Below are 60,948 nucleotides of genomic sequence, written 5' to 3'. Positions count from 1 at the left end.
TTATACTAATTACTTAAAGTATTAGTACGTGAAAAGCAGCTAGATGACAAGCTTACAATTGTATTACTATTAACTAATAATTAACCATTTATAAACTACTTATAAACCTTTATAATCCTTAATAAAGTATATCTCTATTGTTTTAGTTTCATGCTCCTCTTAACGCTAAGACTCATTTTAATCTCCAAGAAAATGACAGATTGTTACATTTCCCTAGTTTGGTCCCATGTGTTACATCACTTCACTAATAGGTTGTTTTACTGTAAAACACTTCACTAACAGGTTTTGTTACTGTAAAACGCTTCACTAACAGGTTGTGTTTCTTTAATTCCACTCACATCTGAGTGCTTTGCCTATGATCCTTAGATTGAATTTGGGCACAGGAACACTTTCTGTACAAGTTGGACTCATGCCCCTGGTAGGAACTGTCATGAGTGCTTTAGAATTGTGTGCATGAATGCATCCCAAATGGCACCCTATTCCCTAAATAGTGCACTACTTTTAAGCAGAGCACTATGGACACTAAAGGAATAAGGTGCCATTTGGGATGCATACCATATCTACAGCCAGCTGTGTGAGCCAAACTAGATGATTTCTGCCAAGAAGTGTTTGAACACCTTGTAAGCATTTTAAATCAATGCCCTGTAGAAAATGTAAAAATCCATATTGAATTCCCTCAACACAAGATATGAAGGAATTGAAGATATGAAGTTTACCATCCAGTGGGAAGTGTTTCTTTGATCTTTATACCTTGATAACATGTACCGTTGCCAGATCTCCTCTCAGTTGAACAAGTTGATGATGATGATGGGGGTGGTGGTGGTGATGATGATGGTGGTGATGGTGGTGGTGGTGGTGGTGATGATGATGGTGGTGATGGTGATGATGATGGTGGTGGTGGTGATGATTTTGGTGGTGGTGAGGATGATGATGGTGGTGGTGATGATGGTAGTGGTGATGATGGTAGTGTTGGTGATGGTGGTGATGATGATGATGGTGGTGATGGTGATGATGATGGTGGTGGTGGTGATGATTTTGGTGGTGAGGATGATGGTGGTGATGATGATGATGGTGGTGGTGATGATGGTGATGGTGGTGATGGTGATGGTGATGGTAGTGGTGATGATGATGGTGGTGATGGTGGTGGTGGTGGTGGTGGTGATGATGATGATGATGTGAACAATGATGCTGATTATTTTATCTCGCTGTCTCTCTGTAATGAAAGGTGGAATAATAGACTAAAAGCATCACTGGACCCAACAATCACTGAGGAAATAATGTATAATTAACAAACTATTAATTATCTGAATATTACAGGAAGAATACAGAAGCGACTTCTTGTTTCTAACCATATTTCTTTGGGGGATGAGATATACTCCAGCAGCATGTTTCACCTCTTGTAACCTCTTGTAGACAGGACTGGAGATAAGGAACTCATCTCTCTCTTGTATAGATCATCTGTGTGGATGATACCATGACCTGCCGGGGCCCATGATCAATTGAATGGTACTGTAGCTCAGTAAGGACTTGGTGCTACAGCCACAAAATGTAGCTAAAAAGGTGAAAAACAGCAGGTTTATGTATTGGGTATCATTTTTGTTCACAATTTGATAACAGGTGTATACATACAGAGGTGTATGATCTAAATCTGATCAGCCTGTTGGAGGAGAACTTGTAGTGTATTTGAGACTTAATAAAAATACTTTTCCATTTAGAAATGTTACTCTTGATTTTCCCTTACGAAAATGTATCAACCCTTACAAAAATGTCCATTAATTATAATCCACATAATAATTAATATTTCCTGTTTCTGCAGGATTATTTTCCTGCTGTAGCAAACTGGCTCAAATTAAGATCCTACATCTGTACAGAAAATAGAGACAGTTGATCCGTTAAAACAAATCTGAGTCAGTCGGAATGATCATATTATAGACAAAAGGTATTAGAAAAACAGCAGAAATACTGAGAACGTCATGGGATATTATTACATGATGTGTTATTCAGTGACAGTGACTTACGGAGGCAGATCTGGTTTACACATTTTATATAGTTATTTCTCTGTTGACCAGTACTTAACGCCACAGTGACTGGCACATTTTAGCTTCTTATTATCGGCATTCTTAACTTCCTGCTATGGTTAATGTAACGTTTCATTTCATGATTTCATGACTTCTGTTTCACCACCATCAAAATAAATATCTCTATGAGCGTCTGTGCTTTCCCAGCACACCATGGCATTACTTCACATCCTGTTCAAACACACACTGTTGGCATATCGTTTGGTAGGAATATACTGACTATTCAACTCACAACTCTCTAATGAGGTTTCCCAATAAGACGCTCTGATTTTGTTGGAAAAGTGCAGCTTATACAGGATTTCAGGTATGTTTTGATTAGCTCTGTTATATTCATATTTTGATAATGTAAGAAGACATGGTCAGGGGAGAGAATTCACATCAGTGTTTTGAAATTCATGGTCATTTAGTGGTCATTTATATGTTTTTTTACCCTCTCGTTTTAATGATACTTTACACCCTCTAGTTTTAATGGTACGTCATAACCACTAGTTTTAATGATACTTGATACCCACTAGTTTTAATGATACTTCATAACGACTAGTTTTAATGATACATTATACCCTCTGGTTTTAATGATACTTTATACCCTCTAGTTTTAATGATACTTTATACCCTCTAGTTTGAATGATACTTTATACCCTCTAGTTTGAATGATACTTTATACCCACTAGTTTGAATGATACTTTATACCCACTAGTTTTAATGATACTTTATACCCACTAGTTTTAATGATACTTTATACCCTCTAGTTTTAATGATACCTTATACCCTCTAGTTTTATTAATACTTCATACCCTCTTAGTGTCAAGTTGAAAGTGTTGATTACAAAAATATAATTTAAAGAGTGAAAGCATCAAGTTACAGGCTCTAAGGGAATGTGTAATGGGGTAAATACTTACTATACAATCTATATCATATGAACTTAACATATCCTCTTGATTCACAAGGACATCATGGACATGACACCCATCCCCAGCTCTGGTAATAGTAACCTGAATGAAGCCAACAGTTGTGGAGTGGACCTCAGCCAAGATGCCATCTACCTTCCTGTAATCTACAGTATCTTCTTCATCATTGGCACTCCCCTCAATTTGATGGCCCTGTTCGGGCTCTATCGTCTGATCAAGTCTGAAAACGTCTTACCGGTGTACGTGATCAACCTGCTCCTTTCGGATCTCCTCCAACTGTTCACTGTACCTCTATGGATTGACTACTATCGCAAGGGTCACAGCTGGCGATTCGGGTCCACTTCCTGCCAGTTATTGGGGGCCAGTTTCTACGTCAGCATTTACACCGGCATTGCCTTCATGTGCATCATTGCTTTGGAGCGCTACTTGGCCATCGCCAAGCCTCTGAGATTCCAAGCATTGAGAAAGCTGAAGTTTGCACGATGGATAGCCCTTAGCATATGGGTCGTGGTAGCCGTGCCTCCATCCATCGCCTTGCATAAAATGCAACCCAACGACAATCACACCCTGTGCATCGAGAGCTACCCTTCCAAGGAGGGGTTCATCATCTACCGATTGATCACCTTATCCCTGTCCTTCATCATCCCTCTCGCCTTCATCGTGTTCCTCCACTGGAAGACCCTGAGGTCTTTGTCGGCCATTGGTACCTTGGGAACGGAAGAGAAGCACCGCATCAGGGGGCTTCTCACTCTGCTGGTGGTCATCTTCATCCTGGTCCTCGGCCCCTACCACATCACAGGATGCGTGAAGTACATTGGATTGCTTCTCCACAGGGACGCCTGTGAGTGGGAGAAGGCAGTGTTTTTGCCCTACCAGCTGGGCAGGGGTCTGCTGAGCCTCAACAGTCTGCTGGATCCTATACTTTATACGTTCCTGAGGAGTGACTTCAGGGCGGCTGTGGGCCATTACCTGCCCTGCCTGAGGAGGATGCAGGAGTCTGTATGCAAGACTGTGAGTCATCAGAGGACCACCACTAAGACCCCTAGTAGTCTTTCAGATCACACTGATTCTATCTAAACCCAAACCAGACATTTGTAACATACCTGTACATGATGTACTGTGCCTAGCTAGTAACCAGCCTTCGAAGAACCATCACCAGGACCACTATTATCCTTGAAGACCCCACAGAGAGACCCTGATTCAACCTGTGATAACCATTAATACTGAACATTATTCATAAATGCTGCAGAACAAAGGTTATACTGTGGGAAAGGAAAATCTCTAAGATACACATATATTTCGTATTATTTTTTTTTTACAAAACTGTTTGTTGCTCTAAACAGTGCCAGTGGGTTTTGGAAAGTACATTCTTGATTGAGACAGATGTGGTTTGCCTCATATTGCCACAGCCAGGAAGTTGCCAGATTGGGATTTCATGTGGCAGGCAGTTGGTCTCGCAGAAGGACTGGTGTCATCATAATAAATTCATATTTCCTCTTTCAAGCACCAAAAATTACACAAAAAGGAACTTGCCTATAAATACATCTTGTTCCAAATCAATTGAAACTTGTTTTACAAACTTGTTTTACAACATTGTTTAAACAAATTTACAAACTAGACATGAAACCTATAAGATAAACTGCTGAGGGACTGAAGATAGTTTTAATCCCTGGTTGTCCACAATAGTGTATATTTGACACTGGGGAGAAATATAATGTAGTACTTTGATGATTTAGAGTTGCCTCTGGCAACTGAAAGGGATGGTTCCACCAGACTGTTCTACCTATTTATAAATAGCATCGTACCCAACTGAAAGGGATGGTTCCACCAGACTGTTCTACCTATTTATAAATAGCATCGTACCCAACTGAAAGGGATGGTTCAACCAGACTGTTCTACCTATTTATAAATAGCATCGTACCCAACTGAAAGGGATGGTTCAACCAGACTGTTCTACCTATTTATAAATAGCATCGTACCCAACTGAAAGGGATGGTTCAACCAGACTGTTCTACCTATTTATAAATAGCATCGTACCCAACTGAAAGGGATGGTTCAACCAGACTGTTCTACCTATTTATAAATAGCATCGTACCCAACTGAGGACCACATGTACACAAGAATTGGACGTGGTTTTGTAATGTGGGGCAATGTGTAATATTGTATTTCTGTCAGCATTGCAATGCTAAATGTAAATCAATCTATATCATAAACCTATGTACCATTTCATTTAAAACATTTCATTTAAAACATAACTGTACATATCATGACACCTTTCAGATTCAGTTGAATAAAAGAGTTTCATGTTTGCATAAAAGTGATATAGATTATATCCCATATGTTACTATAGCCTATAGGGGGGCAAAACTAATGAAATCTATAGTGAGTTCCTAATGTTTCCATCTGTGCTGCAACACTGAAGGTGCTAAAGATGATGCCGTTGACATAGTACCACGTAGCACTTGACAATATGTGCATTGTATGTCCAATTTATCTGCCCACAGAGACTAATTGTATGTCCAATTTATCTGCCCACAGAGACTAATTGCATAATTCTAGCTTGATGGTTGAGGCAGTCATTCCACACTGCACTAAATTGAAAGGAGAGGGACTCCTGTAAAATTGCTCTTGATTCATAGAACCGCCAAATCAATAAAAGTGTATTTTATCTAATTACATATTATAGCGAAGACATATATATATTTTTTTATCAACGCCTTGTCTCTGTGAATGAGCCAAGCATTATTGCACTGATTCAGATTGATACCAGTTAATTGTACAATGCATTAAAGAGCGCTTTAATTATAGACAGCAGACTCTGTCTTCTCTCTGCTGTCACTCTTATCCTGCTCTGTCATTTGTTCATTAGGCCCTGCAGACCTGATTAGTCAATGGATGCATTGTAATAACCCTGGCTCTTAAAGAGGGGTAGCTCCAACTCAATGCAGTCAGGCTCCCACATCAGAAGTTATTGATCCAATAGATTGTAATACCCCCCCCCGATCCATATCACAGTGTGCACAGGATGCTTGCCATGCTCAGATTTTCAATAAAGTTCCATGCATGTGAATGCCTGTGATAATATGGTCGTATGTGATTTACATTATCAGGGGACCTTATAGCACGCAATTATAAACTGGCCCTCACAAATTGATGGTAATCTGTTTTAAAGGTGGTGGGTAGATAATTGGCCCTCACAAATGCATGATAATCTGTTTTAAATGTGGTGGGTAGATAATTGGCCCTCACAAGTTGATGGTAATCTGTTTTAAAGGTGGTGGGTAGATAACTGGCCCTCACAAGTTGATGGTAATCTGTTTTAAAGGTGGTGGGTAGATAACTGGCCCTCACAAGTTGATGGTAATCTGTTTTAAAGGTGGTGGGTAGATATCCTCCTACAGAATGGAGTCAATGAACAAAAAACACCATTTGCCTCATACAGCGCGACACATCTCCTTCACATAGAGTTGTTGATTGTGGCTTGTGTAATGTTGTCCCACTCCTCTTCAATGGCTGTGTGAAGTTCCTGGATATTGTCGGGAACTGGAACATGCTGTCATAAACGTTGATCCAGAGCATCCCAACTATGCTCAATAAGTGACATGTCTGGTGAGTATGCAGGTCATGGAAGAACTGAGACATTTTTAGCTTTCAGGAGTTGTGTACAGATCCTTGAGACATGCGACCGTGCATTATTATGCTGAAACATCAGGTGATGGCGGCGGATTAATGGCATGACAATGGGGCTCAGGATCTCGTCACAGCATTCAAATTGCCATCGATAAAATGCAATTGTGTTTGTTGTTGGTAGCTTATGCCTGCCCATACCATAACCCCACTACCACCTTGGGGCACCTTGTTCACAAAGTTGACATCAGCAAATCGCTTGCCCACATGACGCCATACACTTGTTCTGCGGTTGTGAGGCCATTTGTGGCTCAGTTGGTAGAGCATGGTGTTTGCAACGCCAGCATGGTTTGTGCAACGCCAGGGTTGTGGGTTCGATTCCCACGGGGGCCAGTACAAAAAAATGCATGAAATGAAATGAATGTATTCACTACTGTAAGTTGCTCTGGATAAGAGCGTCTGCTAAATGACTAAAATGTAAATTTGGACGCACTGCCAAATTCTCTAAAATGACGTTGGAGGCTGTAGAGAAATGAACATCACCAGGCGGTATGAGTTAAAAGACCAATAGCAAAGACAGTTTCAAACCTCTCTGCCAATAACAGCTAGTTTTCAGGTACATATCCTTCGCATTAAGCTCATCCAATTAGGCCCCTCATTCAGACCACTTCCAGACAGTCCTAGCACCCTCATTCAGACCACTCCCAGACAGGCCTAGCACCCTCATTTCCAGACAGTCCTAGCACCCTCATTCAGACCAGTCCTAGCACCCTCATTCAGACCACTTCCAGACAGGCCTAGCACCCTCATTCAGACCACTCCCAGACAGTCCTAGCACCCTCATTCAGACCAGTCCCAGACAGTCCTAGCACCCTCATTCAGACCACTTCCAGACAGTCCTAGCACCCTCATTCAGACCACTTCCAGACAGTCCTATGGCCCTCATTCAGACCACTCCCAGACAGTCCTAGGCCCCTCATTCAGACCACTTCCAGACAGTCCTAGCACCCTCATTCAGACCACTCTCAGACACTCCTAGCTACATGTTGCTTGAGAAATGTCTCTTTGTTTATTTCTGACCATTCTAACGGACCACTCTTACAGTACGGTACTAAATTGTTACCTTGAAATTATTTGATATTGAGATAAAACGGCTGCATTGGCTTAATGGTACAGGATTCTGCTAATCCATGACAATGATATATTCTGATGTGGTTAAACTGGAATGTAAGTGTTTTTGCAATGATCAATCAATACATCATATTTGATGGATTTATCCTGTTTTTATTCCAGATTGTATGTTTTTGTAAAATTAGGTTATGCACCTCTTTTCACAGAGTATGTGTAACGGACGTCTTAAGGATTCGACCAAGGCGCAGCGGGTTGAGTGCTCATTTTAACTTTTATTGAACACTTAATGAAAAAACAAGAAAACCAATGACAGCTTGACAGTTTGCAGGCTCACAACTAGCAGTGCAAAACCAACTTCCCACAAAAGGCAGGTGAAAAAAGGGCTACCTAAGTATGACTCCCAATCAGCAACAACGATGTACAGCTGTTCCTGATTGAGAGCCATACCAGGCCAACACAAAGAAATACACAACATAGAAAAACATAGAACCATACCCAAAAACCCCGATAACACAAAAAAAACACACCCCTGCCACGCCATGACCAAACTATAATAACAAATAACCCCTTATACTGGTCAGGACGTGACAGTATGACTTCACAGACAGGAAAATGGCACCAGAAGAAATGGCAGCAGTTTTACGGGCGTCCAACCAATTGTGCTATTATGTGTTTTTTTTCGCGTTATTTGTAACTTATTTTGTACATAATGTTTCTGCAACGTATCTTACGGCAAAAAAGAGCTTCTGGATATCAGGACAGCGATCTCTCACCTCGGATTAGACAAAGAGGGCCGACATCCCAGTTATTCGCAAGAGGAAGCGATGCAGGTACAGAGGACGAAGAGCCGGACGCCTCGTCAGGACCCGCAGAAGGCGAGTATGAAAGCTGCCGTAACCGTCAATATTACTCGCCAACGTGCAATCATTGGACAATAAATTAGACGAGGTACGATCATGAATATCCTACCAACGGGACATCAAAAACTGTAATATCCTATGATTCACGGAATCGTGGCTGAATGACGACATGGATATTCAGCTAGCGGGATATACGCTGCACTGGCAGGATAGAACAGCACACTCCGGTAAGACGAGGGGGGGGTGGTCTGTGCATATTTGTAAACAAAAGCTGGTGCACGAAATCTAAAGAAGTCTCTAGATTTTGCTCACCTGAAGTAGAGTATATTGTGATAAACTACAGGCCACACTACTTGCCTAGAGAGTTCTCAGCTAAACTTTTCGTGGCTGTTTATTTACCACCACAAACAGATGCTGGCACTAAGACCGCACTCAGTCAGCTGAATAAGGAAATAAGCAAACAGGAAACCACTCATCCAGAGGCGGCGCTCCTAGTGGCCGGAGACTTTAATGCAGAGAAACTTAAATCAGTTCTACCAAATCTCTATCAACATGTTAAATGTTCAACCAGAGGGAAAAAAATTGTAGATCACCTGTATTCCACACACAGAGACACGGAAAAAGCTCTCCCTCGCTCTCCATTTGGTAAATCCGACCACAACTCTATCCTCCTGATTCCTGCTTACAAGCAAAAATTAAAGCAGGAAGCACCAGTGACTCAGTCTATAGAAAAGTGATCAGATGAAGCAGATGCTAAACTACAGGACTGTTTTGCTATCACAGACTGGAACATGTTCCAGGATTCTTCCGATGACATTGAGGAATACACCACATCAGTCACTGGCTTTATCAATAAGTGCATCGAGGACGTCGTCCCCACAGTGACTGTACGTACATACCCCAACCAGAATCCATGGATTACAGGCAACATTCGCACTGAGCTAAAGGGTAGAGCTGCCGCTTTCAAGGAGCGGGACTCTAACCTAGAAGCTTACAAGAATTCCCGCTATGCCCTGCGACGAACCATCAAACAGGCAAAGTGTCAATACAGGGCTAAGATTGAATCATATTACACCGGCTCCGACGCTCGTCGGATGTGGCAGGGCTTGCAAACTATTACAGACTACAAAGGGAAGCACAGCTGCGAGCTGCCCCGTGACACGTGCCTACCAGACGAGCTAAAACACTTCTATGCTCACTTCGAGGCAAGCAACACTGAGGCATGCATGAGAGCATCAGCTGTTCCGGACGACTGTGTGATCACGCTCTCCGTAGCCGACGTGAGTAAGACCTTTAAACAGGTCAACATACACAAGGCTGCTGGGCCAGATGGATTACCAGGACGTGTGCTCCAGGCATGTGCTGACCAACTGGCAGGTGTCTTCACTGACATTTTCAACATGTCCCTGATTGAGTCTGTAATACCAACATGTTTCAAGCAGACCACTATAGTCCCTGTGCCCAAGAACACAAAGGCAACCTGCCTAAATGACTACAGACCCGTAGCACTCACGTCTGTAGCCATGACGTGCTTTGAAAGGCTGGTCATGGCTCACATCAACACCATTATCCCAGAAACCCTAGACCCACTCCAATTTGCATACCACCCAAACAGATCCACAGATGATGCAATTTCTATTGCACTCCACACTGCCCTTTCCCACCTGGACAAAAGGAACACCTATGTGAGAATGCTTTTCATTGACTACAGCTCAGCTTTCAACACCATGGTACCCTCAAAGCTCATCACTAAGCTAAGGAACCTGGGACTAAACACCTCCCTCTGCAACTGGATCCTGGACTTCCTGGCGGGCTGCTCCCAGGTGGTGAGGGTAGGTAGCAACACATCTGCCACGCTGATCCTCAACACTGGAGCTCCCCAGGGGTGTGTGTTCAGTCCCCTCCTGTACTCCCTGTTCACCCACGACTGCATGACCAGGCACGACTCCAACACCATCATTAAGTTTGCAGACGACACAACAGACAGCGACGAGACAGCATATAGGGAGGAGGTCAGAGACCTGGCCGTATGGTGCCAGAAAAACAACCTCTCCCTCAACATAACCAAGACTAAGGAGATGATTGTGGACTACAGGAAAAGTAGCACCGAGCACGCCCCCATTCTCATTGACGGGGCTGTAGTGGAGCAGGTTGAGAGCTTCAAGTTCCATGGTGTCCAAATCAACAACAAACTAGAATGGTCCAAACACACCAAGACAGTCGTGAAGAGGGCATGACAAAGCCTATTCCCCCTCAGGAAACTAAAAAGATTTGGCATGGGTCCTGAGATCCTTAAAAGATTCTACAGCTGCAACATCGAGAGCATCCTGACCGGTTGCATCACTTCCTGGTACGGCAATTGCTCGGCCTCCGACTGCAAAGCATTTCAGAGGGTAGTGTGTACGGCCCAGTACATCACTGGGGCAAAGCTGCCTGCCATCCAGGACCTCTACACCAGGCGGTGTCAGAGGAAGGCCCTAAAAATTGTCAAAGACCCTAGCCACCCCAGTCATAGACGATTCTCTCTACTACCGCGGTACCGGAGTGCCAAGTCTCGGACAAAAAGGCTTCTCAACAGTTTTTACCCCTAAGCCATAAGACTCCTGAACAGGTAACCAAATGGTTACCCAAACTATTTGCATTGTGTGCCCCCCCAACCCCTCTTTTATGCTGCTGCTACTCTCTGTTCATCGTATATGCATAGTCACTTTAACCATGCCTACATGTACATTCTATCTCAATAAGCCTGACTAACCGGTGTCTGTATATAGCCTTGCTACTGTTATTTTCAAATGTCTTTTTACTGTTGTTTTATTTCTTTACTTACCTACACACACACACACACACACACACACACACACACACACACACACACACACACCTTTTTTTCGCACTACTGGTTAGAGCCTGTAAGTAAGCATTTCACTGTAAGGTCTACACCTGTTGTATTCGGCACACGTGACAAATAAACTTTGATTTGATTTAATAACCTTCTCTTTCAATTACATCTGATTAATTCTCACCTCCTTCAATAAAGTCATATCAAAGTCAATATTCCATCAACATAGGGGATTCTTTGGCCCATGAAATTACACCAGAATTCATATTTTCATTTGTTTTCTGTTGCAATCTTACCAAAAAGCAAGTTTCTATTTTAGAAGTAATGAGAGGCTACATACTATTTTAAAAAGGGTTCTTTAGATGAAAACGGTTCTTTGTAGAACCTTATCCCTCCGCAAAGAACACTTTTGGAACCCTTTTTTCTAACAGTGTGGAATGTATTATTTTCTCTCACCAATGTCCAGACTGATCTTTACATCTGTGTGGCTTCCAGTGTGAAAATGTCAAGGGCATAGAAGGATAATCATATATGTTCATAATGTTAACATTTTCTTGTTCCCGGGGATTTATATGTATCCTGGGGAGAGTAATATATTTTGTAAGGCCCTTAAACTGTACATAAAACTAATGTGAAGTTGATCAAAATGCCCTTCATGGCTTGGACTGGGGGCAATAATCAAGCCACTCTTCATGTCTATGGACTGAGGGCAATCATCAAGCTAACCTTCATGGCTTGGACTGGGGCAATCATCAAGCTACCCTTCATGTCTATGGACTGAGGGCAATCATCAAGCTACCCTTCATGTCTATGGACTGAGGGCAATCATCAAGCCACCCTTCATGGCTTGGACTGGGGGAATCATCAAGCCACCCTTCATGGCTTGTACTGGGGGCAATCATCAAGCCATCCTTCATGCCTTGGACTGGGGGTAATCATCAAGCCACCCTTCATGGTTTGGACTGGGGGCAATCATCAAGCTACCCTTCATGTCTATGGACTGAGGGCAATCATCAAGCCACCCTTCATGGCTTGGACTGGGGGAATCATCAAGCCACCCTTCATGGCTTGTACTGGGGGCAATCATCAAGCCATCCTTCATGCCTTGGACTGGGGGTAATCATCAAGCCACCCTTCATGGTTTGGACTGGGGGCAATCATCAAGCCACCCTTCATGTCTATGGACTGAGGGCAATCATCAAGCCACCCTTCATGGCTTGGACTGGGGGAATCATCAAGCCACCCTTCATGGCTTGTACTGGGGGCAATCATCAAGCCATCCTTCATGCCTTGGACTGGGGGTAATCATCAAGCTACCCTTCATGGTTTGGACTGGGGGCAATCATCAAGCCACCCTGTATTGCCCACTCCCCCATGTTAAAAAACCTGAACGCTCTCTTGTGTTCCTTTAGTACACCTACTTGAATCCCTGAATCTGGAATATACTTTCACATGCTGTTTTAAAATAGAATTGACGCTGTGAGAAAAGAGATGACAACCACTATAACCTTTGAGGGCCAGCATGAAAAGTTTCCAGGTACTTCGCTTCTGCAGTCCTCTCTGCATGAGGAGACATAACAAATCAAGGGCCACCATCTCCCAGAGGCAGACAGGGGCTGCATCCCAAATGATTCCATATCCTCTATATAGTGCACTACTTCTGACCAGAGACTTTTTGGCTCTGGTCTCTATTGGCCCTGGTCAAAATGAGTTCACTATATAGGGAATAGGGGTGCCATTTTGGTCCTGGGGGACCAAAGTCCTGTTAGAGGGGGAAAGGAGAGCCAGAGAAAGAAAGTGTCAGTTCCCCTCCAGACATTACAGACATACTAGATCACCTGGGTACAAAGATTAGACAGAGGTCATGCAGATACAGTATTTAAAGTGTTTTGGTCGCGTACACAGATTTGCAGGTGTTATAGCAGGTGCAGTGAAATGCTTATGTTACCAGCTTCAACAGGGCATTAAAATGTCTTATGTTACTAGCTCCAACAGTGTAGTAGAATGTCTTATGTTTCCAGCTCCAACAGGGCAGTAGAATGTCTTATGTTACCAGCTCCAACAGGACACTAGAATGTCTTATGTTACCAGCTCTAACAGGGCAGAAGAATGTCTTATGTTACCAGCTCCAACAGGGAAGTAGAATGTCTAATGTTACTAGCTCCAACAGGGAAGAAGAATGTCTTATGTTACCAGCTCCAACGGGGCAGAAGAATGTCTTATGTTACCAGCTCCAACAGGGCACTAGAATGTCTTATGTTACCAGCTCTAACAGGGCAGAAGAATGTCTTATGTTACAAGCTCCAACAGGGAAGTAGAATGTCTTATGTTATAAGCTCCAACAGTGTAGTAGAATGTCTAATGTTACTAGCTCCAACAGGGAAGAAGAATGTCTTATGTTACCAGCTCCAACAGGGCAGAAGAATGTCTTATGTTACCAGCTCCAACAGGGCACTAGAATGTCTTATGTTACCAGCTCCAACAGGGCACTAGAATGTCTTATGTTATACCTCCAACAGGGCAGTAGAATGTATTGTGTTACTAGCTCCAACAGTGCAGTAGAATGTCTTATGTTACCAGCTCCAATAGGGCAGTAGAATGTCTCACAAATACAATAGTAATACACACAAAAATCTAAACAAGAAAAGAAAATCTAAACAAGAAATCAAGAATTGACAGAACCAATCGAATGACTGGCATTAAATTAACAAATCACACAATTTCAACCACTGTGTTAACTATTTATTATATATTTTGTAACTATCTTTAACAGTTAGTAACCTACTTATAAACCCCTTTAGAAACCCTTTTAAGTAGACACCCATAAATCAAGTTTTATAATACAATATAAGCGTATCATAAGGCATTATAATGCATCATAAGGCATACGCTTATATGTGTATGCCCTTAAAGTGTTACCAATGTCTCCCCATACTGGTGCCTCCATTTTGAAACCACCACCAGTGGACGAGAAGCAATAGGTTTCTGTTTCAATATAAATCATCTAAATATAGCTATTCATTTGAGATGCATTCAAATTCTGAATTTCTGTAAGCCTTCCAATCTGGGTGCCCAAGAGAGGCAGTCCTGACTGCAATGGGGGAATTATAAATATTTAAATGTTCTACCTTCTTACATTTCATGCAATGTGTAAATCAGGTTTTTCGAGCCTGCAGTGCACACTGCAAGGAAATGAGATATGCAAACACGCAACCACGCACAAGCACACACAGACACATTCTGTCCATTCGGCCATCTGACAGTTTAACAGTCTGTTTAATGTTCAGTAGGCCTATAATAATAATAATAATAATAATAATAATAATAATAAATTATACAACTATACAAAAGAACATCTTCCAATTTGACCAACAACATGACCACAACCTGCATTAGGTAGATATAATTGAAAATAGCTATGTGTCCAAGAGTATACCACATTCTCACTTATACATCTACTGTAATGTTTCCCTTTTGATTTATTGACTTTCTTTAACCTGGTGACTATTAAGAAGCCATTCTCTTGTACAACAACTATTTAAATTTAACCAGGCAAGTCATTTAAGAACAACCCCTTATTTACATTGACGGTCTCCTGGGGAACAGTGGGTTAACTGCCTTGTTCAGGGGGAGAATGACAGATTTTTTTTACTTTGTCAGCTCAGGGATTTGATCCAGCAACCTTTTGGTTACGGGTCCAACGCTCTAACCACTAGGCTACCTTCCGCCAGCATAGTTACCCTTCCTTTACCTTTTACACTGTGTATGGTCTAGCGTCTGCAGAAAGGAGTGTTGTTGAAATGGGAAATACATTTTCTGAAAACTTTAAATTAATCATAATAACATGGAATTTTGTGTTTAGCAGATGTTATTGGGAGTGTAGTGAAATGTTTGTGCTTCTTGTTCTGACACTGCAACAATATATAACAAGTAATATCTAACAATTTTACAACAAACACCTAATACATACAAATCTAATTCCTGCTTCTTTTCATTAAAGGCATTAGCATATGAAGAAATGCCAGTGCTGATTTATTGAATTAGTATATATCTAGGCCAAGCGGTGATGTTTCAGTGTGTTGCATCACATCGCTAACGGTTATTTGCATTTCAGGCTCAAACATTCCCTCTAAATGGTTTACATTAATCCCTTTTCATATTGTGCTTTTTAGTATTCTGTATATCAGAAATACTGTATGCTTCACAATGAAGCACAAATTAGCAGTAACATACTTTCTGATGACTGGTGAGCAGTGGTGGAAAAAGAAATCAATTGTCATACTTGAGTAAAAGTAAAGATACCTTAATAGAAAATGACTCAATTAAAAGTGAAAGTCACCCAGTAAAATACTACTTGAGTAAAAGTCTAAAAGTATTTGGTTTTACATATACTTAAGTATCAAAAGTAGAAGTAGAAGTAGAAATCATTTCAACTTCCTTATATTAAGCAAAGCAAACGGCACCATTTTCTTGTTTTATTATATTTATGGATAGCCAGGGGCACACTCCAACATAATTTACAAACGAAGCATTTGTGTTTAGTGAGTCCGCCAGATCAGAGGCAGTAGGGATGACCAGGGATGTTGGAATTGGACAATTTTCCTGTCAAAATGTAACGAGTACTTTAGGGTGTCAGGGAAAATGTATGGAGTAGAAAGTACATTAATTTCTTTAGGAATGTAGTGAAGTAAAAGTAAAAGTAGCCAAAAATATAAATAGTAAAGTACAGATACCCCCAGAAATTACTTAAGTAGTACTTTAAAGGATTTTTACTTCAGTACTTTACACCACTGCTGGTGAGATTGTCTCTGTCTTATTATAGTTCTGTCTACCTGACAGAGTACTTTCCGCCCACTCAGTGTTTTGAACAGTAGCTGTTATGCTGTACAGTATGCCTATGTTTCACATTGTTTGCCACTTCTCACACAACTACACAGCTGTCACAGTTATCATTGTATTTCACTTCTCACACAGATACACAGCTGTCACAGTTATCATTGTATTTCACTTCTCACACAGATACACAGATACACAGTTATCATTGTATTTCGCTTCTCACACAGATACACAGCTGTCACAGTTATCATTGTTTTTCACTTCTCACACAGATACACAGTTATCATTGTATTTCACTTCTCACACAGATACACAGCTGTCACAGTTATCATTGTTTTTCACTTCTCACACAGATACACAGTTATCATTGTATTTCACTTCTCACACAGATACACAGCTGTCACAGTTATCATTGTTTTCAGGGTGTGTTATATTTCCCCTCAGCTCTTAAAAATATACTCCTTCTGCTCCAATATTTCATACCCTAAAAAAAAACATGCATTGTGTCATGACTTTCTACCTAAATCACGTCAACAGGCACTCTCAGATATAGCAAACAAAGATGTGTGTTTTCATGTTTGGCGATAGACTTTCTCCAACTGTTTTCCATATTAATTCCCATTCTGAGATAGACACAGGATGGCTCACAAATGGAACCCTATTTCCACAAAGTGCACTACTTTTGACCAGAGACCTATGGGCCCTAGTCCAAAGTAATGCACTTCATAGGGAATAGGGTGTCATTTGGGATGTAGACTCAGGGTTCATAGAGACTGATGCATAGCAATTACCTGGTCTTCTTTGAACAGCTTTCTGTGTATCTCATCAAGGCTCATTTTCATCGAAGCAAACAGCAGATCCCCTCCAAATCATACAATGTGCACCAAATGGCACCCTATTCCCTATGTAGTGCACTACTTCTGACCAGAGCCCTATGGGATTTCCTATGGGTCCTGACCAAAAGTAGTGCACTACATAGTGAATAGGATGTGGTTTGGGGCACAGTCGTACATTTCTGGCTCCCACAGAGCAATCGTAATGGCACCGTTATCTTCATTTTCCCTCAAAAGAGAAAAAACACAGAACACATGCTTTTCATGTGGATTTTTCATTTCAGTCCGCCTGAGACCATTTTGAAAGAGGCAAACAAGTTATGTGTCAGTTGCTGAAAATGGCTTTAATACTAACTTGTCTGTCAGCTAGTCAGCCGGTTCATGATGTTTCCTGTTTGTGGAATTTAATTAGTTTATAACATCCTTATTATAGATCACTATGATGCATTATATGACTCAAGTGCAAAGGACATTGTAGATATGCCTAGTATGTCTATATTCAACACTGGCAATTTGTTAGGAACGGAGGTCAGGCTGGCTAGTTGGTTTCGTAAAACATTTTAAATTAATGATTGCAATTTCAGACTTGGCTCAATGGAGGGGGAGAGTTGGCTCAATTAGAGCAGTGTCTGTTGCCCTATTCTTTCTTTCTCTCTCTCTCTCTCTCTCTCTCTCTCTCTCTCTCTCTCTCTCTTATATCCCTATATAATGTTCTGATATTATTTCAATGTGATCCTCTCAGGTACTTTCAAATCAAATTAAATGTCTTTATAAAGTCATTTTTACATCAGCACATGTCACAAAGTGCTTATGCAGAAACCCAGCCTAAAACCCCAAACAGCAAGCAATGCAGATGTAGAAAGCACGGTGTCTAGGAAAAACTCCCTAGAAAGGCATGAACCTAGGAAGAAACCTAGAGAGGAACCAGGCTCTGAGGGGTGGCCAGTCCTCTTCTGGCTGTGCCTGGTAGAGAGGAACCAGGCTCTGAGGGGTGGCCAGTCCTCTTCTGGCTGTGCCTGGTAGAGAGGAACCAGGCTCTGAGGGGTGGCCAGTCCTCTTCTGGCTGTGCCTGGTAGAGAGGAACCAGGCTCTGAGGGGTGGCCAGTCCTCTTCTGGCTGTGCCGGGTGGACATTATAACAGTACATGGCCATTAAGTTGCTCAAACGTTCATAGATGACCAGCAGGTCACATAATATACTGCTCAAAAAAATAAAGGGAACACTTAAACAACACATCCTAGATCTGAATGAAATAAATAATCTTATTAAATACTTTTTTCTTTACATAGTTGAATGTGCTGACAACAAAATCACACAAAAATAATCAATGGAAATCCAATTTATCAACCCATGGAGGTCTGGATTTGGAGTCACACTCAAAATTAAAGTGGAAAACCACACTACAGGCTGATCCAACTTTGATGTAATGTCCTTAAAACAAGTCAAAATGAGGCTCAGTAGTGTGTGTGGCCTCCACGTGCCTGTATGACCTCCCTACAACGCCTGGGCATGCTCCTGATGAGGTGGCGGATGGTCTCCTGAGGGATCTCCTCCCAGACCTGGACTAAAGCATCCATCAACTCCTGGACAGTCTGTGGTGCAACGTGGCGTTGGTGGATGGAGCAAGACATGATGTCCCAGATGTGCTCAATTGGATTCAGGTCTGGGGAACGGGCGGGCCAGTCCATAGCATCAATGCATTAGGAGGAACCCAGGGCCAACCGCACCAGCATATGGTCTCACAAGGGGTCTGAGGATCTAATCTCGGTACCTAATGGCAGTCAGGCTACCTCTGGCGAGCCCATGGAGGGCTGTGCGGCCCCCCAAAGAAATGCCATCCCACACCATGACTGACCCACCTCCAAACCGGTCATGCTGGAGGATGTTGCAGGCAGCAGAACGTTTTCCACGGCGTCTCCAGACTCTGTCACGTCTGTCACGTGCTCAGTGTCAACCTGCTTTCATCTGTGAAGAGCACAGGGCGCCAGTGGCGAATTTGCCAATGTTGGTGTTCTCTGGCAAATGCCAAACGTCCTGCACGGTGTTGGGCTGTAAGCACAACCCCCACCTGTGGACGTCGGGCCCTCATACCACCCTCATGGAGTCTGTTTCTGACCGTTTGAGCAGACACATGCACATTTGTGGCCTGCTGGAGCTCATTTTGCAGGGCTCTGGCAGTGCTTCTCCTGCTCCTCCTTGCACAAAGGCGGAGGTAGCGGTCCTGCTGCTGGGTTGTTGCCCTCCTACGGCCTCCTCCACGTCTCCTGATGTACTGGCCTGTCTCCTGGTAGCGCCTCCATGCTCTGGACACTACGCTGACAGACACAGCAAACCTTCTATCCACAGCTCGCATTGATGTGCCATCCTGGATGAGCTGCACTACCTGAGCCACTTGTGTGGGTTGTAGACTCCGTCTCATGCTACCACTAGAGTGAAAGCACCGCCAGCATTCAAAAGTGACCAAAACATCAGCCAGGAAGCATAGGAAAAGAGAAGTGGTCTGTGGTCCCCACCTGCAGAACCAGTCCTTTATTGGGGGTGTCTGGCTAATTGCCTATTATTTCCACCTGTTGTCTATTCCATTTGCACAACAGCATGTGAAATTTATTGCCAATCAGTGTTGCTTTCTAAGTGGACAGTTTGATTTCACAGAAGTGTGATTGACTTGGAGTTACATTGTGTTGTTTAAGTGTTCCCTTTATTTTTTTGAGCAGTGTACTTTGACCCTGTCATACTGTAGTTTAGATCCCTAAATGATTGAGTTTAGATCCCATAAGGAGACAAACTGTCAACTTCATACTCCAACAAAATGAATTTGGCTCACAAATGTGAATAGATGAATGGGCTTTTCTGAAGTGTCTTGTCTTCACACACGGTGAAAGTTTAATTTATTTTTCATTCTAACTTGACATTCTGACAATGATTTATTTTTACTTGGTAAGTCCCCTGACAATGTTGTTGTAAGACAAAGGTTCGGATAAAATTTTGACATGCTGAAAGGTCGTACATGTTTGAACATTCATTGCAATGATTGTGTCTAGCCCACTGTATTCCAGTTTATATACATTTAATCATCTTATAAGTACCTTATGAAATATAAAGTTTGTCAATTTGTTTCATGTGAGAGCGTTATTGTCCCATTCCGTAATAAACTATGGGTTATAGCTACTATTAAACCCTGTATGAAAGTCTGTACTCACAGCTTGCCCTTACTCACTCATAGGCTGGGTCAGAATTACACTCCATCTAGGTAATGGCTGTCAAGCAGCAATTATACTACATGCTATATATATATACATCTGGGACTGTAAACATAGGATTGTAATACCCACTAATTACTGTTTCTCTGCCTTTCGCCGACGGACTCTAACAAAACTCAGCAGGCAGTTTAATTCATGGCGTCCATTATAGTGATGTGACACAGTGGACTCACTGATAGTGGTGCTGTGAGTTATGCAGTTGGGTGTAATTGTCCTCCTGGTTAAACCAAAGCTCAAACGTCACATTGAAATTTAGGATGCGCCACAAATACCACCATATTCCCTATCCAGTGCACTACTTTTCACCAGGGCCCAAAAGTCTCTAGTCAAAAGTAGTGCTCTATATAGGGAATAGGGTACTATTAGTGACGTAGTAGACAGTGATATGTGACAGGAACGTGTGACGCAGTATGATGTAATACAGAGAGGTAGCACACCTGAGTTCAAATACTATTTGAGATCATTTCAAATATTTGAGCTAGGTTTGATTGAGCTTCCGTGGCACAATAGAATCTACAGAATGGTCTAAGACATGCAAACCCCGCCCCATCTGGCACTCCAGCCAGGCTAAAGCAAACGCTCAAAAGGATTTAAAAGATTTCAAATAGTATTTGAACCCAGGTCTTGTACATAGGTGCAGTACAGTGAGAAAGCTGCTGCAGCCAGGGACAGTGATACATAATGTGGATGTATCCATGAGGATGAATTGTATTTCTCCCAGCTAGACTTAGCTATGTGTAAGTAATGGAGCGTGGCATCATGGGAAATGACCACTAGAGATAGATAGACAGAGAGGTGTGCCCTCTTTCCATCTCTATGGAAGGTGATGCTACAATAAATGTCTCCAAAAACCTTAATCAGGGTCTGTATTCATAAAGTGTCTTAGAGTTTGAATGCTGATCTAGGATCAGTTTTGCCTTATAGATCATAATGAATAAGTGTAACGGCTGTCGTAGAGAGGGGACCAAAGCGCAGCGTGTTGATTGCTCATGATGAATATTTATTTTAACTCAGAACACTAAAGAAAAAATAACAAAGCGAAAACGAATGCGCACAGTTCTGTCAGGTACAGAAAACTAAACAGAAGACAACTACCCACAAAAACAGGTGGAAAAAAAAAACCTACTTAAGTATGATCTCCAATTAGAGACAACGAGGACCAGCTGCCTCTAATTGGAGATCATCCCCAAAAACAACAACATAGAAATAGAAAACTAGAACTTAAACATAGATATACAAAACATAGAAAAACACAAAACACCCCCTGTCACGCCCTGACCTACTCTACCATAGAAAATAACATCTTACTATGGTCAGGACGTGACAATAAGATTATATGGGCATAGGGGATCTGATCCTAGAACAGCACAGACCAAGCAGTGAAGACAAAAATACAAAATAATATATATAAATTATTATTATTACCAAGCAATCAATTATATGGCTATTATGAGAAAACAGGAAGTCTTTAAAACTAGTTTTCACTTTATTACCATGTTATTCCCATAAAATTACATTTATACTTGGATAATTTAATAGGATCTTGGTGGTTGTTACCCTCTATTCTGGGCTGGAATGTAAAGTGCTACTGAACCCTTTCCCATTTCTTCAGAAGACCTCTTTACAAAAACAAGTTCAAAGGATTAATCAACATTGTAATGGGGTTTAGCAACGCAACCTACAAAGAAAATGGAGATATTTGCCATAACTGCAGGCAGCAGCGATACGGTGGGCAACAACCTGCCAAATGTTAGTTCCATGTGTCAGTACTGTTGGTTGAGGAACATAAGAACTCCTGTCTCTTTCAGCTCACTCTTGGGAGAGCCCAAAACTACAGGCCAGAGGATGGACCAAGGGGTATTGACAACAACATTGGCATGAGGTTTTTACACACACACACACACACACTCACACACACACACACACACACACACACACACACACACACACACACACACACACACACACACACACACACACACACACACACACACACACACACACACACACACACACACACATTCAATCACTAGGGGGAAGCTGGCAAAGACCTAAAGCCTCAGCATTCCAGCCATGGGTAAAACGAACACTGTCTTTGATGTTCTCTTGGCATTTCTCTGTTTAAAAATACAACCCTTCCCTTGGCCCCTGTCTGCAGGTCAAACTCTCCTTCAGAATAGCTCTGCCATCAACGAGACATTTGCTGTTCCCAAATGGCTTCTTATTCCCTACAAAGGGCTTTACTTTTAACCAGAGCCCTGTAGGCCCTGGTTGAAAGTAGTGCACTTTATAGGCAATACAACCTTCTTCTCTTCTCCACAACAGTTACTGCAGTATGATGACGTGTTTTTTTTCAAAACAGGTTTCACAAATGTGTAAGACCTTTCTATTCATAGTTTAGTGAATCTTTTCACCAGTTTAACTTTCTGTAAAGGCATCATTAGTGTCTCAAAGAGATTTCAACCTATGAACAATTACTAAGAGCTCTGTTCTTCCTTAATGTTCACAGTGTGTGGGTGTGTGTGTGTTTGTGCGTGGGTGGGTGCGTGTGTGTGTGTACGTGTGTGTGTGTGTTCAGTGCTGCTTCACATTTTTCCTGAAACAAGTCTGGAATAATGCAACAGGGACAAATATATTATTTCTCAAATAATTGTGGATTAATAATCATCTTAAATGTGTGTTTGAGAAAAATGTGTTGGTTCATCCTTTATTTGTCACATGCGCTGAATACAACAAGTGCAGATTTACAGTGAAATGCTTACTTACAAGCGCTTAACCAACAGCGCAGTTCAAGAAGAAGAAAATATTTACCAAGTAGACTAAAATAAAAACTAATAACAAAAAGGAACACAATAAGAATAGCAATAATGAGGCTCTATACAGGGGGCACCGGTACCGAGTCAGTGTGGAGGATATATACAGGGGGCACCTGTCACGACTTCCGCCGAAGTCGGGTCCTCTCCTTGTTCGGGCGGCTCTCGGCGGTCTTCTAGCCATCATCGATCCACTTTTCATTTTCCATTTGTTTTGTCTTGTTTTCCTCACACCTGGTTTCAATCCCCTCAATCACTTGTTGTGTATTTAACCCTCTGTTACCCCCATGTCTTTGTGTGGGATTGTTTATTGTTTCATGTATGCGCACGTTAGACTGGTTGCGCTAGGTTATGTCAACCCGTATTGTATTTCGTGTTCGTTGTGCCGTGTGTTTTTGGTTCGCCTAAATAAAAGGCTCCGTTTGCTACCCAATATCTGCTCTCCTGCGCCTGACTCCCTTACAGCCATTTACGCATACCTAACAGCACTGGTACCGAGTCAGTGTGGAGGCTATATACAGGGGGCACCGGTATCGAGTCAGTGTGCGGGGGTACAGGCTAGTTGAGGTAATCTGTACTTGGAGGGGTACAGGCTAGTTGAGGTAATCTGTACAGGTAGGGGTACAGGCTAGTTGAGGTAATCTGTATTTGGAGGGGTACAGGCTAGTTGAGGTAATCTGTACATGTAGGGGTACATGCTAGTTGAGGTAATCTGTATTTGCAGGGATACAGGCTAGTTGAGCTAATCTGTACATGTAGGGGTAAAGGCTAGTTGAGGTAATCTGTATTTGCAGGGGTACAGGCTAGTTGAGGTAATCTGTACATGTAGGTGGGGGGCGAAGTGACTATGCATAGGTAACAAACAAACAGCTAGTAGCAGCAGTGTACAAAAGGGAGGGGGGTGTCAATATAAATTGTCCAGTGGCGATTTTATGAATTGTTCAGCCAGCAGTCTTATGGCTTGGGGGTAGAAGCTGTTGAGGAGCCTTTTGGTCTGAGACTTGACGCTCCGGTACCGCTTGCCGTGCGGTAGCAGAGAGAACAGTCTATGACTTGGGTGACTGGAGTCTCTGATAATTTTATGGGCTTTCCTCTGATACCTCATATTAATAGGTCCTGGATGGAAGGACGCTTGGTCCCAGTGACGTTCGCACTACCCTCTGTAACGCCTTACGGTCAGATGTCGAGCAGTTGCCATACCAGGCGGTGATGCAACCGGTCAGCATGCTCTCGATGGTGCAGCTGTAGAACCTTTTGAGGATCTGGGGACCCATGCCAAATCTTTTCAGTCTCCTGAGGGGGAAAAGGTTTTGTCCTGCCCTCTTACGACTGTCTTGGTATGTTTGGACCATGATAGTTTGTTGGTGATGTGGACACCAAGGAACTTGAAACTCTCGACCCGCTCCACTACAGTCCCGTCGATGTTAATGGGGGCATGTTTGTTCCGCCATTTTCTGTAGTCCACGATCAGCTCCTTAGTCTTGCTCACATTGAGGGAGAGGTTGTTGTCCTGGCACCACACTGCCAGTTCTCTGACCTCCTCCCTATAGGCTGTATCATCGTTGCCGGTGATCAGGCCTACCACTGTTGTGTCATCAGCAAACTTAATGATGGTGTTGGAGTCGTGTTTGGCCATGCAGTCATGTGTGAACAGGGAATACAGGAGGTGACTAAGTACACACGCCTGAGGGGCCCCAGTGTTAAGGATCAGCGTGGCAGACGTGTTGTTACCTACTCTTACCACCTGGGGGTGGCCCGTCAGAAAGTCCAGGATCCAGTTGCAGAGGGAGGTGTTTAGTCCCAGAGTCCTTAGCTTAGTGATGGGCTTCGTGGTTACTATGGTGTTGAACGCTGAGCTGTAGTCAATGAACATCATTCTCACATAGGTGTTCCTTTTGTCCAGGTGAGAAAGGGCAGTGTGGAGGGCGATTGAGATTCCGTCATCTGTTGATCTGTTGGGGCGGTATGCGAATTGGAGTGGGTCTAGGGTGTTCGGGAGGATGCTGTTGATGTGAGCCATGACCAGCCTTTCAAAGCACCTCATGGCTACCGACGTGAGCACCACGGGGCGGTAATCATTTAGGCAGGTTACCTTCACTTCATTTAGGCAGGTTACGTTCACTTCCTTGGGCACAGGGACTATGGTGGTCTATTTGAAACATTTAGGTATTACAGACTCGGTCAGGGAGAAGTTGAAAATGTCAGTGAAGACACTTGACAGTTGGTCCGCGCATGCTTTGAGTACACGTCCTGGTAATCCGTCTGGCCCAGCGGCTTTGTGAATGTTGACCTGTTTAAAGGTTTTGTTCACATCGGCTACCGAGAGCTTTATCACACAGTCATCCAGAACAGCTGGTGCACTCATGCATTCTTCAGTGTTGCTTGCCTCGAAGCGAGCATTAAAAGCATTTAGCTCGTCTGGTAGGCTCACGTCACTGGGCAGCTCGCATCTGGGTTTCCCTTTGTAGTCCATAATAGTTTTCAAGCCCTGCCACATCGGACGAGCATCAGAGCCGGTGTAGTAGGATTCAATCTTAGTCCTGTATTGATGCTTTGCTTGTTTGATGGTTCGTCTGAGGGCGTAGCGGGATTTCTTATAAGCGTCCGGATTAGTCTAACGCTCCTTGAAAGCGGCAGCTCCAGCCTTTAGGTCGATGCCTTATGAAAGTACGACAGAGTAATATTCACAATATATACAGTGAGGAAAAAAGTATTTGATCCCCTGCTGATTTTGTACGTTTGCCCACTGACAAAGAAATGATCAGTCTATAATATTAATGGACGGTTTATTTGAACAGTGAGAGACAGAATAACAACAACAAAAATCCAGAAAAACGCATGTCAAAAATGTTATAAATTGATTTGCATTTTAATGAGGGAAATAAGTATTTGACCCCTCTGCAAAACATGACTTAGTACTTGGTGGCAAAACCCTTTTTGGCAATCACAGAGGTCAGACGTTTCTTGTAGTTGGCCACCAGGTTTGTACACATCTCAGGAGGGATTTTGTCACACTCCTCTTTGCAGATCTTCTCCAAGTCATTAAGGTTTCGAGGCTGACGTTTGGCAACTCCAACCTTCAGCTCCCTCCACAGATTTTCTATGGGATTAAGGTCTGGAGACTGGCTAGGCCACTCCAGGACCTTAATGTGCTTCTTCTTGAGCCACTCCTTTGTTGCCTTGGCCGTGTGTTTTGGGTCATTGTCATGCTGGAATACCCATCCAACACCCATTTTTAATGCCCTGGCTGAGGGAAGGAGGTTCTCACCCAAGATTTGACGGTACATGGCCCCGTCCATCGTCCCTTTGATGCGGTGAAGTTGTCCTGTCCCCTTAGCAGAAAAACACCCTCAAAGCATAATGTTTCCACCTCCATGTTTGACGGTGGGGATGGTGTTCTTGGGGTCATAGGCAGCATTCCTCCTCCTCCAAACACGGCGAGTTGAGTTGATGCCAAAGAGCTCCATTTTGGTCTCATCTGACCACAACACTTTCACCCAGTTGTCCTCTGAATCATTCAGATGTTCATTGGCAAACTTGAACTGCAGGATTTCAGTCCTTCACGGCGTAGTGTGTTACCAATTGTTTTCTTGGTGACTATGGTCCCAGCTGCCTTGAGATCATTGACAAGATCCTCCCATGTAGTTCTGGCCTGATTCCTCACCTTTCTCATGATCATTGCAACTCCACGAGGTGAGATCATGCATGGAGCCCCAGGCCGAGGGAGATTGACAGTTCTTTTGTGTTTCTTCCATTTGCAAATAATCGCACCAACTGTTGTCACCTACTCACCAAGCTGCTTGGCGATGGTCTTGTAGCCCATTCCAGCCTTGTGTAGGTCTACAGTGTTGTCCCTGACATGGAGAGCTCTTTGGTCTTGGCCATGGTGGAGAGTTTGGAATCTGATTGATTGATTGCTTCTGTGGACAGGTGTCTTTTATACAGGTAACAAGCTGAGATTAGGAGCATTCCTTAAGAGTGTGCTCCTAATCGCAGCTCGTTACCTGTTTAAAAGACACCTGGGAGCCAGAAATCTTTCTGATTGAGAGGGGGTCAAATACTTATTTCCCCCATTAAAATGCAAATCAATTTATAACATTTTTGACATGCGTTTTTCTGGATTTTTTTGTTGTTATTCTGTCTCTCACTGTTCAAATAAACCTACCATTAAAATTATAGACTGATCATTTCTTTGTACGTGGGCAAATGTACAAAATCAGCAGGTGATCAAATACGTTTTTCCCTCACTGTACTGTATCTATTGAAGAAGCAATCTACACTACACGTAAATTCAATTTTTCTCAATAATTCATGCCTTCTGGGAATGCTAGAAAGTCCAAAAGTTATGGCTGGAGTTAAAAAGTTGCCGTCAGAAGTATTAAAGTGTAAATTAACTTTTAATCTGTCTGTCTGCATATTTCAAGACATGGCATATAAGGGTGCGGTGAGATACCCGATGGTTTCTACCATACTGTTCTCGTCAATCATCTTGAAAACACGTATAATTAAAAACTGGGAATGAACCAGTCCTCCATCTTTAACACAAAGGAAAGGTCAAATGCTTTATTATCTAAATGTTGAAAGTGTGTGGGCGACGGAGAGAAACAAAATGGTGCAGTTTGAGGCCATGTGGCAGAGAGTGATGCGGGCACGGGGGGATGGGAGTGTGAGCTGGTGGGTCTGGGCAGGAGGGATGTTATGAATGTTTGTGAAAGTCTCTATGTTTTTGTTTGTGTGTATGTTTTTTATTGTGAAAAACAAAAAATCGCACAAAAAAATACACATTTTCCATTTTCATTTAGAACATGAAAAAATGATGTATTATTGAGTTGTCTTTATCCTTATAACAGTAGAGAAGCAGTAATCTTTATCCTTATAACACAGTGTAGTAGTAGTAGTCTTTATCCTTATAACACAGTGTTGTAGTAGTAGCAGTATTTATCCTTATTACACAGGAGAGTAGTAGTAGAAGTATTTATCCTTATTACACAGTAGAGTAGAAGTAGTCTTTATCCTTATAACACAGTAGTAGTAGTAGTAGTAGTCTTTATCCTTAGTAGTAGTAGTCTTTATCGCTATAACACAGGAGAGTAGTAGTAGTAGTAGTAGTAGTCTTTATCCTTATAACACAGTAGTAGTAGTAGTAGTAGTCTTTATCCTTATTACACAGTAGAGTAGTAGTGGTCTTTATCTTTATTACACAGTAGAGTAGTAGTAGTATTAGTGTTTATCCTTAAAACACAGTAGTAGTAGTAGTCTTTATCCTTATAACACAGTAGTAGTAGTAGTAGTAGTAGTAGTAGTAGTCTTTATCCTTATAACACATAGTAGTAGTAGTAGTAGTAGTAGTAGTAGTAGTAGTAGTAGTAGACTTTATGCTTATAACACAGTAGTAGTAGTAGTAGTCTTTATCCTTATAACACAGTAGAGTAGAAGTAGTCTTTATCCTTATAACACAGTAGTAGTAGTAGTAGTAGTCTTTATCCTTAGTAGTAGTAGTCTTTATCGCTATAACACAGGAGAGTAGTAGTAGTAGTAGTAGTAGTCTTTATCCTTATAACACAGTAGTAGTAGTAGTAGTAGTCTTTATCCTTATTACACAGTAGAGTAGTAGTGGTCTTTATCTTTATTACACAGTAGAGTAGTAGTAGTATTAGTGTTTATCCTTAAAACACAGTAGTAGTAGTAGTCTTTATCCTTATAACACAGTAGTAGTAGTAGTAGTAGTAGTAGTAGTCTTTATCCTTATAACACATAGTAGTAGTAGTAGTAGTAGTAGTAGTAGTAGTAGTAGTAGTAGTAGACTTTATGCTTATAACACAGTAGTAGTAGTAGTAGTCTTTATCCTTATAACACATTAGTAGTAGTAGTAATCTTTATCATTATAACACAGTAGTAGTAGTAGTAGTAGTAGTAGTAGTCTTTGTCCTTATTTATTTATTTTATTTTATTTCACCTTTATTTAACCAGGTAGGCAAGTTGAGAACAAGTTCTCATTTACAATTGCGACCTGGCCAAGATAAAGCAAAGCAGTTCGACAACATACAACAACACAGAGTTACACATGGAGTAAAACAAATATACAGTCAATAATACAGCAGAAAAATAAGTCTATGTACAATGTGAGCAAATGAGGTGAGTTAAGGGAGGTAAAGGCAAAAAAAAGTCCATGGTGGCAAAGTAAATACAATATAGCAAGTAAAACACTGGAATGGTAGATTTGTAGTAGAAGAAAGTGCAAAGTAGAAATAGAGTTAATGGGGTGCAAAGGAGCAAAATAAAATAAATAAATACAGTAGGGGAAGAGGTAGTTGTTTGGGCTAAATTATAGATGGGCCAGTGGGTTTGGCGATGATTATGAAGCGAAGGCCAGCCAACGAGAGCGTACAGGTCGCAGTGGTGGGTAGTATATGGGGCTTTGGTGACAAAACGGATGGCACTGTGATATACTGCATCCAGTTTGTTGAGTAGGGTATTGGAGGCTATTTTGTAAATGACATCGCCAAAGTCGAGGATCGGTAGGTTGGTCAGTTTTACGAGGGTATGTTTGGCAGCATGAGTGAAGGATGCTTTGTTGCGAAATAGGAAGCCAATTCTTGATTTAACTTTGGATTGGAGATGTTTGATGTGAGTCTGGAAGGAGAGTTTACAGTCTAACCAGACACCTAGGTATTTGTAGTTGTCCACATATTCTAAGTCAGAACCGTCCAGAGTAGTGATGCAGGACATGCGGGCACTACTACTACTACTACTTTATAACAAAGTAGTAGTAGTAGTAGTAGTAGTAGTCTTTATCCTTATAACACAGTAGTAGTAGTAGTAGTCTTTATCTTTATTACACAGTAGAGTAGTAGTAGTAGTAGTCTTTATCTTTATAACACAGTAGAGTAGTAGTAGTAGTAGTAGTCTTTATCCTTATAACACAGTAGTAGTAGTCTTTATCCTTATTACACAGTAGTAGCAGTTATCTTTATCCTTATTACACAGTAGTAGTAGTAGTTGTCTTTATCCTTATAACACAGTAGTAGTAGTTATCTTTATCCTTATTACACAGTAGTAGTAGTAGTTGTCTTTATCCTTATAACACAGTAGTAGTAGTAGTAGTAGTCTTTATCCTTATTACATTTTACATTTACATTTTAGTCATTTAGCAGACGCTCTTATCCAGAGCGACTTACAGTAGTGAATGCATACATTTCATCCATTTTTTTTCTCATTTTTTTTCTTCTTCGTACTGGTCCCCGTGGGAATCGAACCCACAACCCTGGCGTTGCAAACACCATGCTCTACCAACTGAGCAACACGGGACCATAACACAGGAGAGTAGTAGTAGTAGTAGTTGTAGTAGTAGTAGTAGTAGTAGTAGTAGTCTTTATCCTTATAACACAGTGTAGTAGTAGTAGTCTTTATCCTTATAACACAGTGTAGTAGTTGCATTCTTTATCCTTATAACACAATCGAGTAAAAGTAGTAGTCTTTATCCTTATTACACAGTAGAGTTGTAGTAATAGTAGTCTTTATCCTTATTACACAGTAGTAGTAGTAGTAGTAGTAGTAGTCTTTATCCTTATAACACAGTAGTAGTAGTAGTCTTTATCCTTATAACATAGTAGTTGTAGTAGTAGTAGTAGTAGTAGTAGTAGTAGTCTTTATCCTTATAACACAGTAGTAGTTGTGGTAGTCTTTATCCTTATAACACAGTAGTAGTTGTGGTAGTCTTTATCCTTATACACAGTAGTAGTAGTAGTAGTAGTAGTAGTAGTCTTAATCATTATAACACAGTAGTAGTGGTAGTCTTTATCCTTATAACACTAGTAGTAGTAGTAGTAGTAGTAGTAGTAGTAGTCTTTATCCTTATAACACAGTAGTAGTAGTAGTAGTAGTCTTTATCCTTATTACACAGTAGAGTTGTAGTAGTAGTAGTAGTCTTTAGCCTTATTAGACAGTAGAGTAGTAGTAGTAGTAGTCTTTATCCTTATTACACAGTAGAGTAGTAGTAGTAGTCTTTATCCTTACTGCACATTAGTAGTTGTAGTAGTAGTAGTAGTCTTTATTGTTATTACACAGCAGTAGTAGTAGTAGTAGTAGTAGTAGTAGTAGTATTCTTATTCATTATAACACAGTAGAGTTGTAGTTGTCTTTATTACACAGTAGTAGTTGTAGTAGTAGTAGTAGTAGTAGTCTTTATCCCTATAACACAGTAGTAGTAGTAGTAGTAGTAGTAGTAGTAGTAGTAGTAGTCTTTATCCTTATTACACAGTTGTAGTAGTAGTAGTCTTTATCCTTATTACACAGTAGAGTTGTAGTAGTAGTATTTATCCTTATTACACAGTAGTAGTAGTAGTAGTAGTAGTCTTTATCCTTATTACACAGTAGTAGTAGTAGTAGTAGTAGTCTTTATCCTTATTACACAGTAGAGTTGTAGTAGTAGTCTTTATCCTTATTACACAGTAGTAGTTGTAGTAGTAGTAGTAGTAGTAGTAGTCTTTATCCTTATAACACAGTAGTAGTAGTAGTAGTCTTTATCCTTATAACACAGTAGTAGTAGTAGTAGTAGTAGTAGTAGTCTTTATCCTTATTACACAGTAGTAGTAGTAGTAGTAGTAGTAGTAGTCTTTATCCTTATAACACAGTAGTAGTAGTAGTAGTAGTCATTATCATTATAACACAGTAGTAGTAGTAGTAGTCATTACCCTTATAACATAGTAGTTGTAGTAGTAGTAGTAGTAGTAGTAGTAGTAGTCTTTATCCTTATAACACAGTAGTAGTTGTGGTAGTCTTTATCCTTATACACAGTAGTAGTAGTAGTAGTAGTAGTCTTAATAATTATAACACAGTAGTAGTAGTAGTAGTAGTCTTTATCCTTATAACACAGTAGTTGTAGTAGTAGTAGTAGTAGTAGTAGTAGTAGTCGTAGTAGCAGTCTTTATCCTTATAACACAGTAGAGTAGTAGCAGAGACAGTAGAGAGTAATGTACATGATTAATATCAATTTAAACAAACAACCTCCACTCCAGATATATAGATTTTCTGCAGTATTTTTCATTAGCGACATGACTACTATCCTACTCGGCTGCCATTGTAACCTGCCAGTGCCAGTGTTTGGCTATAGAATATAAATGTGTGTCTGTGCTAGTCTTTTAAGTGGGGCCAAGTTAACACTTTGCAGCTCACCTAAACCCCCCTATCAAGCAGCAGCAGCTGTAGAGAACCCCCAAGCCACCACAGACTTAATCCAATTTGACTGGTCATCACTGGAGGCCGTAGCTGCATGGAACATAGGCCACGGCTCAAATGGTACCCTGTTCCCTATACAGTGTACTACGTTTGGCTAGCGGGTTCCCTATGGGCCCTGGTCAAAAGTAGTGCACTACATAGGGAATAGAACAGCATGGGACCTGGGTGGATAAACCTTTTTACTCTGCATTAGTGGAAAGGTTTATCATTTCATTTCTGTTCTGAGTCTGATTTTGCTGTGGTGGGAAGAATATTAAATGAATCAGATAGTTAGGCTATACCGGTACGGCATTATTTCATTTCTCTCCAAAGAACAGGGGCTATTTAGATAATTTAATTAATAATACAACACTGTGTCTTTCTGGGGGGTGGGGGGGGTTCCACAAGAGTTGGAAATAGCATGAGTTGAAAATGATGGATTATTGTGAACAATATCTAATATCTGAGTCTGTTTTACATGTTACAGAAGAAATGCCATGACATGAATGGCTGTTCTACACAGTCATAAACACAGGAACAATTGTAGAAGGACATGCCATCTGGCGTTTAGACTAGGGTAGGCCTAATAATCTGGTAATAATCTGGTTAATATATGTTAATCAGAGCAATTAACCACTAATCTTCTGCATCTTCTACACTAACAGTGTTTGGGTAGAAATCAACTGTTTTCTTTGCTATACTGTTCATGTCGAAAGCTTGAATGTTAAAACAAGATTTTTTTCCTAGCACATCATTTATTCACATTTTTAAGTAGGTGTACTTTTGTTCCATGCACCATGCACGTTAAAGGGGAAATCCACAGTTGAAACAATAATGCGAACTTCCCGCCACTGTTTCAGTAAAAGGCTCAGTGATGGGGCTGTAAGAATTTTACTACTCTCAAATTCATAGACAGAGCTATGGATGCAAGGACTGACCGTCCATGAAATCAAAATTATATTTTTAACCATGTTTTGAGGCTTTGTTTACATTTACATTATTACAAACAGTGGGGTAAACAATCTTTTTGGGGGGTCCTGAAGGGGTACGACAGATGAACTAAGCTCATGAGCCAGGTTATATTCTTCAAAACAATGGGTACATATCATTAATTTAGTAATAATGGCCATGAACATAAACGCTATGAAAGGACACAGATATTTTGTCTTTGCATTAATTCTATGAATAATATAAATATTTCTCAATCCTAAACATGAATAAACATATTTGTTTAACCTTGTCCTTGAACTGTACTCTAATTTAAATCTAACTGGTTTTGATTAGCTTCCATCTCCGCTTGTTGGATGCTTCATAGAAGCAGTGCATATGGTTCGGGGACACAGTGAATCATCCAAGGGAACGCGACTCCTCGGCCAGAGAAACTGCTACCGCTGAAATAATCTTTCAGTTAATCCACACCAGACATATCAGACAGCTGTCATTGGCCGAGCTGGCCGGCCAGCCGCGTGGGGGAGTCATGTCTTGGCACCGGCTACCACAGATCTCTCTGAGACAATCTTCATATTGCAGCGCTGCTAAGCAGCAGAGCTGGGTTCAAATGGTATTTTGAATAGTATGTTATTCCAGACAGGCTTGAGAAAATGCATGAAATGTTTGAATGATTTCAAATTGTGTTTGAATCCAGGTCTGCTAACCAGTGTGATTCATCTTTGTCCTCCATCACAACCGTAAAACAAATCACCATCCTCCACAGATCAATCAGGGAGGAGAGAAGCAAAGGAGAGGAAGAGAAGAAGAAAATTCCTATTATTATGTACTTATGCACTGTCTACAGATGCTTCTCTGTTTCTTCTGTCACATGTACATCTCGCCCGGGGACCCTGTGGTTTAAATGTCACAGAGGTGTTCATTGAAACCGACACAATTAACTCAACAATCAGCTGAGACACATCTGACAGGCCACAATCAGGAGATATCCCTGTATCCCTGCACGCACACCTGAGCAACAGCAGCACCAGCAGCACCAGGCTGCCTCACAAATGACATCCTAATTCCTATATAGTGCACTACTTTTGACCAGTGTCCATAGGGCTCTGGTCAAAAGTAGTGCACTATATAGAGAATAGGGTGCCATTTGGGACGCATGCTTGGAGAAACAGATGAAGACGTGAGCCTGCTGCTGCCTCTGCTGCTGGCGATGCTAATGTCTCTCTGGTGACCTCCATGTATAATTAATATGCAGTAGCTTCAGTCCTCAACTGATATGACCATGTATTATGTAAAGACTGGCTTTGAAAATATACACCTCATTAAATAAATCAAACACGTGAGGCACTTAATGGTATTTGATCTCCCTCTCCCTCTGTCCCTCTCTTTCTCTCGCTATCTCTCTCTCGCTATCTCTCTCTCTCTCGCTATTTCTCTCTCTCTCGCTATCTCTATCTCTCTCGCTATTTCTCTCTCTCTCGCTATCTCTATCTCTCTCTCTGTCACCATCTCTTGCTCTCTCTCTCTCCATCTCTTGCTCTCTCTCTCTCTCCCTCTCTTGCTCTCTCTCCCTCTCTCACTATCTTTTGCTCTCTCTCTCTCTCCCTCTCTCTCCCTCTCTGTTGCCATCTTTCGCTCTCTCTCCCTCTGTCGCCATCTCTCGCTCTCTCCCTCTGTTGCCATCTCTCTCTCTCTCTCCCTCTCTCGCCATCTCTTGCTCTCTCTCTCTCTCTCTCTCCCTCTCTCGCCATCTCTTGCTCTCTCTCTCTCTCCCTCTTTGTTACCATCGCTTGCTCTCTCTCTCTCCCTCTCTCACTCCCTCTGTTGCCATCTCTCGCGCTCTCTCCTCTGTTGCCATCTCTCGCGCTCTCTCCCTCTCTCACCATCTCTTGCTCTCTCTCTCTCCCTCTCTCGCCATCTCTTGCTCTCTCTCTCTCTCACCATCTCTTGCTCTCTCTCTCTCTCTCTCTCTCTCTCTGTCGCCATCTCTTGCTCTCTCTCTCTCTCTCTCTCTCTCTCCCTCTGTTGCCATCTCTCTCGCTCTCTCCCTCTGTCGCCATCTCTCGCTCTCTCCCTCTCTCTTGCTCTCTCTCTCTCTCTCTCATATCATATCATATCATATCATATATTGACTGTCCATGAGCGCTATGCAGGAAAAAATTGAAAAACACAAAATGTGCTATTTTCCAGGAAAGGTTTTGAAAGCGGCCAAAGAAGGAATTCCAGTAATTGACTGTCTTATAGAGGGAAAAACAGCTGATGAGTGAATGAACTACAGATACAGTATGTCCTAAATATCAAGGTTGTAACTCCTAGAGGAATCAGACAGCTGCTGTATCATGGAGCCTTCAGACAGTAATCACATCCCTTGACTTTTTCCACATGTTGCAGTGTTACAGCCAACATTGAGTACATTTGGATTTTTTCGGGGTCACAGGCCTACACACAATACCCCATAACGTCAAAGTGGAATTTTGTTTTCAGTAATTTTTACAAATTCATAAAACATTAATAACTGGAATGTCTTGAGTCAATATGTATTCAACCCCTTTGTTATGGCAAGGCTAAATAAGTTCAGGAATAAAATGTGCTTAACAAGTCATATAGTAAGTTGCATTGAACCTGTGTGCAATAATAGTGTTTAATATGATTTTTGAATGACTTCCTCATCTCTGAACACCACACATACAATTATCTGTAAGGTCCCTTAGATTAAACCACAAAGACCATGGAGGTTTTCCAATGCCTTGCAAAGAAGGGCACCTAGATTGTTAAAAAATTAAAAAGCAGATATTGAATATCCCTTTGAGCATGGTGAAGTTATTAATTACACTTTAGATGGTTTATCATTACACCCAGTCACTACAAAGATACAGGTGTCCTTCCTAACTCTGTTGCCGGAGAGGAAGGAAACCACTCAGGGATTTCACCATGAGGCCAATGGTGACTTTAAAACAGTTACAGAGTTTAATGGCTGTGATAGAAGAAAAATTGAGGATGGACCAATAGATTTGTTGTTGATCATTGCTAGACAACCATTTTCAAGTCTTGCCGTAGATGTTCAAGTAGATTCAAGTCAAAACTGTAACTCAGCCACTCAGGCAAATTCATTGTCTTCTTTGTAAGACATTCCAGGGTAGATTTGACCTTGTGTTTTAGGTTATTGTCCTGCTGAAAGGTGAATTCAACTCCCTGTGTCTGTTGGAAGGCAGACTGAACCAGGTTTTGCTCTAGGATTTTGCCTATGCTTACCTCCATTCTGTAAAAAATGTTATCCTGAAAAACTCCCCAGTCCTTAACGATTACAAACATACCCATAACATGATGCAGCCATCACTATGCTTGAAAATATGGAAAGTGGTACTCAGTAATGTGTTGTATTGGAATTGCCGCAAACATAATACTTTGTATTCAGGATAAAGAGTGAATTGCTTTGCCACATTTTATGCACTACTACTTATGTGCCTTATTGCAAAAAGGATGCATGTTTTGGAATATTTGTATTCTGTACAGGCTGCCTTTTTTTCACTCTGTCAATTACGTTAGTAGTGTGAAGTAACTACAATGTTGTTGATCCATCCTCAGTTTTCTCCTATCACAGTCACTGGACTCTTGTAACTGTTTTAAAATCACCATTGGCCTCAATCATGACCTAGTTCAATCAGATCAAATTATCATGACCTAGTCCAATCAGATCACATTATTACACCGGCCAAACCCGGACGACGCTGGGCCAATTGTGCGCCGCCCTATGGGACTCCCAATCACGGCGGTTGTGATACAGCCTGGATTCGAACCAGGGTGTCTGTAGTGACGCCTCTAGCACTGAGATGCAGTGCCTTAGAACCCCTGGACAGGACACTATTCTATCTCCTGTTTTTGTAGCCTGACGCAGCTTGATGTACAAGTACACCCCTTGGACAGGACACCAGTCTATCGCAGGGCCGAAAACACATGACACCTGCATTGTCACGAATCCTACCGAAGGTGGCTCCCCTGCCTGCTCGGGCGGCGCTCGGCGGTCGTCGTCGCCGGCCTACTAGCCGCCGCTGATCCCTTTTTCCTTTTCGGTTGGTATGTCTTATTGTTTGCACCTGTTCCTTATTTGTGTCTCTTGATTTATGGTTATTTAAGCCTGTTTAGCCCGCCCAGGTTTGTGCGGGATCATTTTCGTCAGAGTGCTTTTTTTGTTGGATGTGCTGGCGATCTGCATGTGTTGTTTTATATGCGTACTGTGGACCCGTTGTATTTGGGCACTTTGTTATTCACGCCGGTGGTGTTGGCGTCGACCGTTTTCGTAATTAAGGAATAAACACACTTTTCCTTACCTCTGCTCTCTGCGCCTGACTCCTACTGCCCCTCCTAGCAATCGCTGACATGCATATTTGAAGTAAAGTGTTACCAAAGTTATTCTCCCAAAACCATGGCAGTCACAGCCTCAGCCAGAGCAGTAGCACGTGTGTGGAAACAAGTTTCATTAAGCATGCTCACGTCTTCAGCTCTCTGCTTCTACCTGCTTGCACAGTGAATCAAAAATAACATTCCTCCTTCTGCCAGGGGCTCAGATGATAACGACAGGATTTTCATTCCACATGTGGATTCAAATATATTCAAAATCTTTCAACTAGTTTCAGCTTTAGCCTGCTAAGAGTGCCAGCTGGAAGGGGTTTGCAGTTTTGTGACTATCCTATTGGTGCCTTTGTGCCAGGCAAGCTTAATCAAGCCCAGATATGTGTTTGAAGGATTTCAAATATTATTTGAACCCAGGTCTGTTTCATTCAACTATTTTTTGGGCTCTTGTCCATTGTCACTAAAACCTGAGCTGTGAAAGGGAGACGCGAGCACATACAGCAAACCCATATAGCTAAGAGTGTCCACAGTGGTATCTCACTCTGTGTGTGTGTGTGTGTGTGTGTGTGTGTGTGTGTGTGTGTGTGTGTGTGTGTGTGTGTGTGTGTGTGTGTGTGTGTGCGCGTGCGTGTTCTCAGCGGTATCTTTCACTTCCATATGGAGGGCATTTGCTTAGTCAGGGAGGGTGATGGTTACCATAGAGTTCCTATAATTCTATGATGGTAAGCGTTCACAACAACAGCTTCACAGTTGCCTGTGTTGCTTTCTGGGTAGAAAAGTCACATATGAAATATATTAAGCCTAGTTTTAATTAATGCATTGAGGTACACTTAACATGAAGTTACTCTTATAGCTGTGAAGTAATGCTGTACTTAAACTAGTAACAGCATTGTATCAACATGTTGTGACATAGTCAGTGGTGGAAAAATTACCCAGTTGTCATAATTGAGTAAAAGTAAAGATAACTTAATAGAAAATTACTCACCCAGTAAAATACTACTTGAGTAAAAGTGTAAACGTATTTGGTTTTAAATATACTTATGTGTCAAAAGTAAATGTAATTGCTACAACATACTTAAGAATCAAAGTAAAAGTATAAATCATTTCAAATTCTTTATGTTAAGCAAACTAGATGGCACGATTTTCTTATTTATTTTTATTTTAGTATATCCAGGGGCACACTCAGACATCATTTACAAATGAAGCATTTGTGTTTAATGAGTCCGCCAGATCAGAGGCAGGGGATGACCAGGGATATTCTCTGTTTAATGAGTCCGCCAGATCAGAGGCAGTAGAGATAACCAGGGATGTTCTCTGTTTAATGAGTCCGCCAGATCAGAGGCAGTAGGGATAACCAGGGATATTCTCTGTTTAATGAGTCCGCCAGATCAGAGGCAGTAGGGATAACCAGGGATATTCTCTGTTTAATGAGTCCGCCAGATCAGAGGCAGTAGGGATAACCAGGGATGTTCTTTGTTTAATGAGTTCACCAGATCAGAGGCAGTAGAGATGAGCAGGGATGTTCTTTGTTTAATGAGTCCGCCAGATCAGAGGCAGTAGGGATGACCATGGATGTTCTCTTGATAAGTGCTTGAATTGGACCATTTTCCTGTCCGGCTATGCGTTCCAAAATACATTTTGGGTGTCAGGGATGTAAAAAGTATATATTTTCTTTAGGAATGCAGTGAAGTAAAAGTAAAAGTTGTCACAAATATAAATAGTAAAGTACAGATACCCAAAACAACTACTTAAGTAGTACTTTAAAGTATTTTTACTTAAATACTTTACACCACTGAACATAGTAATTTAATTTAATTACTTTCTTAACGATCCTCTTCCTCTAAATGAGTTTGAATGATTATATGATTAAAGCAAACCTCACCTGGGTTTTCATATGGAGCGCTCACTGGAAATGACCTTTATATGTAACACTGGGAATTAAAGGTAGAGAAGAGTGGTGGTCATCACACTTCAGACAGAGTGGTGGTCATCACACTTCAAACAGACTGGTGGTCATCACACTTCCAACAGAGTGGTGGTCATCACACTTCCAACAGAGTGGTGGTCATCACACTTCCAACAGAGTGGTGGTCATCACACTTCCAACAGAGTGGTGGTCATCACACTTCAGACAGAGTGGTGGTCATCACACTTCAAACAGAGTGGTGGTCATCACACTTCCAACAGACTGGTGGTCATCACACTTCAAACAGAGTGGTGGTCATCACACTTCAGATAGAGTGGTGGTCATCACACTTCCAACAGAGTGGTGGTCATCACACTTCCAACAGAGTGGTGGTCATCACACTTCAAACAGAGTGGTGGTCATCACACTTCCAACAGAGTGGTGGTCATCACACTTCCAACAGAGTGGTGGTCATCACACTTCAAACAGAATGGTGGTCATCACACTTCCAACAGAGTGGTGGTCATCACACTTCAAACAGAGTGGTGGTCATCACACTTCAAACAGAGTGGTGGTCATCACACTTCCAACAGACTGGTGGTCATCACACTTCAAACAGAGTGGTGGTCATCACACTTCCAACAGAGTGGTGGTCATCACACTTCAAACAGAGTGGTGGTCATCACACTTCCAACAGAGTGGTGGTCATCACACTTCCAACAGAGTGGTGGTCATCACACTTCAAACAGAGTGGTGGTCATCACACTTCCAACAGAGTGGTGGTCATCACACTTCAGAGTGGTGGTCATCACACTTCAAACAGAAAAAGCTTTGGCACCCTCTGGTGTTTCGTTCATACTCCAACGAGCTCCTCTTTTCTCTGTTGAAATCTGCAGACGGGGGAGGAGGAGGGAAGGGACAGGGGAGATGGAAGAAGCAAGAAAGGGAGGGAGAGAAGGTGGGAGAGAAAGGGGAGATGGAACAGGAAAGGGAGTGGAGCTAAAGATAGAGAGGGAGGTAGAGGGAGAGGTAATAGTCTGTGATATCAAACCATTTATATTATTTGACCTAGTCTAATCAGATCAAATTATCCTGACCTAGTCCAATCAGATCAAATTATCCTGACCTAGTCCAATCAGATCAAATGATCATGACCTAGTCCAATCAGATCAAATGATCATGACCTAGTCCAATCAGATCAAATTATCCTGACCTAGTCCAATCAGATCAAATGATCATGACCTAGTCCAATCAGATCAAATTATCCTGACCTTGTCCAATCAGATCAAATGATCATGACCTTGTCCAATCAGATCAAATGATCATGACCTTGTCCAATCAGATCAAATGATCATGACCTAGTCCAATCAAATCAAATGATCATGACCTAGTCCAATCAGATCCAACTATCATGACCTAGTCCAATCAGAATTACATTGTGATTAAATCTACTTTGTGTTCATAGCACTGTCTCTTCATCCTTGGAACTCAACATACAAAATGACAGTGTTCACGTTGTGCATAAGTTCAGCATGTCGGCACAAAGCCAGAAATAGTCTAGATAAGCAGTGTGTTAAACATGACCTTCATTAGACAGGAAATAATTTCCTCTACAGTGTCCTTAACGTTATGAAGAAAAAGTTCTCTAAAACTAGAAACTAGTTTGATAGCACTTTCTATGAGGTACATACATAACATGCCTTACAAGTTCCATTGTAAAATACCTTGTTGAAAGAATTGTGATTACTGGTGACTAATTGTAATGTTGTGTCCCTGTTGATGTTTTCTGCATCCCAAATGGGACTCTATTCCCTTCTAGTTAAAAGTAGTTCACTATATGTAGGGGGTAGGGTGCCATTTGGAACACGGTAGGTGATGTCCCATCCTCCTAATGCCTTACAGCTGTTCTCCCTACTCCCCCAGGGGTGACAGACAGACAGAAAGACAGACAGACAGACAGACAGACAGACAGACAGACAGACAGACAGACAGACAGACAGACAGACAGGCAGGTATTTGTTAGGGCTAAGCGCTATTTGTTAGGGCAGTGTCACTGTCAGCGTGGACATTGTTGGACCACACACACATGAACTGAGACACACAGGCAGTGAGACACACACACACACACACACACACACACACACACACACACACACACACACACACACACACACACACACACACACACACACACACACACACACACACACACACACACACACACACATATACACATGTCCGTCCAAGGTGAACGGAGCCACTGTTTAATTGGTGGCGATGGCAGTGGGTCGATCACTCATCCTGGTCTCCTGTTGTGAGCTTCACTAGGCCCGCTGTGGCACACACACACACACACACACACACACACACACACACACACACACACACACACACACACACACACACACACAGCCTCCTCATCTTAAATCTCCTCTGACAGCACCAACTAGTCATGGTTCAGAAAGAACACAGGTCCACTAACAACACAGCGCTCCGAGCATCAGACCTGGGTTCAAATACTTTGAGTGATTGCTGGAGTGGCTGGAGTGGTTTCGCACAGGGTTTGCAGTTGTGGGACTTTTCTACTGGTCCCATTTCACCAGCCAAGCTCAATTGGGCACAGATAAAGTAAGTAAAAGGAGTTAGAACAGTATTTGAACCCAGGTCTGGCAGGGAGCACAGAGCTGCCTCTTACCCTTTATCATTAATCATCCCCCAAACTGGCAGATGTGACACCCGGCCGCGGATGATAGGTCGCCTCATGCTGGAGTCCCAGCTGGACAAACCGAGGCCTTTGTGATCTGCCAGGGTTGTATTTATTACGCATTGAAAGGAAGAAAACAGACTGGAACAAGGAGGGACTACCTTAACTTGTCCAATGGGAAACGCTTGTCTTTCATTTTCTGTAACAAAAAGTCTACGGTATTCCATAATAAATACAATCCAGACTCTCTCTCCCTCTCCCTCCCTCCCTCCCTCCCTCCCTCCCTCCCTCCCTCCCTCCCTCCCTCCCTCCCTCCCTCCCTCCCTCCCTCCCTCCCTCCCTCCCTCCCTCCCCCACACAGGTGAGCCTGGATTTGTGCAGACCTTCTGGACAACTTGTGAAGACCATCAATAAACTTCAGGAGCATTCAACAGTGCTGGTATCTATGTTTTATTCATCTTATTTTGACCCTGCACCTACAACTTACTGGATGAATGTGGTTTGGTTAAGTTTATTAGGATCCTGATTGGCTGTTGGACCAAATACAACACTTGTGTGTTCATCATTTCAGAACTAGCCAGGCTTTAAACGCTCTGTGACAACTCCGACATAAAGCTGTAGTCTGAAGATGAGTCATCGAGGATCCACTCTATACAGCCTTTATACAGTAACATATGTGTTTAGAGAATACAGTAGATGACCTGTGAAGCATCTACTGGTATATGCAGCTTACAAAGACATTATGTGTGTTTTATAAATGCTTTTTATACAGTAAGATATATACGTTTGGAGACTAGATGACTTGCTTACAAAGACGATGTATGTTTCACAAAGCCTTTTTATACAGTATGTCATAAGCTTATAGCTAGATCTATGTAGTGTTTCTATAGACTTTATGTATGCTACGAATGTTATGCGTGCTAGTCAACTCTGAGATAACATGTGGGTGTTAGCACAGCTGCAGAAGCCCCTGGAGAACCAGACTACCTGGTGGTATTCCTCACAGCATCTCCCTCCCTCTGAGATGTACACCAGAGATTACCCCCATTAATATTCTACTTTACTCACAGGGGTGTGTGTGTGTGTGTGTGTGTGTGTGTGTGTGTGTGTGTGTGTGTGTATGTCTGGAGGGCTGAATAGAGGGAGGTATTCTGTACATCACCTGGTGGGCTGAATAGAGAGAGCTATTCTGTACATCACCTGGTGGGCTGAATAGAGAGAGCTATTCTGTACATCACCTGGTGGGCTGAATAGAGAGAGGTATTCTGTACATCACCTGGTGGGCTGAATAGAGAGAGGTATTCTGTACATCACCTGGTGGGCTGAATAGAGAGAGGTATTCTGTACATCACCTGGTTGGCTGAATAGAGAGAGCTATTCTGTACATCACCTGGTGGGCTGAATAGAGAGAGCTATTCTGTACATCACCTGGTGGGCTGAATAGAGAGAGGTATTCTGTACATCACCTGGTGGGCTGAATAGAGAGAGGTATTCTGTACATCACCGGGAGGGCTGAATAGAGAGAGGTATTCTGTACATTACCTGGTTGGCTGAATAAAGAGAGGTATTCTGTACATCAATCACCTGTGGGTTGAATAGAGAGAGGTATTCTGTACATCACCGGGAGGGCTGAATAGAGAGAGGTATTCTGTACATTACCTGGTTGGCTGAATAAAGAGAGGTATTCTGTACATCAATCACCTGTGGGTTGAATAGAGAGAGGTATTCTGTACATCACCTGGTGGGCTGAATAGAGAGAGGTATTTACACTGTTTCCCAGCCCTCTACTCTCCTTCCTTCTCCTCCTCATCTTCATAATCTCCTTCTCCTCTTCCTCCTCAGCTGAATCTGTAGCTCTGTGAACAGGACCATGAGGAGAGATGGTAGTTAACACCTGGGGCTGGAGGGACTGTTACCATGCTACTTAAAAAAAGCTGTTTCCCAAACACACAGTGTCTAAACTCAGGTGTCCAAACACCCAGCACGCCCTAGACCTTCTGTCTGAGGACCAACTAGGGTCACCCAGCCACATAATAATACACACAGGCACAAATGACCTGAGAACACAGCAGGAAAGGGTGGCCACAGCACTCAAGGGAGTGATTGAAAAGCTTCTTCTACACCCTGCTACCACGAAAAGACTTCCACCCTGCTACCATACAGCGGGTAAACGCAAGTATTTCCCGTGACTGTGCCTCAAAACCAAATGTCTACCTGGCCCACCACTCCACCCTGGACTTGAACAGCCTTTACGACCAGGTCCACCTATACAAGGCAGGAGTGCCCACCTTCGCCCGGACCCTAAAGGACATGGCACTCAACCGCAGCCCCAACACCTCACACAGGATTAACAGAGCAACAGACACTCACCCAGACCTGCCCCCCCCGGACCTACACATAGAGGACCCACCATGAGAGGACCTACATCCAGACCACAACACCACCAGCCACATACACACCCCCACCCCAACCAATTAACACCCCTCCCCCCCCCCAAGTCAACCATGCCCACACCCCATTTAGGCCCTCTCAGATCAGACCTATGCCCCTCCTGCCCACCACATGCCCCCCACTCCTGCAAAGAGGGCCTCAACATGAAAGTCACACATACACCCAAGGCGTGAGTGGGCAAACAGGCCCAACCTCCACTCTTACACTAGCCCAAGCCAATGGCATGTACCAGATGCTCAGCAGGCTCTGCTCACACTTACTGGTCTGAGGCCAAACCACACGACTAACAACATTCAACACTTTATGGAACACAAAGCCTTCACTATCTCATCCTGTAATATCCAAGGACTGAGGTCATCTGACTTTGGCCTAAAGAGCAGGAACCTGGACTTCACCCCAAAAAAATCTGAAATACAGATGTTGTCATCCTTCAAGAAACATGGTATAGAAATTCAAAAGGAAATGATTTCAACAGAGAAAAATGTCCTCCTGTGTGCTACCTATATCCCCCCACTAGAATCCCTATACTTGAATGAAGACAGCTTCTCCATCCTGGAGGGGGAAATCAATCATTACCAGGCCCAGGGACACGTACTAGTCTGTGGCAACTTAAATGCCAGAACTGGACAAGAACCTGACACCCTCAGCACACAAGGGGACAAACACCTACCTGGAGGTGACAGCATTCCCTCCCCCATATGCCCCCCCTAGGCACAACGACGACAACATAACCAACAAAAACGGGTCACAACTCCTGCAGCTCTGTCGCACGCTGGGTATGTACATAGTCAATGGCAGGCTTCGAGGGGACTCCTATGGTAGGTACACATATAGTTCATCTCTTGGCAGTAGTACTGTAGACTACTTTATCACTGACCTCAACCCAGAGTCTCTCAGAGTTCACAGTCCATCCACTGACACCCCTATCAGATCACAGAAAAATCACAGTCTACCGAACAGAGCAATACTCAATCATAAGGAGAGAGAGAGAGAGAGAGGAGAGAGGGAGAGAGAGAGAGAGGAGAGAGGGAGAGAGAGAGAGAGGAGAGAGGGAGAGAGAGAGAGGGAGTGAGAGAGGAGAGAAATAGAGACAGACTGACAGAGTCCATGTTCTCTGTGCTCTGTTAATGAGGGTTAACATTACACAGGGAAATCTATTCCCATTTATAAATCAGCCGCAAGTCGTAAGGTCTTTCATTCCCCTCCTCAGTTCAGTGCCATCGCATTGGATTCAGACCAGGTAGAATCACATTCATTATCAGTAATCTATGCAGCATAGTCTACACTGCAACAATATGCCTCTCCAGACATGTGAAGTGAAGTGTTTTCAAATGATACATTCCCCTTTTTAGTTGAAATCTCAATAGCCAAACTCTAAATGATATATTTTGTCAATTTATCATGGTTACAATTATTAAAAAACACTAATTAAATAGGATTTATTTGCTTTCATGACATAAACATACCACAACAAGTGCTTCACAACATCAGTATCCTTGCAGTAGTGATATGAGTCGTCAAATGCATCCCTCCGACCTCCATTTCACAGAACTACACTAATTACCACGTATTGATGTGTACCAACGACCTCCTCTAGGAGAAGGATGTGGAAGGAGGTGAACATGGTCTGGAATAGAACATAAACAAGTGTTCAGTTGAGTGGTCCCAGGGGATAGGTGAGGCATTGCCTTGCAGTGGTGTGTGTGTGTGTGTGTGTGTGTGTGTGTGTGTGTGTGTGTGTGTGTGTGTGTTGCTAGCAGGAGTCTAAAGTGACACATAGGGTCTTAATGGAGCAGTTCTGCTTCCTACCTACTGTACCACTGGGGTCACATACTCAAAAGTATCACTGGGATAAAAGCGCCGGCTGAAAGGCATTATTATGGCCCCAGTGTGAATAACGTCAACCAACCTGTGGTCACCAATCCCTGAAAAGCCATTTCAACAATGCACCCCATGAAAAGAGCCTCAAAATGAGTTCCACTTTTCTTGAGTCACCTACCTTTCTGGAGTCACCTACCTTTCTGGAGTCACCTACCTTTCTGGAGTCACCTACCTTTCTGCAGTCACCTACCTTTCTGGAGTCACCTACCTTTCTGGAGTCACCTACCTTTCTGGAGTCACCTACCTTTCTGGAGTCACCTACCTTTCTGGAGTCACCTACCTTTCTGGAGTCACCTACCTTTCTGGAGTCACCTACCTTTCTGGAGTCACCTACCTCTCTGGAGTCACTTAGCTTAGACATTCTGTGACAAAGAGAGGCAGGTCAGTAAGGGAAAAGATGACAGGGGAAAGCTTTTAGCAAGGTGTAATTGGTACTGTGTTGTAATTAGTTTCTGAAAATGACGCATTATAATTAAAATGTCAAATATCCATTAATACCACACATACGTACCACAATGATCCAGCCTCTATTTGTTGGCCAAAATGTCACTTGAAGCTCTAATATCCCCAAGTTGTTGGCTGGTGCTATGTGACTTGTAACTGTTACAGGTTGTGTTCATGACTCAACACGTCCTTGTCATTAGGGTCAAAAGGTCATTCATATTTGTGAGGATGTCATTTAAAATGAAATTGTAATTGATCCTTTGTTCCTTATGGATGACTAATTGTATTGGATCCAACCTTAAACACCAAACACCAATAAGTAGATGATCCAGACTGTGATTCCTTTCTTCTCCAGGTGACAAAGTATCCTACTAGGCCTGTAGATGGTTTAACACTAATACACAACAGCATAACGTGCCATTGTCAGCCATGAGACTGATTGTACTTTGACATCCCCATCTGATTGAAAATAACAAGTGTGTATAGGTCGTAGTCAATAAAACGTCACAATAAGGTGCAGAGCGTTCCATTTCCCTGCTGGGGGGCAAGGAGACGCACAGCTCCACTAAAACCATTGACAACTGTGTGATGTTTTCAAGGGATTGTTAAATAAATGTTAACTATTTAGTTGTAATATCATCACGTCTTGTAGAGCCTAGTCAGAACTACACATTTCAGATTATTCCATGCAAAACAATAGCGCACATGTAGCTCTATCATCAGGGTTATACAGCAAGGAACTGCATTCTTCTCATGATCAGGTAACATCTATTGATCATGTAATTTCCAGGCCCACCGTGTCCGGTCTGGAGTGTGAAGTCACAAGCTCTGCTGGTCAGCTACTGAGTAGCAACCAATGATATACAGTGCATTCGGAAAGTGCATCCTGTTCCCATTGATCATCCTTGAGATGTTTCTACAACTTGATTGGAGTCCACCTGTGCTAACTTCAATTGATTGGACATGATTTGGAAAGGCACGCACCTGTCTATATAAGGTCCCACAGTTGACAGTACATGTCAGAGCAAAAACCAAGCCATGAGGTCGAAGGAATTGTCCGTAGAGCTCTGAGACAGGATTGTGTCGAGCAACAGATCTGGGGAAGGGTACCAAAACATTTCTGCAGCATTGAAGGTCTCCAAAGTGGCCTCCATCATTCTTAAATGGCAGAAGTTTGGAATCACCAAGACTCTTCCTTGAGCTTGAAACCAAGATGGAACTCTTTGGCCTGAATGCCAAGCGTCACATCTGGAGGAAACCTGGCACCATCCCTACGGTGAAGCATGGTGGTGGCATCATCATGCTGTGGGGATGTTTTTCAGCGGCAGGGACTGTAGTCATGATCGAGGGAAAGATGAACTGAGCAAAGTACAGAGAGAGATCTTTGATGAAAACCTGCTCCAGAGCACTCAGGACCTCAGACTGGGACGCAGGTTCACCTTCCAACGGGTCAACAACCCTAAGCACACAGCCAAGACAACACAGGAGTGGCTTTGGGATAAGCCTCTAAATGTGCTTGAGTGGCCCAGCCTGACAGAGCTTGAGAGGATCTGCAGAGAAGCTTGTAGTGTCATACCTAAGACGAATCGAGGCTGTAATCGCTGCCAAAGGTGCTTCAACAAAGTACTGAGTAAAGGGTCTGAATACTTATGTAAATGTGATATTTCAGTTTTTGAATTTCTAAAAACCTGTTTTTGCTTTGTCATTATGGGATATTGTGTGTAAATTGATGAGAGAAAAAAATCTATTTCATCCATTTTAGAATAAGGCTGTAACGTAACAATATGTGGAAAAAGTCAAAGGGTCTGAATACTTTTCGAATGCACTATATATAAACCCTGGATTGCTGATGCTATGTATTGGCCAATGACAGGCTTTGAAGCCACTGGGTCGGCCATATTGGCACTCCTCAGAAAAGTAGTCCTCCGACGGAATGAATGGAATTCTACAGTATTTCAAAATAAATGTTTCAAGGACAAAATTACATGTATTTAAGTATTTTGTTGTTGTAGCGGGGACAGCAACATTAGTTGCTTCGAAAAATTATTCTTCAAGGATTTAAAAATATAGATTTTAGCATTCTTTATGTCTATCATTAGCTCACATAATATAATTCTGTAATAGAATAAACTTGGATAAAACAATGTAGACATTAGTAAATGCATTTCAATAGCTTCCCAAGGTGGGTTAGTGCCAAGATGGAGACTCGGTGGCTTCAAAACAGCGCCCCCTGCCGTCATCTAGTATATATATAAATGATAAGTAGCAACCTAGCGGTGGTCTGCCCTGGTCTGCCTTAGAAAGCCTATATAAATTACGATCGCCAGAACAGCCAAATAAAATGTTTTTAGTTTTGGGCATAAAAATGTGTTTATTATGATCAAGTTTGATCCCCACTGTGAATTATTTCAAAGTTCGCAACAAATCGTGATATTTAATTAAATATTGATCCATTCTGACAACTACATTTGTCATCATACACGACCACGTGCTGACTCAGACCAATCACGGGCCGGCAGGCTGCGAGGAGACTCACGCCATCATGAAAGCTCTTTACACGTGCACCTAACTGGGTGTGGTGTACTATACAGATGAGAGAGCATATTCAACGAGCCTGTCAAGTAGAGATGGAGGGACTGACCAGTGTCTATGGGACTGATAGAGGATGACAGAGTAGAGATGGAGGGACTGACCAATGTCTATGGGACTGATAGAGGATGACAGAGTAGAGATGGAGGGACTGACCAATGTCTATGGGGCTGATAGAGGATGACAGAGTAGAGATGGAGGGACTGACCAATGTCTATGGGACTGATAGAGGATGACAGAGTAGAGATGGAGGGACTGACCAATGTCTATGGGGCTGATAGAGGATGACAGAGTAGAGATGGAGGGACTGACCAATGTCTATGGGACTGATAGAGGATGACAGAGTAGAGATGGAGGGACTGACCAATGTCTATGGGGCTGATAGAGGATGACAGAGTAGAGATGGAGGGACTGACCAATGTCTATGGGACTGATAGAGGATGACAGAGTAGAGATGGAGGGACTGACCAATGTCTATGGGACTGATAGAGGATGACAGAGTAGAGATGGAGGGACTGACCCATGTCTATGGGGCTGATAGAGGATGACAGAGTAGAGATGGAGGGACTGACCAATGTCTATGGGACTGATAGAGGATGACAGAGTAGAGATGGAGGGATTTACCAATGTCTATGGGGCTGATAGAGGATGACAGACTGGAGAACAGAGGATGACAGGTGGGAGAAAAGAGGATGACAGAGTGGAGAACAGAGGATGACAGAGGGAACAACAGAGGATGACAGAGTGGAGAACAGAGGATGACAGAGTGGAGAACAGAGGATTACAGAGTGGAGAACAGAGAATGACAGAGTGGACAACAGAGGATGGCCATGGATGTTGATTGGCTCACACTGTTTGAAATATCAATTTAGTATGCAATTATCATTGAACATATTTTGAATTCCAAACTACATCGTATATCTGAAGGTATGTTGAATTCCAAACTACATCGTATATCTGAGGGTATGTTGAATTCCAAACTACATCGTATATCTGAGGGTATGTTGAATTCCAAACTACATCGTATATCTGAAGGTATGTTGAATTCCAAACTACATCGTATATCTGAGGGTATGTTGAATTCCAAACTACATCGTATATCTGAGGGTAAGTTGAATTCCAAACTACATCGTATATCTGAGGGTATGTTGAATTCCAAACTACATCGTATATCTGAGGGTATGTTGAATTCCAAACTACATCGTATATCTGAGGGTATGTTGAATTCCAAACTACATCGTATATCTGAGGGTATGTTGAATTCCAAACTACATCGTATATCTGAGGGTATGTTGAATTCCAAACTACATCGTATATCTGAGGGTATGTTGAATTCCAAACTACATCGTATATCTGAGGGTATGTTGAATTCCAAACTACATCGTATATCTGAGGGTATGTTGAATTCCAAACTACATCGTATATCTGAGGGTATGTTGAATTCCAAACTACATCGTATATCTGAGGGTATGTTGAATTCCAAACTACATCGTATATCTGAGTCTATGTTGAATTCCAAACTACATCGTATATCTGAGGGTATGTTGAATTCCAAACTACATCGTATATCTGAGGGTATGTTGAATTCCAACCTACATCGTATATCTGAGGGTATGTTGAATTCCAAACTACATCGTATATCTGAGTCTATGTTGAATTCCAAACTACATCGTATATCTGAGGGTATGTTGAATTCCAAACTACATCGTATGTCTGAGGTTATTCTTTATGATGACACAATTATGCTGTTGAACAAATGATAAAGCCAGTCTACAATCATATAAATAGAAACACATTTTATAATTTATATATAGTACACTTTTTTCTCACCGGGTAACCCAATCTATCCTAACCGAGTTGTGATCAATTGTTGTGATGGTAGCCCATGAACTTTTTATTTCCAGGTGGAAGGATCATGGTCATATGATATCTAGTCTAGATGCTCACACACACTTAACTTTGGGACCAATTTGAGTCAGATGTGACACATAGCGTCACCTCACCGCCATGTTCTGTATTCAACTTACAAAGAGTCTAATCTTCATTTTTTTTCTGGTAAGTAAGTTGTAATTCTGATTCTCACAGTTAATATATGCTGTCCATTTTGTTTTCCAATGTTGACCTGGCTAGGTTCTCGGTAATGCTGAGCCTTCAAATTAACCTTCTGCTGCAAAGGTTTAACAGCAGACTAGCATCAGTTTACTGTAGGATTTTGCAGGTTATGTCCATTCCTGATCGACTTAGCTAACTTAATTTGGTCAAGTTTTTATGACAAGTAGTAATAAGATGATGGCTTTAATGTCTATCGTTGACTCTCAGGCAGGATGAAAACGACTACATCAACCATGATCCTTTGCTAGTTACGGCCACTTTCACCATTATCCTTATCCATTTTGCCCCATTCAGCAATATGGCGTGCTTCTAATTCAAATACGTGGATGACATCAGCGCTCTCACTATCTACTGGTTTCAATGTCTATGGTCATTTCAGACCATGATATCTCTTAATATTGGTCACCATTAATTGGATATTTGAGTGATATGAAATAAAAGTGATGTAGATGTGACAAGTATGAGTGGTTTAGGTTCTTTTGCCATCCTTTGTGGGCTCTGCCTGTCAGGCAGCAGAAGGGAGCAAAGTACCAATGTACCGTCAGCTGATAATGCTTACTTTGTGAGCTACCGGTAGGAACTTTGTACAGTTGGCTAACATATTGGTAAGTAGACTTAATGTACTTTTTCTCCAACCAATGTAGGCTTACCTAGCGAAGTTAGCTAACATTATCCCCTTTTCAACATTGTTTTTAAAAGTGTTTAATTACATTTGATGCTGACAGACCTGATAGGATACATTGATTGATGGACCACGTCACATTTGCTAGCTAGCTAAATATTGTTTGATTTGCTTGCCATCTACACTGAGTGTACAAAACATTAGGAACATCTTCCTAATATTGAGTTGAACCCCCACCTTTTCCCCTCAGAACAGCCTAAATACGTCGGGGCATGGACTCTACAAGATGTCGAAAGCATTCCACATGTTGGCCCATGTGGACTCCAGTGCTTCCCACAGCTCTGTCAAGTTGGCTGGATGTCCTTTGGGTGGTGGGCCATTCTTGATACACACGGTAAACTGTTGAACATGAAAAACCCAGCAGCGTTGCAGTTCATGAAACAAAATGCCTGGCACCTACACTGTTCAATTCACCCTCTGAATGACACACATACACAATCCATGTCTGAAATGTCTCAAGGCTTAATCCTTCTTTAGCCCGTCTCCTCCCCTTCATCTACACTGATTGAAGTGGATTTAACAAGTGACATCAATAATAGATCACAGATTTCACCTGGATTCACCTGGTCAGTCTATGTCATGGAAAGAGAAGGTGTTCATAATGTTTTGTACACTCAGTGTACAGTGTATCGTAAGACTAGAGGTGTTAACCTCGGTGTCCTGGCTAAATTCCCAATCCGGCCCTCATACCATCATGGACACCTAATCATCCCCAGCTTCCAATTGGCTTATTCATCCCCCTCCTCTCCCCTGTAACTATTCCCCAGGTCGTTGCTGTAAATGAGAATGTGTTCTCAGTCAACTTCCAGTACTTGGTGAAATACACGTTGTTTACATAGCTACATGCCAAAATGGATAGGCTTCCCTCACGTATCTGAAATGACATGATCAATTGACATTTACTGATCATGAAAAACATGCAGTGACTTGCTGGTATGACAGAGCTACTTGTGGAACAATCGGAGATGTGTAGTTCTGACTATGCTCTTCAAGAGGTGATGGTATTAAAACCAAATAGTTCTAACATTTATTTAACAAACACTTGAAAACGGCAGGTAGTTGTCGATGGTTTTAGCAGAGCTGGGGGTCTCCAAATGGAACTCTCTGCACCGTATTGTGATGTTTTATTGGTAACGATCCATTGGAATTGATCTAACAAGAGACATGCTGGGGCGCCCAATCACTGGCCCAGCCTGACAGAGCAGTGATGACGCAGGGTATCAGACACACACACGCACACAGACACACACACACACACGCACACACACACACACATCTCGCCTCCGTGCTGAAAAAGCATGCATGTGTACATTTATCTCCATCTTTTCATTCAAAGACTCAATCATGGACACTCTTACTGACAGTTGTGGCTGCTTTGCGTGATGTATTGTTTTCTCTACCTTCTTGCCCTTTGTGCTGTTGTCTGTGCCCAATAATGTTTGTACCATGTTTTGTGCTCCTACCATGTTGTGCTGCTGCCATGTTGTTTTTCTACCATGTTGTTGTCATGTTGTTTTGCTACCATGTTGTTGTCATGTTGTGTTGCTACCATACTGTGTTGTCATGTGTTGCTGCCATGCTATGTTGCTGTCATGCTGTGTTGTCATGTGTTGCTGCCATGCTATGTTGTTGTCATAGGTCTCTCTTCATGTAGTGTGTTGTCTCTCTTGTCGTGTGTTTTGTCCTATATTTGTATTTTTAAACCCACGTCCCCTCAGGATGCCTTTTGGTAGGACGTCATTGTAAATAAGAATTTGTTCTTAACTGATTTGCCTCGTTAAATAAAGGTTAAATAAAGGTTAAATAAAAAATAAAAAAATTGTGTGTGTGTCAGCCTGATACACTTTGTCATCAGTGCTGCGTTAGGTTGGGCCAGTGATAGGCTGGGCCAGTGATAGGCTGGGCCAGTGATAGGCTGGGCCAGTGATAGGCTGGGCCAGTGATAGGCTGGGCCAGTGATAGGGCGCCCCTGTGTGTGTGTGTGTGTGTGTGTGTGTGTGTGTGTGTGTGTGTGTGTGTGTGTGTGTGTGTGTGTGTGTGTGTGTGTGTGTGTGTGTGTGTGTGTGTGTGTGTATTTGTGTGTGTGTGTGTGTTTGTGCAGGCAGGTCACCCCTGATACAAATCCATATTCGACCTCAATCCATGTCTGAGGACGTCGGGAGATAATGTGGAAATCAGCCACTAGGGGCAACAGTGAATGCTGTTACCTTCCTGTTGGTGTTGTGGATGGGGATGTCAGATGGGCGCAAACATCTGCCTCTGGTTTCAAAGGTTGAATGTTCAAATCTAGCCGTGGAAAGTTGTTTTTGATATTTTTGTTTTAAGCTTATCCCAAAACCTTAACACTTACCTTAACCATTCGGAGTTAATGCCCAATCTTAAGAATGAGGAGATAATGCCTAACCTCAAGAATTAGAAGTTAATAACTAAACTTAACCTAATGATAGAGAAGTAACCAAAACACTTTGAAATTTGAAGTTTGAGAAACGAATGAATGTTTAATTCTGACGTGTGTGTGTGTGTGTGTGTGTGTGTGTGTGTGTGTGTGTGTGTGTGTGTGTGTGTGTGTGTGTGTGTGTGTGTGTGTGTGTGGTGTTAGCAGGAGTCTAAAGCAACACATACAGTACAGTCAATGGGTCTTAATGTAGCACTCCTACCAGGGGTTTCTAGTCATTAGGAGGGTCCTGTGTGGCACAGTTGATAAGGGCTTAGCGCTTGCAACGATAGGGTATTGCGTTCGAATCCCGCTGGGGTCACATAATAAAATGGATTCACTCACAGCGCTGTGAGTTGCTTAAGATAAAAGCATATGCTAAAAGGCAGTGTGAACAACATCAACCAAGCATCAACCTGGTCACCATAGCAGCACCCACCTGTAGCACGCGCTCCAGCAGGTATATCTCTCTGGTCACCCCCAAAGCCAATTCCTCCTTTGGCCGTCTCTCTTTCCAGTTCTCTGCTGCCAATGACTGGAACGAACTACAAAAATCTCTGAAACTGGAAACACTTATCTCCCTCACTAGCTTTAAGCACCAGCTGTCAGAGCAGCTCACAGATCACTGCACCTGTACATAGCCCATCTGTAATTTAGCCCAAACAACTACCTCTTCCCCTACTGTATTTATTTATTTTATTTATTTTATTTTGCTCCTTTGTACCCCATTATCTCTATTTCTAGTTTGCACTTCCTTCTACTACAAATCTACCATTCCAGTGTTTTACTTGCTATATTGTATTTACTTTGCCACCATGGACTTTTTTGCCTTTACCTCCCTTATCTCACCTCATTTGCTCACATTGTACATAGACTTATCTTTCTACTGTATTATTGACTGTAAGTTTGTTTTACTCCATGTGTAACTCTGTGTTGTTGTATGTGTCAAACTGCTTTGCTTTATCTTGGCCAGGTCGCAATTGTAAATGAGAACTTGTTCTCAACTTGCCTACCTGGTTAAATAAAGGTGAAATAAAATAAATAAAAATAAAAAACAACCTGTGGTCACTAATCTCTGAAAGCCATTCCATCAATGGACCCAAGGCTGTAAATACAAACCTCCACAAGAGCTGTGATGAAGGCCAAGAGGCTGGCATGTAAGATTTAATCAAGCAAGAGCAGGCATTCTCTTTTCTTGGAAACGATGAACCCCCCATGTTTTTCTGGAGTCACCTACCTTTCTGGAGTCACTTATCTTAGATATTTTGTGACAGAGGCAGGTCAGTCAGGGAAAAGATGACAGGGGAAAGCTTTTAGCAGTCTGTAATTGGTACTGTACTGAAATTAGTATGTGACAATGCATCATTAAAATCTAAATATTGAATAAATACCACACATATGTACTATGATTATACAGCCTCTGTCTATTGGTTGGCCAAAACGTTAAATATCCCCAAGTTGTTGGCTGTTGCTATGTGACCAGTAACTGTAGAAACTAAACTCATTCTGGTTCTGTCACGTTCTGACCAGTAAAAGGGGTTATAAAAGGAATATAAGTATTGACACTTACCACGCTGCGTATTGGTCTGAAATTTCTTACTGTTAATCAGAAGACGAAACGCATGACAGGTTCAATGTATTAGGTTTAGTGGGTGCAACTCTTTTGGTTTCGGTGATGTCTGTTTCATTGGAAAGGGGGTATTTGAGGATACTGAATAAGGCAAAATGACTATACACCATTAAGTTGGTAAAGGTTAAAGGTCCAGTGCAGTCAAACTTCATTTTCTTGTATTTTAGATATATTTAATCACTATGAGGGTGGAATAATTGTGTGAAATTGTGAAAATTATGATAATGTCCTTTTTGTGTAAGAGCTGTTCGAAATATCAGCCTGTTTTGGTGGGATGGAGTTTTGGCCTGCCTGGTGACATCACCACGCAGTACATTAGTTAATAGACCAATAAAAAAGAGTTCCAAACCTCTCTGCCAATAACAACTAGTTTTCAGTTTTCCCCACCCCACTCTGATCACTCCCAGACAGTCCTAACAAAATTCTTTGCTAAGAAGCTATTTTTGTTTATTTATTTTAATTGAAAACAATCACGGTAAGGTACTTAGTAACAATTAAGACATTATTTGATATTGAGATAAAAACATCTGCATTGGAACTTTAAGTGGAACTGACAGGGATTTAGCAACATGAAATCTTATTAAAATCTGTTCACATACCCCTTTTACATTTTCTCACAAGCGAGCACTTAGATATAGTCATTTTCACATTTTTATACTTTCATAGAATGTTTGGGAATGAGAGAGTGAGGCATTTGTCAAAATTCTATTTCTGTAAATATGTAAATACCACGGGAGTCCTCTTGCATTTGGAAGGTTTACAGTCCTATTGATCAAACAACCATGATCATGTATATCTCTTTGTTGGCTATGCACATCAACAACATCAACAACTAATATTAGAAGGAGCAAGATGAGCTCAAATCTAATGAGGGAACATTAGATAAACTCAAACTTTTCAGATAGTTGGCCTTCAAAATTGCACTGATAAAGATGGGGAATAGTAGCCTGCTAGTCCTTCTGCAGCTTGCCTGCCAAAGCATACTTGTCCCAACCCATGTTTTGACAATTGAGTGGGAACTTGCCTGCCTGCCCTCCCATTTGCTAACTGTGGATAACAGTCGTTCAAGTTCAGCATAGCTCCCTAGTTAGCAAAAAGATTCAAATGACCAAATGAAACCTGCATCTCTAGTTGTAGCCACCGAAAAACAATATGGGGCGAAAAAGTCGTCCACTCACCCACTCGTCCATTGACATGACATCCTCCCAGCAGCTAGCTAGCTAACGTTTGGCTCCGTATTTGTAGCTTGCGAAATAAACATCTACATAGGGAGATAAGCTAGCCCATTAGCCACGTTATGACTGACTTGTGATGATAGCCCTTTCTAGTTTGATTGTATATGACATTCCCAGCCTTCTTACATTTGTCTATTTCTGTCCTAAATATTGAGTCATTGAAACTGAAACGGTGCATCTCGAATGGCTGGAGGCAGCGAACAATGTACCAGGCCAGCTGTAATTTACAACCTGATAGCAATAATTGTTGGACTACCATGTTGGGCTATTGGTGAATTATATGAATTATTATATTATCTATCTACCAACAATGTCTTACTCTACGTCATGGGACTTTTAAAACCTCTTATAAAAACCTCTTATAAAAACCTCTTAAACTCTTATAAAAACTTCTTAAAAACTCTTATAAAAAACTCTTAAAAACCTCTTAAAAACCTCTTATAAAAACCCTTTAAAAACCTCCTATAAAAATATCTTAAAACCTCTTGTAAAAACCTCTTAAAAACCTCTTTTTTTTCAACCTTAAACACCAAACACCAATAAGTAGATGATCTCGATTGTGATTCCTTTCTTCTCCAGGTGACAAAGTATCCTACTAGGCCTATAGATGGTTTAACACTAATACACAACAGCATAACGTGCCATTGTCAGCCATGAGACTGATTGTACTTTGACTTCCCCATTTGAGTGAAAATAACAAGTTTGTAAGGGAATTGACCTAACAAGAGACATGCTGAGGCGTCTATCACTGGCCCAGCCTGACAGAGCAGTGATGACGCAGGGTATCAGACACACACACACACACACACACACACACACACACACACACACACACACACACACACACACACACACACACACACACACACACACACACACACACACACACACACACACACACACACACACACACACACTTGGCCTGTGTGGTGTAAAAGCATGCATAGGAATAGAACAGGAGATCTAACCCCAGGACTTGTAGGCAGCACACAAGAATAGTTGTCTTCACATACAGTAGGTTCAGGTAGATTACAAGGCTCTGATCCAGTGAGAATATAACAGACAGGAAAAGACCATGGATAATATGTTGTCATGACGGTTGATGTATATAATTTACACAGTGTGGAGTGTGGAGGTTGATGTATATAATTTACCCAGTGTGGAGGTTGATGTATATAATTTACCCAGTGTGGAGGTTGACGTATATAATTTACCCAGTGTGGAGGTTGATGTATATAATTTACCCAGTGTGGAGGTTGACGTATATAATTTACCCAGTGTGGAGGTTGATGAATATCATTTACCCAGTGTGGAGGTTGATGTATATCATTTACCCAGTGTAGAGTGTGGAGGTTGATGAATATCATTTACACAGTGTGGAGGTTGATGAATATCATTTACACAGTGTGGAGGTTGATGCATATCATTTACCCAGTGTGGAGGTTGACGTATATCATTTACCCAGTGTGGAGGTTGATGAATATCATTTACCCAGTGTGGAGGTTGATGTATATCATTTACCCAGTGTAGAGTGTGGTTGACATATATAATTTACCCAGTGTGGAGGTTGACGTATATAATTTACCCAGTGTGGAGGTTGACATATATCATTTACCCAGTTTGGAGGTTGACGTATATAATTTACCCAGTGTGGAGGTTGATGTATATAATTTACCCAGTGTGGAGGTTGACGTATATAATTTACCCAGTGTGAAGGCTGATGTATATAATTTACCCAGTGTGGAGGTTGATGTATATAATTTACACAGTGAGGAGGTTGATGTATATAATTTACCCAGTGTGGAGGTTGATGCATATAATTTACCCAGTGTGGAGGTTGACGTATATAATTTACCCAGTGTAGAGTGTGGTTGACCTATATAATTTACCCAGTGTGGAGGTTGATGTATATAATTTACCCAGTGTGAAGGCTGATGTATATAATTTACCCAGTGTGGAGGTTGACGTATATAATTTACACATTAAGGAGGTTGATGTATATAATTTACCCAGTGTGAAGGCTGATGTATATAATTTACCCAGTGTGGAGGTTGACGTATATAATTTACACAATGAGGAGGTTGATGTATATAATTTTTCCGAGTGTGGAGGATGATGCATATCATTTACCCAGTGTGGAGGTTGACGTATATAATTTATCCAGTGTAGAGTGTGGTTGATCCATATCATTTACCCAGTGTGGAGAATGACGTATATCATTTACCCAGTGTAGAGTGTGGTTGACGTATATAATTTACCCAGTGTGGAGGTTGACATATATAATTTACACAGTGTGGAGGTTGATGTATATAATTTACCCAGTCTGACGGCTGATGCATATCATTTACCCAGTGTGGAGGTTGATGTATATCATTTACCCAGTGTGGAGGTTGACGTATATAATTTACCCAGTGTGGAGGTTGACATATATAATTTACACAGTGTGGAGGTTGACGAAAATAATTTACCCAGTGTGGAGGTTGATGTATATCATTTACCCAGTGTGGAGGTTGATGTATATAATTTACCCAGTGTGGAGGTTGACGTATATAATTTACCCAGTGTGGAGGTTGACATATATAATTTACCCAGTGTGGAGATTGACGTATATAATTTACCCAGTGTGGCGGTTGACATATATAATTTACCCAGTGTGGAGGTTGATATATATAATTTACCCAGTGTGGAGGTTGACGTATATAATTTACCCAGTGTGGAGGTTGATGTATATAATTTACCCAGCGTGGAGGTTGACATATATAATTTACCCAGTGTGGAGGTTGATGTATATAATTTACCCAGTGTGGAGGTTGACGTATATAATTTACCCAGTGTGGAGGTTGATGTATATCATTTACCCAGTGTGGAGGTTGATGCATATCATTTACCCAGTGTAGAGTGTGGAGGTTGACGTATATAATTTACCCAGTGTAGCGTTTGGTTGAAGTATATAATTTACCCAGTGTGGAGGTTGACATATATAATTTACCCAGTATGGAGGTTGACGTATACAATTTACCCAGTGTGAAGGCTGATGTATATAATTTACCCAGTGTGGAGGTTGACGTATATAATTTACACAGTGAGGAGGTTGATGTATAAAATTTACCCAGAGTGGAGGTTGATGCATATCATTTACCCAGTGTGGAGGTTGACGTATATAATTTACCCAGTGTAGAGT

General features: G+C 41.9%; 1 protein-coding gene and 1 non-coding gene across 3 annotated transcripts; one reads left to right on the top strand and one right to left on the bottom strand.

Moving 5' to 3' along the window:
- The first annotated feature begins 1,157 nt into the window (after positions 1 to 1,157).
- LOC106577442 (G-protein coupled receptor 4) lies at positions 1,158 to 5,793 on the top strand. Of its 2 annotated transcripts, none has more exons than XM_045687149.1 (2): positions 1,158 to 1,548; positions 3,026 to 5,793. In XM_045687149.1, exon 2 carries the CDS (start codon positions 3,032 to 3,034, stop codon positions 4,061 to 4,063), a length of 1,032 nt encoding a protein of 343 aa, XP_045543105.1. In that variant the 5' UTR covers positions 1,158 to 1,548; positions 3,026 to 3,031; the 3' UTR covers positions 4,064 to 5,793. The 2 variants fall into 2 exon arrangements, with proteins under 2 accessions (XP_045543105.1, XP_014010889.1); XM_014155414.2 differs by lacking the exon at positions 1,158 to 1,548 and adding an exon at positions 1,883 to 2,382.
- Positions 5,794 to 30,420: 24,627 nt separating this feature from the next.
- Positions 30,421 to 30,495, bottom strand: trnaa-ugc (transfer RNA alanine (anticodon UGC)). The gene has a single exon. It is a non-coding gene; the product is annotated as a tRNA-Ala (tRNA).
- Between the last annotated feature and the right edge of the window lie 30,453 nt (positions 30,496 to 60,948).

This window comes from Salmo salar, chromosome ssa01 (assembly GCF_905237065.1).
Source record: "Salmo salar chromosome ssa01, Ssal_v3.1, whole genome shotgun sequence".
NCBI lineage: Eukaryota > Metazoa > Chordata > Actinopteri > Salmoniformes > Salmonidae > Salmo > Salmo salar.
This window is presented reverse-complemented; position numbering and strand designations above follow the sequence as displayed.

Excerpts from the sequence above, each read along its gene's own strand:
- LOC106577442 (XM_045687149.1), top strand. The coding sequence starts at position 3,032 with ATGGACATGACACCCATCCCCAGCTCTGGTAATAGTAACCTGAATGAA.